The sequence below is a fragment of the Melanotaenia boesemani genome, chromosome 24, assembly GCF_017639745.1.
Source record: "Melanotaenia boesemani isolate fMelBoe1 chromosome 24, fMelBoe1.pri, whole genome shotgun sequence".
NCBI lineage: Eukaryota > Metazoa > Chordata > Actinopteri > Atheriniformes > Melanotaeniidae > Melanotaenia > Melanotaenia boesemani.
The window spans coordinates 8,488,816-8,550,479 of NC_055705.1; the positions used below are offsets into that span (position 1 = coordinate 8,488,816).

Genomic DNA, 61,664 nt, shown 5'->3' on the forward strand with positions numbered 1-61,664 from the left:
CTACACTGTGGTCATAAAGGGATGGACATGGTCAGCAACAATACTCAGGTAGGCTGTGGTGGTTAAACCAGGCCATGTTGGTACTAAGGGGCCCAAAGTGGACCAGAAAATGTCTCCCACACCATTACACCAGCAGCAGCCTGAAGTGTTGATCCAAGGCAGGATGGATCCATGTTTTCATGATGTTTCCACCAAATTCTGAGCCTAGCATCTAAATGTGGAGCTGAAATAGAGACTAATCAGACCAGCAATGTTTCTCCATCTTCTATTGTAATTACACAAAACATTATTGCAAAACATCTTAAGCTTAAATAGTCTGGCTTTAATTGTGCATTAAGTACTTTTTGCATTTAACAACATTTTCCTCTCTATTACCTGCTTCTATAATAAAATTTCATTCTGGCATTAATAAAGCTGAATGAAACATTTGGTGAGTTTGCATCAGTGGAGAAGCCTTCAGTTTCAGACATAAAAGAGCATAAAAGACAAAGCTCCTGGTCAGACCCTGACCATATCTTCACCTCCATGAAATCCCTTTAGGTTCAAGTTGAGGCGTCTCTCTTTGGCAGTGGAATACAAACAAGGCATCTTGCAGAAGTGCTTTCATCTGATTTTGGAATTCCTCTCTGCTCCAACCTTCTTGGTATTTGGGCAGTAGCCTGTCCTTTAGAGATAGGCACACCTGAGATATGTGTTTTCTTGGAGCTGAAAACAGAGAAATCTGTCTAAAACTTTGCCACCTTGTACATAGAATTATTTGTTTTGGCCAAGTTTTTAAATTTAAGGATTTCTGAGAAGTTTTAAGACGCAAACTTTTAGAATTTCTTTCATATAAATCAATTTAAAGAATTAATTGTTGCTCCTGTTGGGGGATGGGAGGAGCTATTAAATTAGGGTTAAATTAAACTAATGAAATCACGGGGCACTACCAAGAATAAACTCTTGTAATTGAAAAATGAAATGAGTCTTAAGGGTTTGCATGTCAGTCTGGGACAGATCCCACACACAGGGCAGAATACGAAGATCCTGATCGGAAGCAGTGAGCTTTACAACCAGCAGTCGTCACAATATATGTACACAACAAAACAATCACAAACAACTTGAGTGTGTATTTGTGTGCTTGTGTGTTAACCTATATAAATAGGTGAAGGCAATGGGGCAGAAAAGAAGTGACAGAGTGGTTGCTGTTACTATGGGAACAGTGTTCACAAGCTGGCTGCCATGTGATCTGTAACCATGTGGGTTTTTGTGTAGACATGTGTTAGCAGGTGCAAGTTAAAAACAAGACAAAAATAACCATGTGGGCTTGCTGATTAATATTTAGGAGCAAAACCTTTCAGTTTAAAAATTAATAAAAGTATTTTATAAATCAACTCAGAAGCACACGGGAAGAGATTTTAAAACTTAAAAATATGAGCTCTCTTTGGTACAAGCTGTGAGGGATTTACAGGCTTTTAGGAAGAGCAGGAAGAAAAGCATTACAGTAATCGATTGTACAGGTGATGAAAGCATGGACCAGTGTCTCTGCATCGGCCTGTCGCACTCTGGAAATAATGTTGATGCCTTGCGTGTGTGTGTCTTTGTTACAACAGTTCTTTGAAATGGTTTGATCTTTGAAGACAAGGAGCTGGAAATGGCCTTGGTCCAGCTAAAATCAGATTACATCCAGTGATGTCTTTGTGCTCTCTAGAAGAAGGAAGCTGGTTGCTTCTTCTTAAGGCCCCAAATCCTGAAATAAACATTTTTTTTTGTTCCATTTTTAAATTTCTAATTGATTAATATCCTTAAGTCAGTCTGGCTGAATGAAGAGGCTGAGAGACTGAACTGTCCGTCACAATAATGAAGGATGTTCTTCAAGAGCCCTCTAACATGGTCTAAAATAGTTTAGTCCACACTTTCACCGGTAATTTAAACAGAATGCAGCCAGACAGACAGGGGAGAAAATGTATTTCCCTAAAAAGGTGAAGTCTGGACACCTGTTTGTGCCCCAGATCAAGTCTGTTTGACAAACAGTTCTTGAGATATAGCTTAATCAACTGATCCCAATAACGCAAACTCACATCCCAAAGATGGAAATTCAAAGTTAATTTGAAGTGAGAATGGTTGATTTTCTTTGTCATTGAGTCAACATTGTATTATAGTTTAAATCTGACCATTGAAATACCATCATTTAATCATTACCCCTAGAACTGCGCAAAACCTAAATATCGCCATAAAAAACTGATCATGGAAACAACTAAATAAAAAAAAACAAAAAAAAAAACTCATAAAGTTTTTACACTGTCATGATATAGAAGTATATTGCAAAAATGTAATGGAAACACTTTTTTTGCATTTACATGTCAACAGACGTGACGTAGGGGGTCACGTGACCAGTTCATTTCAAGTAAAGATGGTGTGGTATGACTAGACGCAGAAGGAGACGGAAATCTTTTTACAAACAATTAAAGAAACTGCCATCCTTGATAGCAAACAGCGAAATGTGAAATCTCCTTCCTCCCCAAAGTGAAGTCTCGTGTGACGATATTTTACGAGAATAATGGCTAATGCGCTAAACAACATGGAAACATCTGCAAATCACAGTTGTACTTTGTCAAAATTTTAGAAGCTTTTATTTTGTGAAAAACTGTCATGGAAGCGACTGTTTCATTGTGTTGTATGTAGATGTGCCTGCACCTGTTTGATCAGAGAACTGGGTGGCCTTATGAAATCTTATGGTGTCAGCGATATACTAATGTGTAAAATGTCCTTCTTTTCAGTGGTATATATGGGATCAAGCCCTGAATTCAGTGGATAATCTACCGTTCTATAGAATGGGGATGGACTGATGCCGAGGAAGGCGTAATCCCAAGGTGGACCAACGGAAACTTCCGAAGTATGTCAAGAGCATTTTCTTGCAGCACTGTGGCTGCAGGCTTGTAGGGGTTTGTGCAAATGTAGCAGGGCAAATTTGAGCTGCACTTCTCTGTTATTGTTGTGATACATGCCACCAGCTAGAAGTTTAGCAGGGGTCCTCTCAACCACTTATTGATGCATGGACTGCATTGAACGTGTAACATTTAGCATGTCACTGGATGGCTTTGTGTTTTAAAACTTCTTATTGTGGTCATTTTGTTCTCTGAATGTGGTTTGTATTAACATATACCATACATGTTCATGTTCAGCCTTCGTATCTCAGTACGTTTCAATATGATTAAGATTTTTGGAATTTCTGACCATTTCAAAATGTTGTATTTCGAGAACCACTTGTCGTATAAACTTGATCTTGGGCTCACAATGTGCAGAATGTGCATGTTTAGATTTAACAACAATTCATTATTATGCCCTAGAAGTTCTAGGGCATGTCTAGACATGTCTTTTGGTGTCCATATTTGGACGCCATCTTGAATAATCCAAATATCCGAGGTGGGGAGAACATACTTGGCTGCATTTGTGCCAAATTTCATGTTTCTATCCAGAAGTAAAGCATTGTTTCATCTAGCTGCTGGACTAGGTAGTCCAAAGCAGAAAGAGACGGGTGAAGGAAGTCCAGTAGTTTTCTCTGTGGAGGTGGGGCTGTGGTCAAATTTATTATTCTCTGTTGTGGTGTCCCCAAACACATCTGTGGATTTCTTGAATATAATAGTTTCTTTTTCCACTTGCTTCAGTTACGTGAGGAATTGTCCTTCAAAATTGGACAGAAATTGTCCCCTCAAATATGTGACATTCAGTCAGATCATTTCCTTAATTCATGTCTGAGTCAGAAAACACCCGTTTCCATTATCACACGAGCTTCCCCATCCTGTGCTTTTCATATTGGACCACAAACGCTGTTCATTCATCTTAAAGAAGAAAAAAGGTTTCATATTAAAATTGAGGTCATCTATACAATGAGTCTGTCCAGCATCCAGTGCTTCCACTTTGCCTGTGAAATAAGCTGTTTGTCTGAGCTCTGATAAGGTCCAAATATAAAACCTGACTTAGAAGATGAATTGATCGCTCGGTTGCTCTCCTCTATCATTCATGAGCACTGACAAGAACATGGACTTAGGAAACATGTCAAGGAGCTATATGTGCCTCTCCTGCCCTCTTCACTCCAAGGAAGGACTTAAGAAAAGGTTTATGGATAAAAGAGAAGGCAGAAAAGCAGAATACTGCAGATTTTTTAACAGGTTAATCAAGAGTAAAAGGGTGTTATTTATGTCTGCGGCGATCAATTGTTTTAAACAATCATTTGAGCCTTCAGCTGGAAACATTTACCAAGAAAATGGATCAGAAAATGAGACAAATGAGAGACAAGATGAGGAAAAAGCGCCTGCAAACAGGTGTTTGTGTCAAGGTTGTTAACAGCTTGGCATCAGTCACTCACAGAGTATACATACACACACACACACACACACACACACACACACATATGAGGGTCATGTGATCAGGATGTTATCTATGTGTTGACCTCATTTGTTCAAGAATAAAGAATATATGCAAGATTAAATGTTCCCACTTCATACCACAAGCTGATGACACATGCATCTTCAATCCTAATACATTTTTTAGGGGTCATGGATCAGGTGGGGGTCAATTCGAAGTTCATAAGGAAAAAAGGAAAATGGAGTATGACAGATACCCTCCTGACCTGTTGATGAAGTACTTTTTCAGCCAATTCTCATTCAAAATGCAAAACAGAGTAAATTTACTCCCATCACGAAATCATTCATATTCATTTTTCTCAGTTTGCCTTCATCTCCAACAACTTCCAAGCTTCAGCCTTTTATATATTTCATGTCAAAATGTGTTAAGTGTTGTTTCCACCTGTAGAAACCCTTGTTGATACCAAGCAATTCGACTGACAGCCCTGGATACAGATCTAATAATTTATTATTTATTAAAAAAACATCTAATTTGGGATTTTTCATAAAGAAATCTCAGTGGAACCAACAATTCTTCTTCTTTTCTGGTTGATGAAGCTCAGACTTGTTGATGTGAGTGTGGAAAAAAATAAAATGCTTTTTTTTCTGTGCACAGGCGGCTGTAAAACAAATCACGTTCATTACAGAGGAATTTATTTTAGCCCTTAACCTGTGTACCATGCAGCCATGATGGAAGTTTCTACTCATTATTCTGCCTCCAGATCAGGCCCAAGGTGAAGAGAATTTTATTTTCAAATACTGACATTTTAAAAACCCTGTTCCTGTGTATTTTTTTTACTCTGAATTTTAAATTACTGCAGCAGATGTGCTGGAGGCGGAGCCCTGTGGACTTTAAACATACGGTCATGAGACTGGCTGAAAGTCATGATCATGAAAAATCGTGACAACTTTAGTAATAGACGCAGACAAAAAACAATCAGTAGGATTTTATTTTCATAAACCATTAGTTTTCCTTCATAGAAAAAAACTGTGGTTTTAGCTTTGGTTAGTCATACGCAGGAAGGCCGAAAAGCTGCGGCTCAAACTCCTCCATGCTCCCGAGTCGCAGCGTGGCCTCCTGGGTCAGGCCGGGGTCCAGGTTCTCATCAGGAATCATCACCACCTGCATTCCTGCAGCCAGGGCTGCCTTTACACCATTGGGAGCGTCTTCGAACACCAAACACTTAGCAAAGACAGAAGAGAGGAAAACAAAGAGATATCATCTGATGGGTTTATCAGGTTAACAGATTTTCATTCCTGCAGACGCTTCAGAGTTCAAGCAAAAACAAAACGCAGGAAAATGGCCGCCAGGTTCATTTCCATTTAAATGTATTCACCGTGACCTTCCTCAGAGGGGTGATGGCGACCTCTGCCTGCTGGAATATGTATTTAATCTGATATTAGAGGAGTGGAGCTCAGCCCCAACTTTGACTTTGTTTATGCTTTAGTCACTGAAGGAGAAATATTCTTTACTTTGAAGCCACAATTCAGAAAAGCTGAGTTTCTGCAAAATGTAAATAAAACAGAAACTTTCTGATATTTTCTACGTCTTCATCAGCAGTCAGCAGGTAAGTTCAACGTTTAATAGATGAGTGATGCAGGTAAGACTGGTGTGTTAGAAGCTAAAAACTTTCATCTGAATATAACACGATGGTCACTAGCTGAGATTCTCCATATGTCTACCTGTGATAACCCTGGTACTACCTGTAGTAAAAAAACTTCTGTTGTAAATATTTCTGTGGTTTGTTGCAGTAGTGTTATACTTCCCATCATCCCAATGAGAAAAGCTATTGAATATTCCAACCTTGGACATTTAATAAGTCTAACCTAGAGTAAATATTAGTTAATATTCTGTGCTGTGTTAAACTGATATTGTAAAACTTAGGCTGCTTGGCTATACTAGTTAACCGTAGACTTGTATTACCAGTGTATACGGGTGTGTGTGAGTTATGTGTTAATATTATTTGTTAGTCTGTAGTATGTTATTGCTCAAGATATTCATATATAATTATTATTATTATTATTATTAATATTATCATTGTGAGTGCTTTATTATTTACAGTTATTTATAGTTTTTTATTGTTTTGTTGACTTTGTGGGTGTATCCGTGTGGGTGTGGAGGTGTATGCGTGAGTAAGAAGACGAAAGTATGTCAATCAAGGAAGTAAATATTCAGATAAGGTTAACTTTAGGGGAGAGGGGTGGGTATCTGTCTATCTTACAACACGGTCACAACAAAAAGGGGGTAATGGGATGTTTGTTTGAACCCATGTGTTATTTACTTTTTTTTTTTTTTTTTTTTTGCTTGAGTTAGCTTGGGTTGCCAAAGGTGGGGTAGGACAGGATATGCTATATTAAACTATGGAAATCAAATAATTTGCTATTTCCTTTCTTCTATCTCAGTTAATAGTATTAGCTACCTATGTTATCTTTTTAGTTTAATTTTTCAATGTACTATCAACAGTTGAGTTGAATATTTTATCTTTGCATGTGTACAGTCCTAATATAACTTATAAAAGGATGAGTATATTAGAGGTACTTCTGAAAAAAAAACCATATGGTGACCAAGGATGTACCTAGATTAAGTAATATATCATGTTATAGGTTTTTCTTCAGCAAACACAAAGTTAAAGCTGTGGCCATTATGGTAAAGCTCCATATTATACATTCTTTCAACAATTTCATACGGGTGTCAGAGGTCCAACAACATTTTTTAAAGTGTATTACCCCAAATTCAGCCTTGGTCATTAATTTCAGCCATTCCAAATGTGGCTCTAGTGATCTCTAATGAGAACGGGCTGTGTCTATATTTGAACCTTTAAATGTTCATGAGTGCCTGTCCACGCCTCTCTGGAAGAGGCTCCGGCTTTCGCTGCCGCCCGCTCAATGATTTTAAAGGGCTCAGCTAGCCGGGGGACGCGTCAACGACAGTATTTACTATCAGGGCGGTGGTTATTTCCCTTTCTGAGGTCACAAAGGGAAATATCTCAGACTCACCCGTTTGAGCACACATTTGCTAAAATGTGGAGCATTTTTGGGCCTCATACACAGGCTATGAGGACACGTATAATGGTTGGAAAACCTTTAGAAAGTGAATTTTGCATATTATGGGACTTTTAATAATGAAATTACAGAACACACCCAAGATACTCTAGGAAGGATTGATGGTCAAAATGCAAATATACAATTAAACTCTACAAAAAGGAAATTGCATTGGTATCAGTGTATGCTCCCAATTCTTTCGATAGGACATTTTATGATACACGCACTAGAATACTTTTAGATCTCACAGACTACTCTTATAATAGAAGCTGACTTTAATGCTGTTAGGAATCGTAAAAAGATAGGACTGGCATAAATCAAAATAGTATGCAAAAATCTGCATTAGCGGCTCTGCGTCAATGGGCATCTGATCTAGGGGTAGCAGACACCTGGCGAGTGGCCAATCCAACTTTATGTGATTTTTTTTCCACCTTTCAACTAGGTATAAATCCTTTTCTAGAATATATATTGTCTTTGCCACTGAGAACATTTTCTCTAATATTATAAATTCCTCCTTATTGCCTATGACTTTCACAGATCACAAGGCGGTCTTCTGCATAGCATCCATTGACAATACTTCAGCTCGTGCAGCCAGATGGCGGCTTAATACAACCTTACTGAAGGATAAGAATTTCAGAACACAGTTTGAGGAAAAATGTTCAGAGTTTATACAGTTCAACAGGAAATTGTTTCCATGGATCCAGACTTAGTTATTTATTAGATATGAAAATTACGAAAATCAATTTGCTGACATTCTAACCATTAAATCTAAAGATCGGATGTTGAAAACTGAACCCAAACAAATAAACTCAGTTTTCCAATCATTTTATGCTGTGCTTCTACCTGCGATGAATAAACTAGAACTACCCTGCTTTGCTGAAGCAGAGGCAAAGAAACTGGCTGAACTTATTAGAAGTAGAACAACAGACAGGATTTTAGCATTCTGGAATATTTTAGGTCCACTGCTTCTAAATACAATACATTATTTTATAAAAAAAAAAAGGACTTTTCTAAGAATATAAATTATAGACCTTTGTCATTACTGGACTGTGATGTCAAGATATATGACAAGGTGCTTGCTTGCAGACTCCAGGCTCACATGATTACACTTGTTCCCTGTGATCAAACTGGTTTTATTAAATATCGTCTGGCTTGTGACAATCTCAGATGGCTATTTCACATTGCGAATGCAGTAGGGAACGGTAACTCAGCAGCAGTGTTGTCTTAGAGTGGTCCTATCTGTGGTCTGCATTAGAAAAAATGTGATTGGGAGAGGGATTTATTTCAATTATTAGGGTGCTGTATACCAATCCATCTGTAAGGGTATTGACAGGCAAATACTGTTCTTCTCTATTTGATGTTTCCAGGTCCTCAAGACAAGGTTACTCCTGTTTTATAAAGGGTGCGTGAGCAGCACGTAACAGCTGCGCCGCGGCTTCTGCTGCTATTCGCGGCCATTTTAGTCAATGGTTTGTTGTGTACCGGGTGCGTCGCAGTGCGTATCAGAAACGTCCCAGAAGCGTGTTGTCGCGGCTCTCCGCTAAATTTATGCGCTGAGTCTATTTTTGACGCTTCACGCACCCAGAATGCATCAATTCCGCAGTTCAGATAGGAGCAGACAGGAATTCAGACACGGGAGCAGTGTAAAAGCTTCTGGTTTTCTTCAAAATAAAAACCCCCGTGCAGATTTGCGCTACTAAACCATGAAAACATGACATGTTTAACCGGCCAGGGGGTCTCAGTGTTTTGTTTTGTCATCATAGACCACGAGACGTTTATCCTGGAAGTGGAGAATCACAAGATTCCCCACTTCTCCTGTGATTTCGTGATCTCGCGGCTCCTGCTAGGTGTACTGCACCCGCAGGCACTCCACACCTGACACGCTGCTGGTATAAAATTCTGCTCCATGCAGGTCGGAACGAAACCGTGGCGCAGCCGTAACGTGACGCACACGCACCTGGTATAAAGAAGGGGTTACCCTTTGAGTCCACTCTCATTTGCTTTATCACTGGAACCACTACCTGAAACAGTGTGCCAATATTTGCCCGATCTCAATTCACAATACTCAGTATTCTATATCCCTATATGCTGATGATATATTATTAGTTTTAGTGGATATAACAAACTTTGTCCCTCCTTTACTTACTATTTTTGATCAGTTTGGTAGAACATTTGGTTTTAGGATTAACTGGCAGAAATCAGCACTGCTACCATTATTACAAAATAATGCTAGTGTAGCGGCTAACTCACCGCTCTTGATACTGGTAGTGCAACACTTTCCATACCTTTGAATAGAAATATTATGCTTCTCTATTGTTAAAAAAATGATTAGAGGTTTTTAAGAAAATAACATATGATTTGGACAGATGGATGGATCTACCATCTCCTTATAGCCATTATAAAGATGAATATGCTACCTAGAATTAATTTTATACCTTACATAATATTGCTTGTTCCCCTAGTGGGCAGTTGGGAAAAATTACACAAAGATGCTTACAAATTCATCTGGAAAAGCAAGAAGTCTTGTTTGAAAATTGCTATTCTCCAGCCAAATAAAAGGACGGAGGGTTGTCATTACCAAATTTTAAAGTCTTTTTCTGGGTTTTTACTCTTCACTCACTCACTACATGGTTTAATTCCACAGCAATTGGTGGTAAATTGGTGTAATAGTGTAAATTAGAAGAAAACAGTGTATACATGGTCTCTTAGACAGGTACTATTATTAAATTAAAATTAAAATGTGCAAGTTGAAATTTGGTGCAACTGTATTGTATCTGATCACAACAAAAAGCTACATAACATTACAACTCAGTGGCACTTGAACATCCCAATTTTTAATAATTTTAATTTACGAATTGGAGGCAGACCCATCCAATTCCCACAATGGAGAGACCAGGGGATTCATCTGCTTAGTGATATCTATGTTGGGAATGGCTTGCACACATTTCAAGATATTAAGGCTAGTTTTAATTTACAGAACACATCTTTTGTTTTCTTTTACTTGGAGATTAGAGCTGCAAATAATGTGCAAAGCCTACAAAATGAAGTCAACTTATTTGAACAAAACTTGTTTGAGCTTTTAGATAAGTTCAAAAGAAGGGGGGTGGTCATTACTATATATCAACACATTTTTAAAAAAATGTTTATAAGCCTTTAGTTCTAGATGCATTACAGAGAAGAGATATACCAAACTTTGACTGGAAATATGCATGGACTAATTTAATTTAATTTTCCAGAAACCCAGATCATCATATTATCAATTTGTGCACAGATGCTATTTAACACCCTGCAACCTTTACTGTATGAAGGTCCTGGATCCTTTATGTACATTATGCCCTCAGAACAAACTGGGGACTTTCATGCATATAGTCAGGAAATGCCAACCTGCTTCCGAACTTTTGAAAGGTTGTGACTGCTTTAGCTTTGATTACAGCGCAAAGTCAGTAAACCTGCAAACACTTATTTTAAATAACTTATCCACAATAAATGCATCCCTTTGTGAAAAATGAATAGTACCTGCTGGTCTTAGAGCAGCAAAAAGTCATAATAATAATACCTGTTGCAGTAAGATGGAAACCACCTCATATATTTAATATCTCCCATTGGTATCTGATTTTCCTTGATATCATCTATCTGGAAATATCTACAGCCCAGACGCATAATGCAAAACAACAAAATATCTTATTTTGGCATATGGCAGCAGATCATATGAAAGCCAGTCTTGAGAGATGAATTTAAGATTGATTCACCTTTTTGCAGCTATCCTTGTCCAGTTCTTGATATCAATACTTTTTTTTCTTTATTAATAGCTATGACTTGTTTTCATTGAAGTGATTAAGGTCCAAGGGGTGGGTAGGGTAGGGTAGGGTAGGGGGAGAAAATAGGTGTATAATATTTGTTTGACATAGATGACACAGCTTTAAAAAATGTACATAACATTACATTTGTTTTTAATCTCAAGCTCTACTTATATTTAGGTAGCTACTAGGTAATTATTTTTCATTAGTTGTCTCAAAAAACACATTAAAAAAAGAGAATATTTAAAGATCTCAAAACATTTTCCCCATCATAATCACCAGTACTGCAGTGGAAAATGACCTGAGCAATAGAAAAGCTGTTATTAATATTTCCTAAAGCACTCACTTTTAATTTAAAACCCTGGCAAATAAAGTTGATCATGTTCTGCTCCTTCTTCCTAAAAAACATGTAAAATCCAAACACTTTACAGAAGACTGAACTGTATTTTTTGCTGAAATTCAGATTATCAATGTTTTCTGGCAGAAAAGTGCTGACCAGGCTATTCGTCCTGCTTCTCCACTATTTCCACTGTTTATTACAAAACCTCTTTACCCTTCTTTTTGTATCGTCTTTTTTCCAAATTCTCTTCTTTTATGAATTTAAAAACTGAGTCACATATTGTTGTAGTATACACTTAAGTAGAGGTAACACATTCCTCATGGAAATAAACACTTACAGAATATAAGACATTACCATGAAGACATCGCTGTGTGTTGAATGTTAATGAGCTTTACTCTTAACATATTTTGCTTCCAACATGAAAACGAGATGTAAAAGAGCACTGGCGCAGTGGCGAGTGAGTAAATGACAGTGACAGATGGCCCATCGCATTTTTTAAATGATCCTGGAGCCTGGGGTAGCATGAGTGAGGAATGTGTAACATGTCTTCAGTTATGTTGTGGGGGAAATAAAACCAAAACTGATGACTAACAGAAACTCAGAGGTTGATTCAGAGGGCTCTGCCTCCTCAAGGCTAGTTTTGATGATGGCTTTGTAACAGATTAACGTGGTGTAATATTAAGAAAATGCTTGAAATGTTTATAATGAACTCAAATTCATTATTGGCACTTAAAACTCCATAAATCCAACAGTCACTGGATTTCACAAGAATTAAAATGTTCTTTCAGCCAAGGAGTTTAACTTTAGGACATCAAAATGTCAAGAAACACAAATTCTTGTTTTTAACCCATTACTGGGCAAAAGACTATATTTGTACACTTTATTGTACATATAAAATGCCTCTGCACACTAGTCCATTAAATCACAGAACCACACTGAGAATTTCCAAGTATTTTAATGACTGCCCGGTAGAGGGTTAAAGAAAACAATAATAAACATGGTTAGTTTTTACCTACTCACTGTATATCATATTGTAATGGACTCAGTCTGTTGTTGGCTAAAAAAGGAAAACCAGATTCTTGTCCAACACATTAAAAGACCTGATTTTCGTCTTCCTTTAAAACTATTTTCCTCACAGTGACTTAATCCTTTAAATACAATCCGCTTTATTTATATAGCACATTTTAAAAACACAGGGTTACCAATGTGCTGTAAATTTTAAAACATAACTGCAATACTTAAAAAGACAAACACACACCCAGGCTAACACACTTCTAAGGCTAAACAAATAAAAAGCTAAAACACAGTAAAAGCAATTAAAAGATAACGATACAATAAAAGAAATTCAAAGGATAGAAGAAGAAACACGCTTTAAACTTTAAGATCCACTAAAATAAAATGAGAACAAATGACAGGACTAAAATCACTTTACAAGACTAAGATATAACTAAAACATTCAAAAGCCTAAAATTACCTTAGAAGACCAGCAGAGACCCTCATTCTGTGTTAAAAGCCAAGGAGTAAAAATGTGATTTAAGATGGGATTTAAAAGTTTCAAATGTGGGGTCAGCTTGATCTGGGCGGGGAGCTTGTTCCACAGTTTGGGTGCCAGCACTGGAAAAGCTCGGTCACCAGGTAGAACTGATCTGCAGACCTCAGTGCCTTTTAAAGGCCCATTTATGCTCCCTTACATACGTAGTACGGACGCTCGTTTCAAGCATTGTCATATGTCTCCACCCTTTATACTTCTATGCTTCTTCCATGTTGCAATCATCAATCTGGAAATATCTACAGCCTGGATCCATGATGCAGAACAACAACAAACCTTGTGTTTTGGCATATTTCAGCAGGTCATATTAAAACCAGCTTTTTGCAGCTATCCTTGTCCTTGTTTTCTTTATTAATAGCTATGATTTGTTTTCATTGAAGTGATTGGGTAGGGTAGGGGGAGAAAATAGGTTTATATTTTTTGTTTGACATAGATGACATTGATTAAACGAAGTGTAAATAATCATCACCATCTTGCATCCTACCTGTTTTGTGAGAGCTCTCCAGCCAGTAAAAGTCAGTTTTATCTTGACTCGTCTTATCTCTTTTAGTTTCTTTCTCTTTTCCTTTCATCCTGCAATAATGCCCTGTTGCTTTTCCTAGAGAAGTCCCACACCTTCTAAATGGCCGGTGTCATTATATCCGCTTGCTAACATGTGATGTGGTGCATAAAGCAAAACTCATCTGCAATGTCCCAGTTTCTCAGCCTCGGGAAGCTGCTGGGCAGCAACAAGTCTGTAAGGACTTTGGAGAGTTATATACTGCATCTAAATGTTTAAACTCTGTTAGCTCTTTCACACTGGGAGCGTTCTATGCCAGTTCTAAATCCCAAACCTAATTCTGAACTGCCCAGTACGTTCAGACTTAAAAGTTGTTTGGAATCTGAAAAGTCGATTCTCAAGTGAAACCAAAGGAACGGAGTTTCTTCTTCACCATATGCAACATCATCAGGAGCCAAAGGAAGAGTTTACCTGCATGGCATGTCTGTAAAACTTTAAAGTTGCTGTGTTATGTTGTCTGGTAACCAGTATGAAGTTTGCAAGGCTAGTTATGTAAGTTTATGTTGACATCCTAACATCTTACCAAAATTTCTTGGTCGTCTGCATATATTGTTTATTTAGGGAAACTGTAGGTTACAATCGAACCCAGTGACTTAACCATAATCTTTCATGACCCAATCTCCAAACTGTTTACGTTTAATTCCACAAAGTCCTCCCACTTTTGTCCCGGTTAAACTGGTGTGAAACCACAAAAGCTATGACAATCCAGAATGGTGTCAGAACCAGAACCAGAGTACAGTGTGTGACCGTAAAAGTGCTTAAGCTACAACCATTTCTGAGACACCTCTTGAACTAACAGAAGGTAATAATTTTCTCCTAAATTTTCTGCAGGCTAATATTGTAATTCATAATAACTTGACTAGGAGATAGATTACCACTAAGCTGAGTTTTACCAGTAAGCAATGGCTCAAAGAAAAGTGCATATCATAATTAAACCAAAAATAAGTCTGTGCAGTTCTCAAATCCTCCCTGTCTTCATTTGCTTTACTGAGGAGGACCTGCAGCAAGATTTAACCAATAATCTGAATTCTACAGTGATAAAAAGTTCAGCAGATTAAAGAGCAAAAACAGGGAAATAGATTTGTATATTCAGTGCACTTTAAACCATTTAATGACCAATTAAAGATGGTCAGAGTTGATTAAAAAAAAAAAAGCTTTTCAGAACACTGCAGGGAAAACAGCAAAGCATTCATTCTGATTTTATTATTTTAGCATTTTATAGAAACTTGATCATTTTTCTTTGTTCTAAAATATCTGTCGTATGAACCTGACCATGTGGCCAAATTAAGCTTAAAATGGAAACAAAAAACTAAACAGGTTATAAACTAGGGAGTAAAGGTGCACAGACAGCTCTTCCTTCACAGTGGATTAGTGCTGATTCGTTTTATTTTGAAAGCTTGTGAAACGCTTTCAGAGGAAAGAAAGCCAAAGAAAGTATGAGTTGGGCAGTTCCTGAGTCATTGTTACCACATTGTTGTGGCATCATTATCTACACATTGAAAGAATTCTCCAGCTCTATCCACCCTGAACATTTTCTAACGTTCTGATTTCTCGGCGCAAGATTTCTTAAATTCCTGGTAAGGGATTGGTTTGTAAGAAAGTAGTGTAACAATACATTAGCATATGCCAGTAAAATAAAATCCCTTTTGATTATTATTATATGATTATGGTTTTCTTATCCTTTGGTTACCCTGTGAAGTTAACTGTTTTGGACACAGAGTGCAATCATTTCTTAAATTATCACAGAGACCAATTTAAAGCTATGCAGTAATAAAAACAGCCAGATTTTGTAACTTTGAAGTTAAAACTTTCAGACAGACACTACAGTGGGTCTGGTTCTGTTCAGGAGCCTCGGGAGCTTGGTGCTTTCTGCCGAACCAGTCCAGGTTCGTACCAGTTTAATCAGAACTGGGAGGACTTTAGTCTGTGGAAGTAAAAATAAACCAGTCTTTTTCTTGTAGTAGTTATAACTACTGTGTTTATTTTGTCGCTAACAAACTTTTGCTCCCCCCTTCAACCCAGTAGTTCACAGTTATGTGCAAATTTGCTGCTCAAACTAACTTCAATACGAGAAAAGGAGACCAACACCAATGAAGAAGATGACAGCCAATGTGCGTGTGAGCGGGGACGAACGACCACTGTGATTGGCTTATGTGTGGAAAGAGGCGGGGCTTGGGGGAATGTATTATTCCTCATTGTTGCCTACTTAGCAACTTTGTCGCAATATTTAGCGAGTTTTCAGACCCGTCTAGCGACTTTTAAATAAAAGCAACTAGCGACAAATCTAGCAACTTTTTCTGGTATTATTGGAGACTTTTGGAGACTGACGTGAATAAATGTCGTTTACTCTTCCCAATGATGAGCGGGTGCTTGGCAGACCCCCCCCCCCCCCCGTCCACAGGGGAGCTCCTAGTAGAAAATGAAACGTACAAAGCTGCTGCTGGATGATCCTGTGCTGGTTTACCGTCAGAATAATGTTTATTAATGAAGAGCGTGGACAAAAATATTTAAAAAGTTAAAAGTGGTGTAACATGTTCCAGACTCCTAACTAATAAAAGAAAATAGGCTACACTTAAAAAAATAAAGAAAATATTGACACAATTATTATTTTATTTATTTCTAAACATTTTTAGGTTGTCTATCAATTTTTGCCTTCCCCACAACGTCCGTCTTTATGGCAGCATCCATTACAACTATATGTACCAGGCTGATTATGCTAATTAGCGACTTTTAGGACAGCCAATAGCTACTTTTCTTACTGAGAAATTGGGAACAGTGGCTGGAGAGGAGCATCAGTCCCTGAAGCTTTTTATTGCCGTTCTGCTTCGACTAAAAAGTGAAAATCAAATTAAATCATCAAATCTGATTTGATTTGACAAGTTCTGTGTCTACTTATCTTGTATTAGTGCGACCAGTAAGATTTTTTTTTGTTGTTGGTTCAACTGCTGCACAAAGAAATGTGAATGGTAAACATTGTAATTTCTGAATTTATTGTTTAAGTATTTATCAATAATACATTGAAAATTAAAGGAAATGTGAATATATGCTGCACCCCTAAATTTTCTGATTGCACTCCTAAAGATTTAAGTTAGTGTGCTGTGCTCCACGTAAAAAAAGTTAGTCCGGAGCCCTGGTCTGGAGACTCGGTCATGAAAGCTGATGGTAAAGTGGTCATGCTTGATTATAACACAGTGGGACATAGTGAGAGGTAAGTAAGTGAGAGTAAGTGAGAGGTGGTCCTTGATCAGTTTTTTCTTCAGAAGTGGCTGCTACATGGGCTGAATTCTGCAGCCGTTACCAGGTTTACTGGCCAATGACCATCATGCTCTCCAGCAGCTCAAAAGATGGACATGTGACACCATGTCCAGCTCCACTTTTGTCCAAGTCTGTTTAACTGTTGAGGTGTTCCTTGTTTTTTTTTTGTTTTTTTTTTTTAATATATATATATATATATATATTTTCATCTGAATACACCAGCTGGTTCAAAATTAGGTTTGGGAACAAGAACTGACACGGTGCCCTGTCATATGAAAGGGTTAAATGTGAAGGCATCCATAGACAAAACACTGAACCAAAATCTTTTTGAGTAAAGCTGAGATAAAAATAAATAAATAAAAAAGCTTGATTATGTTTGTGGAAGCTAGGGATGTGGAAAAGTACTATATGAAATCACTGAAAATACTTAATAACTCAAAGCCCGGCAGCTGTGTAGTGTTAGCTAACACAATGGTGCTAGCATTGTGTTAGCTAACACAATGGCGCTAGCATCGTCATGTTCACATGCTGTTACTTCCATTTAGTTTCCAGTGTTCAGTCATGGTGGAAAACACAGTATCTTTATCTGCCATGGTTTTGGTCTTATGTTGTTCATGTGACTTTGCATGTGTAGACACTAGAAAGGCAGGTAGTGGAAAGAGTCTGTAGAGCCTAAATCAATGATTGATAGGTGAATGTCTCGGGACTAGGGAGATATTATAAGCTTTGTCAAAGTAATAACAAGCCAGTTTAATATTCAAACAAAAAAAAGTTGATATTTTAATTGCACCTGATTTGAATATCTGGATTCTGAAGCTTTCCCCAGGTGTAATGGTTTGTATGATTAATGACAGCAGAAGAACTTGTTCTCTTCCTCCTATCAGCGTGAACTAGTTCACTTTCATGTTTCATTAATCTTATTCAGGCTGCCGAGCTCTTTTTTTTTTTGAAAAATCTTCTGTCTCATCCACAGTGTTACTTCATATTTGTGAAAAATGTCTCAACTCCTCACAGAAAAGAGCGAGCTGCTTTCTCTTTCACTTTTGATCCTCAAAGTTGGCAAGAACATCCCATCACTCATCCCAGATGATGGTGAACTGCCGTGTTTATACTAAAGGGACATGAGATTTTCTTTATGTGCTTTGTACATAAGGTCATATGTGGTAATAAACACTCACTGGCAACTTTCTTAGTTTAGCTGCTACAAGCTGAGCATCAGAATGAGTAAAAAGGGGAATTTAAGTGACTCTGAATGTGGAATGGTTGTTGGTCTGAGTATTTACTGGGATTTTCACACACAACCATCTCTAGGGTTTACAGAGAATGGTCTGAAGAAGAGAAAATATCCAGTGAGCAGCAGTTGTCTGGACCAGAATGTCTTGTTGATGTCAGAGGTCAGAGGAGAATGGGCAGACTGGTTGGAGATGATAGAAAGACAACTGGAAGCACTGGTTCCAATCAAGGTCTGCAGAATAGTATCGTCCAGCCTATACCCGCCTACCTATCTAACAAAATTTTTTGAGCTTAAGTCTTCAGCTTTTTGCATTTTATCGATTTTATTTTAGCTTTTTTCTTTCTGTTTTTATTTAAGTTCTTTTATTTCTTTTAAAGTTTGTTTCTAATGCACCTATTATTGCTTCCTGCACCTGCTGTAATGCTTTTAATGTTTTATGTAAAGCACTTTGCACAGGGTGAACATTTTTACATTTCCTCTAGAACAGGTAACAATCTGATGCTATTTATTTTAAATTTGTTGATGGACAAAGTCGTTTTACTCTTAGGGCTGGGTATCGTCACTAATTTCCTGAATTGATTTGATTCAATTCATAACCTATTTCGATTCGATTTCTATTAAATCCGATTCGATATCAATTCATATCGATTCATTTCCAGCAAATTTTTACAGCTAATTTTTCTTGAATATTAAAGACGTTCTCAGATAACTGTTTTTGTTGTTTTTTTTTTGTTTTTTTTTTAATAAAACACTGAGTGCATTTACACATCTACATTCTTCTGAGTTGGCTGAGCAATTTTATCAACCATCGTTGTCTCTACACCGTACAAATTCAGCAACGCGATCTGGTCTGGGTGCTCCAATGCGCCTCCTAGTGGAATCCTCTGGTAACAAGCATAGTACACAAGCAACTACATGAACAACTGTGCAAACCCAAGGCTAAAAAGCAAATATATTCTCAGCCTTATCGCTCTTACTTTGCTCTGCCATTTGAACCATTTTTTAAATAAAGAAACAAGCATTCAGACTCTGCTTTGGTAGCACAGTCGCAATTTTCTGATCATAATAGAAAGGCTATACCAACTAATTCCAATAAAAAAAACAGTATTTTATTATAGTAAAGATATCACAAAGAAAGGGAAGTCATGTATTTCATAGACTGATCTCTGGGTGGCTAAACATTTACCAGGAAAACAAATATGTGGACTTGAAAACAAGCCTTAACAGCAGGACACACAAACTCTGCTGGGACAGATACACTGATGAACTGTAGCAGAAATTAAATAATCAGATGGCAGAAAAACTGAAATGGGTGTAAAATTAAGAACATCTAATCATGTTGTGAACAAAGAGCTGCATTTAATGACAGTCATGGGACGAGTGTAATTGTTAAACTGAATCTGACTCAAAAACAACCCGTATTCAGCTAATGGAAGTGAAACTTTTGTCCTAACCACCTTACAGAGGTCAACGTCTTCATTTTTAACATCACTAATACATGTTTTGGTGTGAACAGAAAATTTAATCAACATTAACATCCAACAGCTGTTTCAAAATCTGATGAAAGATAAAAAGAAGAACATGAAAGAGTTCTATATAGTTGATTTCAGCTGTCTTTTTTTCTGAACCAGGTCTTTTTTCCACATCTGACACAGTGAACAACATGTAGACACTTCCTTGCTTATTATGTAATCAAGTCATCTGTGTTAGGGTGGATTTACTGCATTCGTCTGCCCATGTTTTTATTTTTATTTTGCAAAGTTGATCTGATCCAGTCATTTTGTTTTTTTTCACTGATTACTCACTTACTACCAAAATAACTACGACACAAACAGGTTAGTCACAGTATAACAGAGAGAGAGAAACTCTGCCGGGAATAGAACACGTAGCATATTTGTAATTATTTCATTTGGACAAAATTTCATCAAATTAGAAAATATGATGAACTCGCTAATCATAGCCTACACAAAAACTATTATAGCTGATAAGGTAATAGAATTAAAGTTTACTTCTTAGATAAGTATCGTTATTATCGTCAGTAGTGAGAATCTTCTATTCCACCACATCCCTTTAGAGGCCAATGGAATACAGTGAACTCATGTTCATGAAACCAGTTTGAGATGATCTGAGCTTTGTGACATGGTGCATTATCCTGCTGGAAGTAGCATCAGAAGATGCTACACTGTGGTCATAAAGGTCATTTAAACCATGCCATACTGGTACTAAAGGGCCCAAAGTGGACCAAGAAAATGTCCCCCACACCATTACACCACCAGCACTAAACTGCTGATCCAAGGCAAGATGGATCCATGATTCATAATTGTTTCCACTAAATTCTGAGACTAGCATCTGAATGTGGAGCTGAAATGGAGACTCATCAGACCAGCAACGTTTCTCCATCTTCTATTGTCCAGTGTTGGTGAGTGTGTGTGAATTGTAGCCTCAGTTTCCTGTTCTTAGCTGACAGGAGGAACCCGGTGTGGTCTTCTGCTGCTGTAGCCCATCTGCTTCAAGGTTGGACGTGTTGTGTGTTCAAAGATGCTGTTCTGCTGTTTGCTGGATATTTTCCTCTTTTTAGACTATTTTCAGTAAACCATAGACCAACAACCATCCCACGTTCAGTTTTCTTTCAGTAATTTGGGGAGATACCAGTTACTGTCCTAAACCAGAACAGAACGGCCTTAAATTTATGCTTTATTAACACTGCTTTTCATAATTTTCATTATTTGGAGGCTAGAAAAGGTTTTGGTTTAAACATAAAATTTCCGGCCTACATTTTTCCCCCTGATGACTTACACACTTTCGTTTTTTAGTATTTTTCTCACGTCTTGGTGACTAAAAACAAGTGGTGTTTAGATTAAGGCAGCAGGAGCTGACTACTAGATGTCTGTTATTACCTTTTAACTGCTTCTGATGTTTTTATCTTCCTATCCACCCTCCTGCCACCAGCCTCACCTCTATCAGCTCTGCTCCCCTTTCCCTCCACCTGTGTCTTCGTCTTTTACTCCTCCTCTTTTTCCTGTGCCACAGAGTGGAAGTCGGAGAGTGACACATCATCATTCTTTATACCACTGAATACTCTAAGCCGCAGTTTCATATCTCATCAAGAAAATGCCAACTTTAACTGTGGCTGGCTCCAGATTAAAAACTCAGGGGCATCGTGCTCCAGGCAACAAAAAGACTTTCAAGTGAGCGGGCAGGATGTATAATAAATACATCTCTTGGATGCCTCCAATTTTCTTGTTCAATTAAGCTATAAATGTCCAAAAGCAGCATTCATCTAAAACCACTGTTAAGGGTTTTACTGTCACATCAATAAAGGTTAAGGATTATGCAATCAGTGATGGTAGAGCTGCTGATTGGTGACAATTTGTAGTAATTACATGATGGGAAATAGAGTGAGTTAAGAGCCATTTCCAAATACTGCTATTTATCTATGTGGGTCATGGGAGGAAAAGCTCTGACTGCAGTCTGTGTGTGGTGTCTTAGAGCTGGTGGCACCTGGGAATTCTGTTGTTTTCCTGGGGGATTTCAATGCCCATGTGGGCACTGATGGGATAACCTGTAGGTACGTGATTCAGAGGAACAGCCTCCCATATCTGAACTCAAGTGATGTTGTGTTGTTGGACTTCTGTGCTAGTCACGGATTGTCCATAACAAACATAACATGTTTCACAAGTATCCTTCATACCAAGCCACCTTAGGCCAACTGATTATGATTTGTTTTTTATTTGCGTCATCAGACCTGTAGCTGCATGTCTCGGAAACTCAGGTGGAAAGGAGCAGCGCTGTCAACTGAGCCCCACCAGGTGGTAAGAGCAAGGTGAAGAGTACGGCCGCTAATCAGACGTGGCAAACCCAAACAGGTGAACTGGGAATGTATGGCAGAGAACCCTGTCTATGAGGTCTTCAACACATACCTTTGGGAGTTTTTCACACTTTCAAGGGTTAAGATTAAGACCTGGATTCTGAAAACCCATGTTCAGAGCCTCTATAGTGGATGCAGCTTCCAGGAGCTGTGGCCAAAATGTTGTCGGTGCCTGTTGTGGAAAGAACCGGAGTACCCGCTGGCGGACACCAGCAGTGAAGGAAGCCATCAAGCAAAGGAGGGGTTTTGAACTTGGCTGCTCCAGGGGTCCACTTGAAGCAGCTGACGGGTGTTGAATAGCAAAAAAGGGTTGCAGCGGTGATGGTTGTGCAGGCTAAAACTCAGTATGGGAGGAATTTCACCATCCATGTCAAGTGACATTTTGCAAGGCATTCTAACTTTGTAAAAGTTTTATTTAGGGCGTATTGTAACTTTTATCATCAGCTTGCCAAACTTAAGCCAACTGAGGCCTGAAGTAAGCCTCAGTCATAACTGAGCTGGAAGGTGGTTCTTCTTTTATCTGCATCGCTGAATTTTCCATTTTGAACAATATTTTTGTTTTTTGTGCTGTTGTTGGCATCTCATTGGTGTTTCAGCTAAACCAGACGTACTACATCTATTCTCAGCAAAAAGTGTGAGACACATTTTCCACCAAAATACTAAGGACTTGCTTTGGTTTTGAATAGGCCTCCTACTTGTGCACTGTGCTCTGAGTTAAGAAATAAACAACCACACAAGAAGGCACGGTGAATATCCAGCTCTGAGAATCACCAAACAGCTGGAACACAGCTTTCTTAGACAGTTGTCAACACCATAAAATAAAACCTTAGTAAATAGTAAGTTGAGAAAGTTCTTTTGAGGGTTAAAATGTTGAGTTTTGCTCAAACTTTTCCAGAAATATATTGGATCACTTTCAGGTCATTTTGAAAATTATGAGGTTTAAACTTTATGCAGTTTTATAATGAATTGTCTGTAATAATCTGTCCCCCAAATCTATATTAATGAGGGTTGTAGCTTTATGAGAATGGGATTCATTGCAAATCAATGTGCATTTAATAGGACGTTTACTGAAGCATGACAATGATCATTTACTGGATACAACTCGAATTATACTAAAATCTGCATGTTAATCTTCCTTACATACAATAATGTGAAAAAACCTTGAGCCACCACTTATTTCTTTAGATTCGTTTTCCCAGCAGTTAGACTGTTGTAATATTTTGAATTCGTTTTGATTAATACTTCCTGAGACTTATTGAAGGTCTTCCAATGGTTTTCTTTCGACATTTATTACAACATTTTTACTCATTTTCAGTCCAGTTCTTTTACCAGAATCTTTTCGGAGGAATGTGTTCTGTTTTTTAAGCAACTTAACACTGATCTATGAAGCATTCAAGCATTAAAAAATTACCAACAGCCTCTCACAAACATAATTTGTTCCCATTTCTTTTATAGCATCTATGAAAAACAGCAAATATAAAACAGTTTGAAAGATAGAAAATAAAGTTTTTGCTGCAATAAGCTATAAACTGTGTGGTAAGTCCTTAAAATACTGGAGCAAACTGGACAAGCTGAGGACAAAAGAAGGAAGGTCAGGCTTAAAAAACTATTTACAGCAGATGAACAGGATCTGAAAGTAACACCCTTAAGATCCGTTCCTCCTATCTACTGTCGGCCAAAGTTTCATCAGAGATGGTCTCCATCAAGTAACGGATGACAAGGAGCCAAGGGAAACAGGGAGTCTGGACTAGTGTTAATTTTATCAGCCATTTTTAAATTTAGTCTCAGTTTTAGCCCAGTTTCAGTCGCGCTTATTAGTTTTTATCATATTTAGTCGACCTCATCCCATTTTTATTTAGTCAAGTTTTAGTCGACTATAAATTGAGCATTTTAGTCTTTATTTTAGTCCAAGAAAACATCATTTTATTTGTCAATTTTACTAATTTTATACCACATTTAGGCTAGTTCATATATGAAAATGTTGGTTAAAGTTATTTTGAATTCAGTGTGGCGTTTTATTTTATTTTATCTAGATGGTTTGTTTTAGTAGATTTTAGTTTTTAGTTAGCATCCATTTGTAGCTGCTCAGGTATTTTGTTTTAACTATAGTTCGCTTGCAGCTCCTAGATTAGCTCATACTTGTGTCTGCTTTAATTAAACTTACAATCCAACTGAAAACATAGTTACCCGACCAGTGTAACGTATCTAAGTTAACATAAATTCAACTTCACACACAATTTTACCAACAAGTGGCTACAGTCGCTACATGCTAAGAAGCTAGTAGGTTAGCTAGCATTAGTTTGCGGTCGTTCTAACGTTATTGTTGGAACATTACAGCCAGTGGTTTAATGTTACGTTATAAACAACCACCACCAAACTTTTTGTTAACTTACAACAATGACTTTGTGGTAAACTGCGACGTGTCTCTTCAGGTTTGTTGTGTTTTTCCTGCTGCCTTGTGCCCACATTCCTTCCCTTTGACTAAAATCAAACATAAGGTTTTTTTCTCCACTTCAGTGTAGCGAAAATGGCTCATATATCACGTCTTCTCTCTCTCGGGCCCCGTGCAAAGCATGGCCATTAATGTTTAATGTTTAACTTTTCGCCATGAATCCACCTCCTGTCTGTCCCTTGTGTTTGTTCACCTGCCCGCTGCAGGTTTGAAAGGTGGTGTGAGTGAGTGATGTAGGAGCCGACGAGGAGGAGGAGACAGGATTTGACAAAATCATATCATATAATAATATAAATTTTGTCTCATCTTTGTTCATGAACTAAAATTTCCAGATTTTAGCCCAGTTTTTATTTAGTGAACTACATTTTCGTCTCGTGTTTGTTAGTCCACGAAAATGCATCTGATTTAGTCCCAGTTCTTGTTTATTAATGGAGGTTTTAGATTCATCTAGTCTAGCTTTCATCCGGTGAAAAATGCTCATTGACGAAAATATTTTCATTTAGTTTCCGTTAATAAAATTAACACTAGTTGATGAAAATATTTTCGTTTAGTTTTCCTTAATGAAATTAACACTGGTCTGAACCTCAACATTATTGAAGCTGTGTGGGATCATCTTGAAAGCGCACCGAACAAAAGCCAGCCAATGTTCAAAGATGAGCTTTGGAAATTCCTTCAGAAAGCCTGGAGAAGTACCCTTGAAGACTAATTAAGGAAACAATGAGAAAGCTTATCATTTCTCCCATCCAGCTATCGACACGTAGCGTTGACTTCCATCATCATGAAGTGCTTTGAGCAGCTGATCATGCAGATCATCAAGTACATCCTCTCTCCCGTCTTTGTCCCATTTCAGTTCGCAAACAAATAAAACAGCTCCATAGAGTATGTTATATCTGCACTCTATCTAGCCCTCATCATCACCTCACTTAGGACTAAAAACTCTTTCTAGCTGGGTACTGGACTTTTTTTTACTGGGAAGCCAACAAAGGTACTGGTTGGCAATAACACCTCCGACTCATGCTGGGCACAGGAGCCCCACAACGGTATGTAATCAGCCTGCTGACCCATGACCCACGTGTACCTACCTAAAACACCAGCTACATCTAAAAGTTTGTGGATGACATAACTATGTCGGGCTTCATCACTAACAACGAAGAAACCAACTACAGGAATGAGAAGCAACTGGTCCAGTCCTGTAAAGATAACAGTCTCCTCCTGAATGTGGGGAAGACTTCAGAAGACGTCCCTACTGACCATTAACGGTGGTGCTGTGGAGAGGGTAAACAGTACCACGTTCCTGGAGGTGCATACATTCCCGATCTAGCGGCAACACCATATTACTCATAAATATTTTCCTCTACTTCCACGGCAAGAGTGAGGTCTGCATCACTGTGTGGTGCGTAGGCTGCACTGCCTCCTGCTGGAAGGCTTAGCAATGCTTAATTAATCATTTCAGCTAGATTTTCATTGGCCCTCTGCTCTCCAACAAGGACATTTCCACACTCTCCTCACCCAGAGAGCCTCCTCCACCCTTCAGCCTCCTGCTTTCAGGTAAAGGTACTGGGCCCACTGGGTCCACTCCAGAAAACTATCAGTTTCATCACCCAGATGGTTAGGATGCTAAACTTTGCCCACTACCTTCCACCTCTGTCCCCTACCAGTCAGTCATAACCCGATTCAACAAATGTCAAGGTGTTTCCGAACACCATGATATCTAGAAAAAGAGACAAATAAAGAAGAATCCATCCTCCAGCGCAACTATTAGATTTATGAGGATAAAGGGATAAATAAAAACAAACTTTTTCTTTTTTCTTCAGTTCTTACACCATTTTAGGATTATCTGCTGTTCCAGTAGTCCCTTTAAATCGGTGCTGCCTTCCTGTATGTATTCTCAGTTATTTTTCCAAACAAAGACTTTTCCCTTAGGTTTACTGTTCATGGTCAGCGGTGAATTAAGACTTGATGCAGCACTGATCATTTCAACATAAACTCTCCACGATTTCAGTTTAAAACAAAGAGAATTTTATATATTCACGTACAAAACAACTGTTCCATGTAAGTTTACTGGCTCAGCAGTGCAGGCCCGTCATGGTAGCTGTTCCCATTTTATCCACAATATTCATGCAAAATCTCCTAAAAAGTCAATCTTTGATTTCCTCTTCATGCCCTAAATTCATATATTAAATAATGCTCTTTTAAAAGGATGTATATCATTCCCTAAAACACTGGAACTGGACTCAATTAACATTTTCAAACAGTATGAAAATGAATAAGCACATCCAAGTAAGCCATTTCATTACAAATCCAATTAATAATCTATGTATTTAATAATAATCAACAGCAGATTTGTTCAAATTTTTATTGTGTGGTCCACAGTGAGCGTCTTCATGAAAGTAGGTCAGCCCTCACAGTTGTTTGGTTCTTTCAGCGAGATATTTGGCAGCTATTTTAGACTGACTCAAGACTGCGAAAGGCTCCAGGAATGTGTGAAAATATATCTTAAACAGCCCACGAACCCTGAAAGCTCACTACTTTTGATCAAAGGGCTGCATGGAAAGTGTGTGTCTATCAGGGAAGAAAGTGGCTGACATGAGGTCCTGCCTGCATCTCTGCAAACGGAGCAAATTAGATGTAAATAAAAAACTGCTGACTGACACACAGAAAAATAAATACAAATAATACGGGGGCATATTTTTGACGCCGTGTTGACATGTTGTTTTATGTCTCCTTTACCAAAGTACTTGTTGATTTCATTAAAGTTAAATCTTAGATCTCTGGAGTTATACACTCAGTGGCCAATGTATTAACTATTCAAATGCTTGTTAATACAAATAACTAATCAGCCAATCACATGGTTGCAACTCAATGAATGTAGTCATGTAGACATGGTGGAGACAACTTGCTGAAGTTCAAACTGAGCATCAGAATGATGAAAAAAGGAGATTTAAGTGACTTTGAACGTGGCATGGTTGGTCTGAGTATTTACAGGGATTTTCCCATACAACCATCTCAGACTCTCCAGGCCTCAGCTAGCAAGTTAATATTTAAGTTCATGGAAGTACAACTAGAAAAAGACTTATCATGCATGTCTTGTTTGGAAGGGCTGCAGGAAAAATCTTCTCTCTAGAAAGAAACATGGCACAGCTTAGGTTTGCAAAGCTGCATCTTAACAATTCGCCAATATCTTCTTACAAATCTTCTTAAATTCATTTTTAAGTTGAACTTTTTTATGAAAACCTGTCAGATTCACAAACATGTTCGCAGATTGTAAAACTGTTTTTATCTTTTATCTTAGATTGGTATTTACCAGTCTCCTGTAAGCTGAAATGATAGACCAGCTGGTCAGGCGTTGCAGATAAACGCCCAAAATATGGTAAATGGTCTGTACTTATATAGCGCTTTACATGTACATCACATTCACCCATGCAAGGTGCTCAACCAGGAGCAATTTGGGGTTTGGTGTCTTGCTCAGGGATACCTTGACATGAGATGTCTGGGCCGGGATTGAACTGGCAACCCTACAGGACGACCACTCTACCCACTGAGCCACGCTGTCTCTATAAATTTATTTTACAACCGTTGTAAATATGTACAACAGCTGTGAACATGTAATTCAGAGGCTCGTCCGGGATTTGAACCCGGGACCTCTCACACCCGAAGCGAGAATCATACCCCTAGACCAACGAGCCAGGCCATCAGCACACAATGACCATAAAAGTCCAAGACTTACAGGCTGTGTGCAATCACACAGAAAGGTAAAACATGAGGAAAAATAACAAGATGCCAAAAGAATGAATGAAAACAGAAAATAGTATAAATAGTATAAATAATCACACAGTGAAATCCAAACATAAAATCAGTGTTAGGTACATTCGGGTCATTAATTCCTCCTGAACTTGGACAGCAGCCTGCAGTCTGGTCTCGTGGGCGGGTCAGGATTCTTGTGGTGTTGTGGCTAGAGAAGGAAGTGGTACGCTGTAGGATACATTTTCATTTCTCTTTACATCCTGTACCTTCTACAGTTTCACCTGCTGTGGCATCATTTTAAGATGTGGTGTGCCGATGGCACGAGTGGTGCATATGATGAAATACACCCTCCTGGTGAGATAGTTGGTCAGTGGTGTTATTAACCAGTTAACCAGAGCATAACCGTCATCCCCAAATAAAACTAATCATAATAAAAATACACGGTTTTAGTAAATGTATTTCAGCAGGTGGATCTAGGAGTCACAGGTGACTTGGACATTAAGTTGGTTGAGGGATTGGATCAGGCGTGTTCAGTCTATAACATCAATGGTTTTAGGAAGACCAGAAATTGAATTAAATCCTTCTTTACTGACTTGAAATGGATTAAAAATAGTTTAATTTTCTCCTAAAGGAAATTATGTGAGGGCACGATCTGCAATATCTTGCTGTGGCTGTTAATTTTGATACAACAAATTGTTAAGAAAATTACTAAAAGTTATTTTAAATATAACAATAACAGTACTGTAGTTTTACTATTGTACTTTAATGAAACATCAGAAAACAAACGCTGATTGTGTTCAAACATATCGACACTCAAATGTTCTTAACAGTCCTCCTGAGTATACATAGGATACGATACGTAGGATGTGAAAATGATAAAAAGTCTGTAAGTAGGACTAAAGAGTAAATTTGTGATGGGAAAATTTTGTATTGATGATATTGTGATCCTGTAAGGGAGACAGATGGTCAAAAGTTTCTGTCCTACTTTAGAGAAGTAGGAACAACTAATAATAATAATAATGGATTAGATTTATATAGCGCTTTTCAAGGCACCCAAAGCGCTTTACATTGTGAATCCATTATTCATCCACTCCTCGCTCATACCTGGTGATGGTAAGCTACATGTGTAGCCACCGCTGCCCTGGGGCAGGCTGACGGAAACATGGCTGCCAATCTGCGCCTACGGCCTCTCCGACCATCACCAAACATTCATCCACCAGTGATGCCATCACTGGAGGCAAGGAGTATTAAGTGTCTTGCAAGGACACAACGACAGATGACTGCGGGAGTGGGAATCGAACCACCAACCTTATGGTCATTGGACAACCTGCTCTACCGCCTGAGCCACTGCCGTCCCTAAAGAGGTAAAAGCACATTTAAGGACCTTATTACCCTCCTGGATGTGTCATGTAAAACCTCGGGGTCTATGGGTCCTACACCAGGGTCTGAGATAAGTGTTCCTAGATGGGGATTTTCCGCTCCAGGCTGTACATAAAGAGTTGTTCTAAGCTGAATGTCAGTTCAACATTGTCAGCTGACCTGTGTTCAACTTGTCTTCTGACTGTGTTTGAAACTTCTTGCAAGTAAACAGCTGTGCCTTCTTACACATCTGAAGTATCTGCCATTCACTGAGAGTTTTTCCTAACAATTTGTTTGTAAGAACTTTTGGTGAATGAGACCCAGTGTCCTTTGGACAGATGAAACCAAAGTAGAGATGCAAAAACACCTCATACCAGCGGTGAAGCACAGTGGTGGAAGGATGATGATCTGGGCTTGTTTTGCAGTTACAGGAACTAGACACCGTGCAGCCTTTGAAGGGACAATGAGCTCCTCTGTATACCAAAGTATTGTAGAGTAAAATGACCTTCTGTCTTTCTGACAGGTAAAGCTTGGCTCAAAATCTACAACATAATGTCTGGAAAAAACAGTCCACTCAAGGTCCAGACCACAACCTCGTTGAAATCCTATGGTGGGACCTTCAGAAATTGGACAGAATTATCTCCGCAACCATATGAGGTTAGAAAACTATTCCAGATTTGTATGGGTGGTTATAAGACTTTGAAGCAGGAAAACATCTAAGACCTGCACCACACTGGCCTTCAAGGGCCACCGTTGGACATTGGATTTTTTCTTTAACAATATATAAAGCTGCAAAGTAGTTTAAAGCCATTTAAGGTAATACTTAAACAAATTATTTTGAGTTACATGTTCTGGAGACTTACAAAAAGAAAGTGGCTGTATGGATGATGGGTGAAAACAGAGTCGGCAAGTTGTAAGCAGCACCTGAGCTGAGCAGGTAGTGATGACTGACAGCTTGTAGTTCAGCTCTCGCTGTGCGTTCTCAGCGTTCTGTGCATTCAAAACACTGCTGCCAGTTCTTTAAAAAGCTATGACATTTGAGAAACAGCAACATAATTAAATAAAAAGCCCATCTACTAAGATTGTCAAGCTAAACATGAAAATGTGCTCATAATGAGGAGATGTGTGGTGACTGCTGATAAAACTATCAGTCAGCATTTTCTGCTGGTGGCTGATGGACTCCCACACGTTTTGTTCTACATGCTGTCACACAGCAGGTGATGCTCCTTACACCACGTCCATAATCACAATCATGCTCATGTGTTGAAGACTTTTTACTTCGGTTTTTAACTTTTCAGGCACCAGGAATTTAAAATTAAATAGATTTCACATTTATCGTCATCACTACTGAAGGAATGACTTGGCACTCTTCTGCTGAGGACGAGCACATTTGGAGCGTTTTAGCATCTGATATGTCGAGTTAGACCTGGGATATACTTGCTGTATATGCAAACATGAAGGTCAATGTTCTGCATCGTCTTTATATATACTTTTTTTGGAAAGTCTCCACATTAACCCCCAAAACATTTCCAATCTGTTGCCGACTGTTAAGACACAAGTTTGTCACTGTGCAACAGGGAGGAAAATTCATCAAGATGGTGGTAATTGCAGACAAGGTCCAAGAGGCGTCTTCAGAACTATCTGCCATTGTGTTTACTTATGATTTTCATGCTCTTGTTTGCATGAGTGCCTCTAGCATTCAAGTCAATATTGCAGCTTGCATGCACGACACATTACCTTGCATCAAGAATAGCAGCCTACGTGCCAAACAAACACTATGCGTAGCAGCCATGATATGTATGCGGACGCATTGCTAACAGCAAGTATATTCCAGCCTTAACCAGGATGATGGGAATGCAACCAAAACAAAAAGCTAGTCAGTGCCCTGTTTCACCATTTCACCATGGGGATGGGAATGAATGAGCAAAGAGTGGAAAGTGGGATTTAACTGGCTAAATATGAACCTTTCTTCATTCCAATAGAACTGCACATTAAACTTTGCACTTTCCAGTTTGCTCCTGGTTTGGCAGGGAATTACCTTACTGGACGGACAGCTGGCTTTTTATTTTTTCATATTTCTGCTTGTGTTTGGTTTTAGGTGGTAGCTCTTTCCCTTACAGCATATCTACTGCGATCAAATGGTCGCATTTTGCGACTAAAATGTGAGACAGTGAGAGTGAATGTTTCATCTACTCGCGCAATGGAGACCAAAACATTTGCCTTTTTTTTGTAGTAGTTATAATTAAATTTATTTTGTCGCTAACAAACTTCTGCTCCCCTCTTCAGCCCAGTAGTTCACAAATTAGCTGCAAAATTAACTGCTGGTTTGTCGACTCAAACTAACTTCACTACGAGAAAAGGAGACAAACACCAACGAAGAAGACGACAGCCAATGTGCGTGTGAGCAGGGACGAACGACCACTGTGATTGGCTTATGTGTGGAAAGAGACGAGTTGCCAACTATTTAGTGAGTTTTCAGACCCCTCAAGAGTCTTTTTTTTGTTTTTTAAGCAACTAACGACAAACCTAGCGACTTTTTCTGGTATCATTGAAGACTTTTGGAGACTGACGTTAATGAACATAGTTCACTCTTCCCGATGCAGAGCGGGAGCTGTGCAGACCCCTCACCCTTCCAAAAGCACTCATACAAGTATTGTTCAACACAATTAACTCTGTTATAAACCCTCCCACTGTTCTGTCTAATGTTTCAGCTTCAACCTGTGAAAATTTTCTTCACTTTTTCACCAATCAGGTGGCATCTGTGAGACAGCACATTAAGAATAATATAAATGCTTGTGCTGAACTGTACACTCCTCCTGCACCGTCTGCTGTTTTGGAAAGTTTTGAGCAAGTGTCTCTATCACAGGGGTAGCCAACGTGGGTCCTCGAGGGCACCAATCCGGCAGGTTCTCCAGATTTCTGTGCTCCAACACACCTCACTTAAACTATCGAGTCATTGTGGAGATCTTTATAGGCTGTTGGATCCATTTAATTTGAGTCAGGTGTGCTGGAGCAGGGAAATCTGGAAAACCTGCCAGATTGGTGCCCTCGAGGACCGACGTTGGCTACCCCTGCTCTATCACTTCTCACTAAGGTGGTACAGAGTATTAAACCCAGTTACTGTCCCTTGGACATTGTACCTGCAAAGGTGATCAAAGAGGCTTTTATTACTGTTGGGCCATGCCTTCTCTCTTTTATTAACAGTTGCCTCAGGTGTGGAATGGTTCCAGCTGCCTTTAAACACGCTGTTGTCAAGCCACTACTTAAAAGACACAATCTTGACCCATCTGTTTTATCAAATTTTAGACCTGTCTCAAATTTACCATTTTTATCTAAGGTTTTAGAAAAAGTTGTTTTTATTCAGTTGCAATCATTTTTAGAGAACAACACTGTTTTAGACAAATTTCAGTCTGGATTCAGATCACGACATAGCACAGAGTCTGCGCTGTTAAAAGTGCAAAACGACATTCTTTTATCTCTTAATTCCAAGAAGCCTGTGTTGCTGGTGATGCTGGACCTCACAGCAGCTTTTGATACTGTGGGCCATTCAGTCCTTATCACTCGCCTTTCCCAACAGGTCGGTCTCCGTGGGACTGTCCTGCAGTGGTTGGAATCTTATTTGACTGATTTAGGGTGATAATTAATGACCTCTCGTCCTCTACGGTCCCTCTAACCACTGGTGTGCCACAGGGCTCCATCCTTGGGCCTTTGTTGTTTTCACTTGATATGTTGCCTCTCAGCTCAGTCATCTACAAACATGACCTTTTCTTTCATTTTTATGCAGATGACCTTCAAGTATACCTACACATTGGTTCTAACAATCCCAGTGCACTTGTGTCCATACAAAACTCTTTGGCAGATATTAAGATGTGGCTTTCTCAGAACTTTCTGCATCTAAATGAAAGCAAAACTGAGTGTATTTTGTTTGGTCCTAACTTGTTTGAGGATGTACCTGATCTTGGTTCTCTTGGTCCGCTCTGTAAACCAGATGTAAAAAACCTGGGAGTGAAGTTCGATAACTGTCTGAAACATGACAGACAGATTGACAGTGTTGTTAAAGCCAGCTTCCTCCAGCTCCATCTTCTGGCCAAGGTCAAACCCTTCCTTTGTCAGAACGGCCTGGAGAAGGCTATTCATGCTTTTATCAGCTCACGTATTGCCTACTGCAATGCTCTTTATATCGGTCTGAACCAGTGCACACTCAATCGGCTGCAACTAGCGCAGAATGCTTCTGCTCGGCTTCTGACAAACACTCGATGACACAGTCACATTACTCCTGTTCTGTACTCCCTCCACTGGCTCCCGGTACATTTCAGAGTTAATTTTAAACTTTTAATGTTTGTATTTAAAGCCATTCATGGACTTGCACCTTTTTATTTATGTGAACTGTTATTTGCACACAAACCCAGCAGAGCCCTGCGTTCTGCAGGCCAACACCTGCTGGAGGTCCCCAGGACCAATTGCAAGCAGTGGGGCGATCGTTCATTTGCTGTAGCCGGTCCCAGACTTTGGAACACTTTGCCACTTGAGTTGCGGACCATCACAGATCTCCCTTTGTTCAAAACTAAGCTAAAGACGTATTTGTTTAGACTTGCATTTGGTACTTAACTACATGGTGACTCTTGTTTTACACTAATTTACTCTGAAAATGTTTTATTTTTGTCTAAACTGTTATTGTTAACCTGTTTTTAGTTGTTTTTATTCTCTTATTATTGCACGTTGAAAAGCACTTTGGTTCAGCTGTTGCTGTTGTAAAGAGCTATACAAATAAAGTTTGATTGATTGATACGAGGCTTGGTCTTCTTGCAGCAGCAGCAGCTGTATTCAGAGCAGACGACGTTCACCTTTGTTTCATGACCAGGCTGAAAATGAAACGTCCAAAACTGCTGCTGGAGGATCCGGAGCTGGTTTACCGTCAGAGTAATGTCTTTTAATGAAGAGTGTGGACAAAAATGTTTAAAAAGTTAAGTGTTGTGACATGTTCCAGACTACCAATTAAAGAAAAAATACATTTAAAAAAAACTGAACTAAAAATAAAGAAAACATTGATAGAATTATTTAATTTTATTAATTTCATTTATTTATTTTTTATTGTTGCTGTTCTAAATATTTTTAGGTTGTCTTTTTATAAATCTTTACCTTTCACACGACATCCCTCTTTATGGCAACATAGGCTGATTATGCTAATTAGTAATATATATATATATATATATATATATATTAGGGATGCACCGAAATGAAAATTCTTGGCCAAAACCGAAAACCGAAACACCGAAAGAAATAATTATGCCAATTATTAGTACCATTGCATTCAGGGCTATGAATGTGTACTAACCACATTAAAATTTTGGCATTGCAATTGTATAAATTAATATAACTGTTTCAAAGAATAAACAATTACAAAATTATGAAAATATTTATTTAGCATATTTAAAAAATGTACAATAATAAAATAATACAAAATAAAATTAAGAATAAAATACTATTTTCTCTGTAGGACTACTAGAACAAAATGCATTCAGAACAAGTGCAGCTGCTGAAATATATAACAATATTTTGTGTTGGCCGGCAACATAATAGTGTATCAAAACAAAAACTTAAAGGTTAATTGTAGGCCTTTAACAATAAATGCTCCAAGAACTACAGATGTGCAAAGTGGAAAACAAAAATTTAAACAAGACCCTTCTACTTCTTGATGGAAAGTGGTAGTTTTTGCTTGATGAAGAGCAGCTTCCTCTTCTCATCAAGAACATGAGCTGCTGCACTGAACAGCCTCTCGCTGTCAGTGCTTGTGCACGGAGCAGACAAGTACTTTCGTGGCAACTTTGCCAGGTCAGGAAAGCGGCCCTGGTTATTTCTCCAGTAGGCAAGAGGGTTATCACGTCTGGGGATGGGGGCTTCAGAAAGATAACCATCTAACTGTTCTTATATATATATATATATATATATATATATATATATATATATATATATTTTTTTTTTTTTTTTTTTTTTTTTTTAATTTATTGTTTACGTTTATCACTAATACAGTGAAAATGAAAGAAAAAGTGAATATTTGTTATGCAAGGTGATTTCAGTGTGCGCCCCTACATTTTCTGCTTACGCTCCTAAAAATTTAAGTTAGGGGCCGCCGAGCTCCTGGTAAAAAAAGTTAGTCTGGAGCCCTATAATGTATTATGTTTCATGATCTTGCTCCCTCCGTGTATATATGCCCTTAGTTTTCAGCTACTCCTTATCAGATGTATATGTTGTATGGTTTATCCCTGTCGTGTGTGGTTCCCTGTCTTGAGTTGTGGGAAAATAAACCTTGTCATCTGCACCGATTCTGCCTCCTGCCTTGACTGCCTGCAATTGGGTCCTCACCTCCACCGCAATTCATGACAGTGGAAATATTTAGAATAGGCTTTATTGTCATTGTACAGTGTCGGTTACAGTAAAATTGTGGTTGCACCACCCAGCTACTGGGCACATTAGGCAAAGTTTAAAATAAAAGATTAAACATTGGTTAAAAACACAAATCTTAAATAAAATTAGGGGTTAAATATAGAGGACAATAAAAGACAATGAAGAGCAAATTGTGCAGGTTATATTGTATGAAAGTGCACATGCAAGACTAAAGGGTTTAGTCTTTTTTTTTAATCCATAAAGGAAATATAACTGGTTAAATGTGTTTCTGTAAACTGGTAATAGCGACTCAGGAGGTGCTGGTTTGGGCTACATCACACAGAGGCAACTAGAAGCCAGTGTAATTTTTCTTTTATACATTAATGAATATTATTCATGTTGTTGTACAACATGACGTCACTGGACAACAGCCCAGCCTGTTGTGCCAATTAGCTAATCGTAGGTCGTTCCACGGCACTGACCGGATGATCTGTTTCTTTTTCTGAGGCGAGAAACTGTTCTTTCACGCCAAAATGCCACAATCATCAGTCTGACACTGACAAAATCTATAAAACCTGGAGATTCTCCAGCAGTTTCAGAAGCCCCATTAGCTTAATGTGCCTTATCTCCCCATTCTGATGAAGCAATTTCAGTCAGGATCAGGATCGGGGGTGTGCATGAGGATCTCATTATTGCTGCTGTTAACTGTTAAGAGGTAATTTGGCATACTTAAATCTGAGAAATGTAATTAGGTCAAACTCACAGCCTGTGTTTCATTTACAGCAACAGGAAGTGCAAAGCTTCATGGAGCTGTCACATAGATATATACACGTAAGGTGTGTCCCAATTCAGGGTCTGCACACTTCAAAGTGCGCAGACTACGTAGGCTGTAATGTCCTCTGTAGTCTACACACTTCAAAGTCTGCTTATCGTTTGTGAAATGGGACAGCCTACCTAATCTACAAGAATTTCCCATAGCAACAACATAGGACGTTGAATCACTTAATATAATGACCAAAAACAACAGGTGTACATGGAGTCGCTAGAAATACAGCTCCCTATATTCTAACAATGCATGGAAGTGTTAGCAAATAGCTTATGTATATCAGACATTTTCCACCTCTGTTGGCATTGTGGTACAATGTACACCACATGCACGAGGTAAAGCATCAAGGCTGCACGCACTCCAACTCCTTCAGCATCTGCAGCAGGTGGTTGTGTCCATCCTCTCCAGTGCAGCTTCAGGAGGCCACAGATGGCCTGAAGTGTCTCTCTGGACATACGGAAATTCTCTATCCACTGCTCATTGGTAAATCTGGGAACAACCTTTTCCCACCAGCTTTGCTCCGGACCAGCCGGACAGTGAGGAGTGTTGTTCAATGAGCCGTCTGAAACAGAACACGAGTTACAATAAACCTGCCGTCTGAAATATTCATTCGTAATCTGCTCAACGCAGACAGTAGAAAAGAGTCTGAAATGTTTACTCATACGATACGCATACTCATACGTTTTCTTTTCCGCGGGTTTTTTTTGTTGTTGTGTGGCGCTAAAGTGACACGTTACTGTCGCAGACGGTTGCGTCACATCGGTCCCGCTACCCCCCCCTAATTCATGCAACATGAAACAGTTCCCCTGGGAAAGGACAGTTCTTAGAACCTCTCTGTCCGACTGCGCCTTATAACAAAAACAGTGCCTGCTCCCAACAACTACTCCCAGCAGTTGACCAATCAGAGGCAGCCCGCATCAAAGGGAGGCGGGGCTTAGGGGAGAAGAGTCTCTTTCTGCTTGTTTCTGGCAGTGGCTGATACGAAGAGGATCAATATAAATAAATAAAGGGGTTTGTGAAAAAGTCCAGATTGATTCCTGCCCTTGTGGACTCACATAATAAAATAAATTAGCCTGAAATGAGTGTAATAGACCCACTTTAAAGTCTGATATTAATGCCTTTAATGTAGACTGTACACAAAAAAGTAAATCTTTTCAAATGTTTTTAATTAATTATTTTACTTTTCAAGAGTACATAATCTTAACTAGTTAGTTTGTTCTATTGTTTCCTTGATCTCGTCTAAAGTATTGTGAAGGAAAGGACATTTATGTATATAAATACATTAACTAGTGGTTCAAGTTTATTTTAGTTTTGTACTTTTTGCACCACAGACTGTATCTCTAAACAGACTAATAAAGCTTTAAAATAATGCCTTATTTTACATTTTTATTTTCTTTCTAATATTTATTAATATATTTTTCTTGTATTGTTTGTATTGTCTTATTATTTTTGTGCTGTTCTGACTTTGATTAAAAGCCCCCAAATTAAACCTGAAAGTCTACATTCAATTTTAAATTCAATTTAATCTCACTTGTTTAATTTCTATTCTATCATAGAGGCATACAGAGCTAAAATCATTAATATTGTGTTACTGTCCGAATACAACCCACAGCTCCTACCTTCTCTGGAGACACAGGGGGGTTGAATCTGCTGGCACACACCAGGAAGGAATCCGGCTGAGGTTTACTATTCTTCACAGCAGGATCATCGCCCAGAACGATGTGCTCAAACAGACTGAAGAAGTCTTTGTGCTGGCTGGTTTTCAGGTCGAACGTCACTCCAGCCGAGCTGGTTGCCACCGCACTGGGGATGCGGTGCTTCTGGAGATGCTTTACAAGTTTCTCCACACCTGAATCACATACAGACTTACAATTCAAGTGAAGATATTTATTTGTCTCTGCGGAGCGCAAATTTTAAAACAGTCTGGCTGCTGAATATGTTTTTACTCTCATACTTGGCACCAGTGTTGAGCAGACATTTATCTAAAATATGTCCTGTAAGGATAATCCTGTGAAGCTCACCTGGCATGAGTTTGGCAGAAGGAAATATCTTCTCCTGTATCTGCATGCTTTCAGCGAGCAGCTCCTCAGCCGTCATAGGAAGCTCTAGAACATCCCGGATTATCTGGGCAGCATCCAGAGCCTTTTTACCCATCACAGATGACTTCACATCCCATGTGTACAGCTTTCCAAAGCGGTCACAGATTTCAAATTCAAATTCAAATTCAAATTCAAATTTTATTCGTCACGCACAAATTATACACAGTACAAAATGCAGTGAAATGCTTAGTACGACTGTCCAAATAAAATAAATATGCATATAGCAAAAATATAGGATTCCAAAAAAATAAAAAAATAAATAAAATAAAATAAAATATATAAAAATATATAATGTATATGAAATGTAAAGAAAAATGTAACCCATATATAAACATATCTGCAACGTAGAGAATGTAAAACATGTCAAATATAGAGTATAAATGTGCAAGGCTTGAGAGTCCGAAAGTGTCTGTGTGCAGAGGAAAAGTGACAATGTCTGTAAAAAATGCCAACGTGTCGTGTGCAACAGTCAGCCGAGGTAGATGTTGTGTGTATGGAGTCTACAGTGTCCAGGTACTGGCGTTCTGGTTCAGGGCCCGAACGGCCTGAGGGAAGAAGCTCCTCCTCATTCGCTCAGTGCTTACTTTCAAGGAACGGAAACGTTTCCCTGACCGCAACAGAGAGAAGAGTCCATTGTTGGGATGGCTGAGGTCTTTCACTATCTTCCTGGCTCTGGTCCAGCACCGCTTGCTGTATACAGTGTCTAGGTCAGGAAGCTCCATACGGATGGTACGCTCTGCTGATCGTACCACCCTCTGGAGAGCTCGCCTGTCCTGTTTGGTGCTGTTCCCGAACCAGGCTGTGATATTTCCCGCCAGGGTGCTCTCAATGGTGCAGGTGTAGAAAGTCCTTAGCACCCTTGAGGGCAGTTTAAAGTCCTTCAGGCGTCTGAGATGAAAGAGACGCTGTCGGGCCTTCTTCACCACGGTGTTAACATGACAGGACCATGTCAGATCCTGCGTGATGTGAACACCTAAGTACCGGAAACTGTCCACTCTCTCCACTGGGGTCCCGTTGATGTTCAGGGGCTGGTAATTCCTCTCCTGCTTAGTACTGAAGTCCACTATCAGCTCCTTAGTCTTGCTGACGTTGAGGAGGAGGTTGTTGACCTGGCACCATAATTCCAGGTTTCTAACCTCCTCTAGGTATGCCGTCTCGTCGTTGTTAGAGATCAGGCCCAACACCACAGTGTCGTCTGCAAACTTAATGATGTTGGTTGAGCTGGAAGTGGCTACACAGTCGTAAGTGTATAAGGAGTACAGCAGGGGGCTCAGAACACAGCCCTGGGGGGCTCCAGTGCTGACGGTGATAGAGGTTGAGACATGGCTGCCCAACCGTACTACCTGTGATCTGTCTGTTAGGAAGTTGGAGATCCAGCGACACAGGAATGGGCTGAGGCCTAGGATCTCCATCTTAGTCGTGAGTGTGGAGGGGATTATGGTGTTGAACGCTGAACTGTAGTCAACAAACAGCATTTTCACATAATTCCCCTTTCCGTTGTCCAGATGGTTGAGTGCTGTGTGATGGAGGTGTACGATGGCGTCCGCTGTAGATCGGTTTCGACGGTACGCAAACTGTAGAGGGTCCAGGGTGGCCGGCAGGGAAGAAGTGATGAAGTCTCTGACGAGCCTTTCGAAGCACTTCATCACTACCGAGGTGAGCGCAACTGGGCGGTAGTCGTTGTGGCAGGCAGGCTGAGGTTTCTTCGGGACTGGAACAATGACGGACTGTTTGAAGCACGTCGGGATGACAGACTGATCCAGGGAGAGGTTGAAGATCTCAGTAAACACAGGAGCAAGCTGGTCGGCGCAGGTCTTCAGGACTCGACCTGTGATGCCATCTGGTCCTGCTGCTTTTCTCGTGTTCACTCTCCTGAATGCCTTTCTCACATCGTGCTCTGAGATGGTGAGTGAGTTAGCTTCTCCGGGGAGCTCCCGAGGTGTGCTGCCCTTGGCGACGTTAGCGCTGCTAACGCTGTTAGCGCTGCGAGCTGCAGCCTCGAAGCGAGCATAAAAGGTGTTCAGCTCGTCTGCCAGAGAAGCGTCTCCACCCACCGATCTGGAAGATGGTGCTTTATAGTCCGTCATGTTTCTCAGTCCCTGCCACAGACTCCTAGAGCCACTCTGTTGGAGCTGTGACTCTAGTTTCTGTGCGTAGCGCTGTTTCGCCTCCTTCACCACTCTGCGCACGCTGTAGGACGCGGTTTTGTACTCGTCCATGTTTCCCCTGGCGAGCCCCGTGTTATACGCCGCGGACCGGGATCTCAAAGCATCGCGGACGGATTTATCCACCCACGGCTTCTGATTCGGAAAAGTTCTGATGGTGGTCTTCTTAACCGTGTCGTCCACCAGTTTTCCTACAAATCCCACAACCGCTTCCGTAAACATGTTGACGTCATCGGAGCTGCGCCGGAACATGTCCCAGTCTGCGTCATCTAGAGCGTCCTGCAGAGCGGCCTCCGATTGGTCCGTCCAGCGTGACACCTCCCTCCGAGCCGGAACTTCCTGCTTGAGCCTTTGTTTATATTTTGGCATGAGGAAGATGGCGGCGTGGTCGGATTTCCCAAACGGAGGGCGAGATTGAGCCTTATAACTGTCCCGTACTGTAGTGTAACAGTGGTCCAGTGTCCTTTCACCCCTGGTGGGGCAGCTGATGTGCTGATAAAAGTTTGGCGCTGCGCGTTTGAGGTTGGCACTGTTAAAATCCCCCGCCACAATAAGCGCAGCGTCTCGGTGTTGTGTCTGGTGCTGTGTGAGTGCTTCATGCAGCTCGCATAAAGCAGTGTCCGTGTTCGCCTGAGGTGGAGTATAAACGGCGCTGACTATGACCGATGTAAACTCCCGAGGTAGATAAAAAGGACGACATTTGATGGTTAGTAGTTCCAGGTTGGGTGTGCAGGAGCGAGTGAGAGGAACAATGCTCGCGCTGTTGCACCAGCTACTGTTCACCATTAAACACACGCCGCCTCCCCTTGACTTTCCCGAGTCCTGTGTTCTGTCCATGCGGTGAACCGAGAAGAACTCGGCCGGCTGGATGGCGTGGTCCGGCACCGCTGGGTTCAGCCATGTCTCGGTGAAGCAGAGGAGATTGCAGTCCCGAATGTCTCTCTGGAACTTTACCCTGGCCCTGAGGTCATCGAGCTTATTTTCCAGAGACTGGACGTTGGCGAGCAGAATACTGGGCAGCGGTGTGCGGTGTGCACGAGCTCTCAGCCTGTTCCTGACGCCGGCTCGTTTCCCCCGGGGTCTCCATTTCAGGTCCCGTCCTTTGTTCTCCCTCAGGATCTCCTTCGGCCAACTCGGATCCGGGGTTAAAAACGACGAATTGTGAGTACATTGTACACCAATGGAAATAAGAGTATCTCTATTGTACCAAATGCACTCCATGATATCAGTTAGTCGGTTCCATGAAGTAGAAATTACTTTAGAAACAAAAACAAAGAAAAGTGGTAGGAGCAGTCGCGACGGCGGCCGACTTCGACAGCGCCAATATATGCCTGGAAGGACACTGTGTAAAGTCGCTCTGTGTCTAAAATGAAGATGACAATTTTAATCAATCAATCTTCATTTAGACATCTCCACTTGTGAATATAAAAGCTGAACTAACTAGGAAACATATCACCGAGATTAATCCAGCCAACACCAACCTGGCAGTACTTACAGCAGCTACGTCTACCTAACCAAACATAATAAAAAAAAATGCATATTTTACAGCCACCAGGTTAAGCTGTAATAATATGATCATTAGATATAATTATACTATTACAGAATTGTGAATAGATGTTATTCTTAAATTCGGCTAACGTATATTGTTAAAAGTAGTTTAAAGATCCGTGAATTATTGCCTTTTAAAGATTGGGACAATGTTAAAACAAACTCTACTGGAGTTACCTTTCAGTTATGTTAGGCAACATTAAACATTAATATTTCCTATTTTTAGGGCTGGTTGATAATTTACATATAAGCCGAATATACCAGTATATCACAATACATAAGAAAATGAACAAACATGTTTAATAAGCTGCGCTATATGGGTATTTTAAGTCCTAGACAGCTATTTTTCTAACGAAGTTTGTTGTGTTAACTCTGCACGCTTGAGAGCGGAATGAATGAGTTTCCTTCCATAGGAAGCTCCAGTTCAAACTAATATGAAACAAACACCGCCATATGAACCACAGCTTTAAACATACCCAGCAATAATCCGTCCATGTCAAAAATGACATGGCTCACAGGTTTGTAGCTGCTGCTTGAAGCGGGCATGGTGCACTCCGGACTTGTTTAATTTCCGCCTTGAAAATTCGATAGGAGGACAAATAAAAACTAACACAGAAACGTCAATGAAGCCATAAACACATTATAATCACGCGCAACTTTAAACATTACGTAAGGTGACTCAATAACCTGGGGAGCCAAGTTGATAAACCAATAAAAGTGTTGGTGTAAGTTTGCTTCAATTACTTCCGGGATCATTTTCAGTCGACCGGGTGCAATGGCTTGTGGGAAATGAAGTCCATGATTATAAATCTCAGTCTAGATTATCTTTTATAAAATGTTATGAAACGTTTCACCTTGTGTATCAACAAGCTTATTTTTCACATTAATATTTCACGTACATATATCCATAAATTATTATTGCATTATTAGACATTAAACAAAATAAACACTAAAACAGAAAAGTGTTTTCAGCTAAATAAATAAATAAATAAATAAATTTTTGCTCCTTGACTTGTTTGCTTTGTTTTTCTGTGTTGATTGAGAGTAATGTCAACTTTGGTTTAATCCTATCACGCCTGTTGTTGCAAACTTACAACAACCCCTTTCCAGCCTTTGTTTGTTTTAGTTAATTTCATCAAGCTAAATTTATTATATTTATTATATATTTTCATACTCTTATTTATTAATGTGTTTTATATTTGTATTTATTTGATATGTATCATTATTTATTGGCTGTTATTTATTTATGTAATAATTAATTGCATTTTATTTTCATTTATTTTCATTTTTTCTGATTGTTTACTGCATGTTTTGTTGTTATAAAACTGTAAATAAATACAGGTATTGTGATCTGCACAAATGTTAACTCAGTGTTCCTTTCTGTCTAGTGTATTTTATGTGTTACTGCATTGTGTATACACATAAAAGATGGAAAATTGATTTCAGATGTAAAGCCAAATTGTAATTTCATAAGCAAGATTTTCTTGCATTGTCACTGTGGAATGTGGTGGTCAGATTTTAAATAAGTCAAAAATTAAGAGTACTTTTCATGTACCTTCACCTGCCACTTTGTTAGGACCACCTTGCTAGTACCAGATTGAACCCTTTAAACCTTCAGAACTTCCTTAATTCTTGGTGTCAGAGATTCAACAAGGTGTTAGAAACCATCCTCAGAGGTTTTGCTCCAAACTGACATGACAGCATCACACAGTTGCTGCAGGTTTGTCGGCTGCATCCATGATGAGAATCTCCCGTTCCACCGCATGACAAAGCTGCTCTGTTGGATGGAGATCTGGTGACTGTGGAGGCCGTTGGAGTCCAGTGAACTCAATGTCATGTTCTAGAAAGCAGGTGGAGATGATCTGAGCTTTGTGACATGGTGCATTATCCTGCTGGAAGTAGCATCAGAAGATGCTACACGGTGGTCATAAAGGGATGGACATGGTCAGCAACAATACTCAGGTAGGCTGTGCTGGTTAAACCAGGCCACGTTGGTGCAAAGGGGTCCAAAATGGACCAAGAAAATATCCCCCACACCATTACACTACCAGCAGCCTGACAAGGCTTAGGCACGTTAGGATGAATCCAAGGCACATAAGGCAGCTGAAATGGAGACTCATCAGACCAGCAACATTTTCTCTATCTTCTATTGACCAGAGTTGGTGAGTGTGTGTGTGAATTGTAGCCTCGGTTTCCTGTGTTAAGCTGACAGGAGGCACCTGGTGTGGTCTTCTGCTGCTGTAGCCCATTTGCTTGATGGCTGGACGTGCAGAGGTTGCACTAGATTTTCATTGTCTGTCATTTTGACTGACAGGGTCATAAAAATCCTGTTATTATCTATATTTACCCGTCACTTTCAAGTGGGATGGCTGCAGAGCCTGCTCTCATGAGGTTCTGGCATTTTGCCTCGGACAGATGACTTTTCACGGCTGTTTTGATGATGTTCTGGAGGTTGAATCCGTGTTCTGCTGCCACACTGGAGACAGGAATTACAAGCGCCACTTCAGCCGGAGATTTGAAATCAGAAACAATTTCTCCAAGTGCAAGACTTTCAGAATGAGGGGTTTACTGATCCCGGAAGCATTCACTTCAGCAGGAGGAAATCCTGCAGTATGTGCTCCTTCTGCACCAGCTGAACCACTGGTGCAGAAGGAGTGGTCATTTTTCCAACTAGTGAAATAAACGAGGTCATGCAGCAAGAGAGATAAAAGCTAATTAATATGCTTACTTGCTACCAGGGGTCAGTGGTCAGGGGTGTGAATTGCAATGTGTCAAAATCACAGATGGTCTTCAGATTTTTCCGTCACTATTTTAAAAGACCAGTCAATGATCAGAGACACTATTCTGCATACCTTGTTTGGAACCAGTGCTTATTTACCACCATGCCATGTTCAAAGTCACTTAAATCCCCTTTCTTCCCCATCCTGATGCTCAGTTTGACCATGACTACATGACTAAATGTGTTGAGCTGCTGCCATGTGATTGGCTGAGTAGCTGTAAGTGTTACCAAAAGTTTAACAGGTGGACCTAATATCATGATAAAAGGCTGGACCATGCAGATGTGATGGAGGTGAGAGAGTAATGCATACATGTATGTATGTACACATGTACCGCACTCTCTTTGTGTGAGTGAATGGTAAGCAAGTGTGTTTTATCTTGTATTTTTAAAGCTGCACTCCAGCCTCATGCAATTTAACTACTACATGTTGCACTTTAAATTATGCACTTTATACAATATTTGCTACGACCAGTTTGCACTTTACTTTTTGTCTGTACTTTGTTATATATGTATTGTTGTAGTCATCTGAGACCTGCCAAGAAACAAGTGATGTTGCCATGCTAACTCTGTGCACCTTAACATTTTGTGTTTTTTACTTACATTCATTAATGTACAATATGTCCCTTTCAAATAAATAAAGATAAATAATTAAAGACCGAAGAAAACAGGCTACTGCCCACCTATCCCAGGACAGATCGATGCATGTGTCCCTGTGTTATTCAAAACAAAGTGCTACATTTGTAGGACTTTAAAAAGTACAAAAGAAGAGCACAGAGAAAGGAAACATGGGAGAACAATGACAAGATGAGATAGTTATGTAAAAGCTAAATTGCTTCCATTTAAACTAATTTTTGTCTTTTTTTTCTTTTTTTTTAAAACTTGTCCTGTTCAGCATCTAAGCAACAGAATGATGGTCTGGTTGCTGTGTTGTGCCAAACAAATTTACTTTGCCAAGAGGAGCTTTATGGGTATAAGGCTCCTCTTGATAATCTATTTTTTTATTTCTTTATGTGTTTGAAATTATATTGTTTAATCTTATTAATTTGGTATTATGGAATTTATGTAATCTTGCTGGACCTGACCGGAGGGGATAGAAAAAAAGGACAGTAATGGAGAGAAATAAAAAGGAAAGTGGGAAAAAAAAGAGGAGAAAAAAATACAGTAGATTGAAGCAACGACCTTCAATCCAACCGATAACCAACAGATGACCAACTGCTACACCTGTACAGAAACACAACAGAGAATTTCCTACAGCTTTTACAGGTAAACCAAGTTGACAGTCATTATGAGCTCCCAACCAAGACAACAACTACAAGATGTATCACAACAACAACTAAAGTACCAAAGAAACACACATAAAAAAAAAAAAACCACCCTAAACAAAAATAGCTTGTAAATAAACCCAATGGACAACTCGGTGACTGTGTCAGCATGCAGAGGATGAGGAATGAGGAATGAGCAGAGATGAACGTGATCGTGCAAATATGACCACGTCTCTACGGAGGCTAGAGGCAGACTAGGGCGGCCCAGGTACCCGGGCGATCAGCGACAATCCTGGTGCACGAACCCAAGCCACCCCACCACGAAGACTACCCTGAACCCACCCAGACGGTGGCAGAGGAAGGCCCCAGCCAGAGTCCCCTACGATCACGGGGCACAGGCCCCGTGGGCCCCCCAAGGCAGAGGGCCTGCAAGGACCAGGCCCCCTCAGACTTTCCACACAGCTTGGACAAGCATCCACTCCAGTGTTCCAGCCGCATACCTCAGGAACCAGGGCACCATCTTCCACTCCTCCCACCCCACCCTCCCCCACCCCATAACCCCTCACTCACAGCCTCCCCCACTCTATACCCACAAATGCTCCCTTTTCACACACCCACATCAAACTTAACCCACCCACCAACGCCCTATGGGAAACATCCCTAGCAGACCAGAGGATGGCAAGCCCCAAATCCAGCCCTCACCACCACCACCCGCCACCCTCCCACCACACCCCACCCAGATTCCATAAATTGGGCACCCCCCAGGGCCAGCAGCCGCCCTATCAGCAGATCCAGCCTGGATCCAAGCCCCTGGGGCAACCACTCCCCCTGCCCGCCCCCCGTGGCGCCCAGGAAACAGGGATGTGAGAGGACCCCATTTCCCTCACCTTCCCCACTTATGACTGTTTGTGTGTTGTTTGCGATTAAAACTGAAGGGCAGTAACCATGCCATGCTGGGAGCAAGACCACCCGAACAGCCCCTCCCACCATGCACAACATGGCACGCCCCCCAAAAGCTGTTTGTGTTGTGTTCTTGTGTCATGATGTCTAAGTGTAACTAAAACTTAGAGGTGAGTCACCACAGGGTGCAGCCAAGGAGGCCACTCAGATGTCACCCTCTACTCTACCCCTGCATGATGTGCATGCCACCTAAATCCCTGCGTGTGTGTGTGTGAGAGAAAGAGTGGGGAAGGAAAGGGGTCCGGAAATGTAAGTCCAGAGAGAAGCAAACTTCCCTCTAGAAAGTGAGCTGCTTAATCTCTAGACACCCCCGTACCCTGGGAGGCCCCCCAGGGTAAGACAGGCCAGAAGCAGTTGTCCCCCATAACCGGGCCACACAGCGACGGCAGCCAGTAAGACGCCACCAACCCCAGAAGGCACCCACCCACCACATGCCTAGGGAGGAAGGAGAGGAGGGGTGAGGAGGATAGTGGGAGAGCCCAGAGCCCACATACATCACTGTTCATTAATTTTCTTCTTTTTCTGCTCTGACCCCTACAACCTTGAATTGGACTGAGTGGGTATAAAAATGGAAGGATTTATGGAAACTTTTTGGGCTGTTTGTAGGCAAAAACTGAAAGCCTTTTTATTTCCTGACTATTTAACTTTACAGTTAAGCCAAATCACACCATTGCTGGAGTAATGTGTGAGAGGAAAAAGGTGAAGAGCAACAGTTCAATGTGCCAGCCAGAGGCTCAGATCCCCAAGCTCTTAAAGCGATGCACTAAAAGACAGCAATGTTGATGTACGTTGTAAGAGTAGGAAATAGCTGGAAAATAACAGCAAGGCCAACACACATAATGCAGGAAACACACACCTCTCCAAACAAGGGCTTGGAGATTTACAGCTAGTGATGATATGAGGTAGGTGAATGTTTCCCTCATTTTTTAAACACTTGGCTGAAAGATACTCCAGGGTAGCAATGCACATCATTATCAGTGGATGCAGAAAAACAGAGAAACATTCTAAGTTAAAATCTCTTCAATGAGGTGAGATTGGAGGAAGACTGCAGGGCTTCTCATGTTCCTGAAACTTGATGTACTTGAAATTGCTTTTTCTATCACTACAACATTCTTCTGTGTTTTTCAGCCACTACGATGACGGTTGGTTAACCATAATCAGTTGTTTAGACTGGATCTTTTATCTCTGCTGTACTTGGGGTCAAACCCTGAATGCGTAATGAGGAACTTGTCTTGAAGTTGGTGGCTTTTAGCTACTTGATTCTGGTTGTCTTACCTGAATCCTTCCTTCTGTTAAATCCTCCTCCTTTTGATACGCAGTTTGTCTCATCTTTTTAACTGAGATGTGCAGGAGATAATGAGTGGCTGACGTTAGCATTTCTATAAACCTGATCCCAAATAAACCTGCAGTCTGAGAATAAAGTTCTCTTTCTGGGAAAAGCTGGAACTACAAGCTATTTAACCTTTCATTGCTGTATGTATAATATTTAATAGATTTAGTTTCTAAGACCTTTTGCATCACTTTATGGTGAAAACATTACTCAAAATCCAGTTGAACACAATCTGATGCTTGTCTTCTGCCCCTGGTGGATACTTTTAACACTACAATAACGTTGATGTGGTAAAAAAACGGAAATATACTCTTTTTGTTAAAGGTCCACATAAGGACTTAAGATTAAAAACAAAAATTAATTTTCTCTCTATTTTTTCTTTAGAGGGGCATGGAGCTTGGTTACTAATAGTTTTAGGACCATGAGTTTATTTAAAACAGCTTTTTTTTTTTAGGAAAATTTATTTTTTTAGATTTTCATCTCATCTGTTCTTTTTCTTTTTATTGTTTTTCTTGTACTTTTTATGAGACAGTTGCTTGGTTTGATCATAGTTATGTTTACAAATGTGAAGCTAATCTTTGTTTTATTATGCTCCTCTCACAGGTGTGTATCATAACTGATTGTTTCTCTGCAAATAGGGACACTGTAAAATGCAGAAAGTCTTTGGACTTGTTCAGTTTATTCCCCCCAAAAGATTTTAAGCTTTTTATCCCTAAATACAAAAACTGTTTCTGTTATTTATTTCTTCATAATATGCACCTTTAATCTGGTTTCATCAACCATAAACAGAGATTTTGAATCATCTGCTTGATGACATTAACCGTTTCAGTCTGATTTTTCCGTCTGAAAATTCATTCGTGACAAAGTTTAAGGTGTTGACCAGACCCTCCATCAGCTCAGAAACCATGTGTCTGTATAGAGAAAACAAAGCTGATGAAAAATTTGTGTTTGTTTGTGTCTCTCCAGCTATGATAAGACTAAAAAAAGAAAAAAAATTCTCTCTCACACAATAAGATTAGGAGTGCAGAAGAAACCACAGAGGAAAAGAGGATAAGCCTGATGATGCCTGCAATCCCACAAATCAACACAACAACACAGAGATGACAGTCTGGAAGAAGTAGCAGGAGACTGCTATGAAGCTAGCCTGGAGCGACACTTTGCTGTCTGACTGAAGGTGTGTGTCTGTAGATATAAATAGTGGAGTGGTAAAAAATCACAGCCAGAAACACGAGAAGTTTTCACAGGTCTCTGCAGAAGGACTGCTGCACACATTCATTCATTCAGTTCTCATAAAGGTTGCAACAAAAGCTGAGGTGGTTTTTATTTATTTTTTCTTTATTTCTATAGCAAAAGCACCTGAAATTTATCAATATATAAATATTAATATTAGTCATGGTATTCTACCTTTATTATCTCCACCAAGATGGAGGTCATGTATTCAGCGGTGTTGGTCTGTCTGCTTGTCTGTTAGCAACATAACTCATGATGTCATGAATGGATTTTGATAAAATTTTCAGGAAATCTCAGAAATTAAATTTTGAAACAAAAAATTTCTAAAAGAAAAAGTTGATAGTTGCCAGTACAGCTATAGCCCGAGGAAGAGTAAATGCCAGGCACGTTACAAAGATGGACGGAGTTTCAGTCGTTGCCTAGCAGTGCTTTCCAGTGTTTCGTTTTGCACTTTTGCACATGGTACAAAACACTTTACTTTCACTTTCATGCAAAACTCAAAGAAATTTTAGCCTTTCAGGTTACAGCTTCTGTAGGTGTCATGCTAGGTGCTTCACACCGTTTGTATTTCTATTTTAATTTAAGGATTTTCTTTTGGCTCTAGTGGCCTTTATTTGACAATATTTTGATAGGAAAGGGCAGTGACATGGGGTCAGGAGAGGCAGTGAGGCAGTGCCTCACCTGTCATGATAACATAAAAAAAAACATTAAAAAAATATTAATATTTTCCACTGATCTGTATTAAAAATGCATTTTCAGTACGACTCTAACACGTGTTTGACAGTTTGTTAAGTAAAATTCAATTAATTTGAGTATTTCCTTATCAAATACAGGGCAGAAACCCCGATGGAAGCACGATGGAGCTGTGCCTCAACTCTAACTGCGCAATCCAATAAAAACTGGGTTGCATGACACGCACCCGTTTCTGTTCCTCAGCATATCGCCAATATAAACTTTATAGAAATATTTGTCACACCATGATTCTCTACAGTATATGTAATGTCTTTAAAGTATTTATGAGAGAAATATTCCTGTTTATCGTACAATAAAGTGCAGAGAAAAGCCAGCAGGTGAGGCAGGCAGTACTCTGCCTCACCTCAAGGGGGCACACTCACACCAACACGGTGTGTGCAGTTTTCTGGTAGTATTGGAGACTTTTGGAGACTGACATATATGAATGTAACAAATAACACTTTTTACTATTTTTTTTCTTCCATGTTGTCTCCTTACGCTGACACATCCACCTCCAAATCACTACCAACCTCCTTCTCTTGGAAGACCAGACAAAAGGACTGTTGCACTTTATGTCTTGCTGCCATGATGTATGTACCTTTATAATATTTAAAGTCCCCTACCACCATCCTCCCAACTCAGATTAATTCATTTGTAGTTTATTTCATTACATTGCAGGTGTTTGCAGGTGCAGATATTGTGTCTGTGTCACGGCATCGTTTGACCTCTTTCATGACTTTTCATAAAGTGACACAAAATACTTTTGTCTTTTGTGTCACTTTAGGAAAAGTCATGAAATTCCAGACAAAAAGAAAGATATTTGGTGTATTTTTAGTGGTGTCAAAACAGGTCAAATTTGACCAGAACAGTCTGTGATAAGAAGCAGGAAATACTGCTGCTCTATATTTGGCCAAAGAACATCCAGCATTGTGTTTCTGTATGTGTCTCCAAAGGCAGCATGTGGAGGAGTCAATGATGTTCAGAAGCAGCGTAGTCTCTCTGGCATGGTTTGGGTTTTAGGGTCTCCTCACCTCAGGAGCTAGCTTGTCCCACCCTTGTCTGCCTCCCAGCTCGCACTGTTCCAGCCTTGAATTTCCACCCTGCAGGCGGTGAACCTGCATGGAAGTGGCTTCCTGGCTCCTTTGACTCGAGCTTGACCGAGGCTCAGGGGCCAGAGCACCACATCATTTCTCTTTCTCAGGTGTTGCTCAGTGGCTCTGTTGACGGTGATCCCACTTCTGATGCCACAAGTGTGGAGGAAATTACATCACCAAATAAAGCCTTGATGAATGAGTCTCAAGCCAAATAAATTGTCTTTCTGCTTTTTATTAAGCTGATCGATAAAGTTAGAGTGCTTTCTCATGCCATCTAAAGAATCGTATCTCTCTCACATCATTGACAGCACACAGGGATATTATTTCTCACACAACAAACACAGTTAATAGTTTTTACATCTGCATTTTGTTCCTGTACACGCTGACCTGGTTCTTATTATCCTGATGTAAGACTGTGACATCTCTGCAGTGATGACAGTAACCATAGCTGTGCAGCCTATCACATGAACAGAAAGTACCATTAAAGTATTTTTTATAAAACAAAACCGAGCAAGTCAAAGCACTGTTGATTTTTTGTTTTCATATTTGCACCTTTTATATCTGCATAGTTTACAATTTGATGAATAAACTATCAGAATCTTCATAAACAAAGTGTTTTGTGGATTCTTCAAAGCTATAAAAGGTTTCAAAATTTTGCTTTCGCAACAGGGTTAATGCAAAATTTCAGATTTTTAATAACTAGATTTATGTATTAATGCAGTGTGTCTCTATCCAGGTCCTCTGGACCCACTGACCTGCATGTCTTAGAAAATACCCTGGGACCCCCAGTTTGAGAACCACTGATCTAAAGGACATAATATAAAAACTCAAATTCAAAATGCCTGTGCTTAAACATATTTCTGGGGTAGATTTTTTTTTATTGTTTCCATTTTTTATTTAATTAGTACATCATACCAAGGATTTTGCTGCCAGTAAAAAGAAAAAAAGACAGGATTCATCCTGTGCATGACTTTGCTCGTTCTTTACATCAGATCCTCTGTCGGCTCTGCAGCAAAGCATTTAGCTTGACTAATTAAACTGCAATAGGACATCAAAAGATGTTAATAGTCAATTAAATTAGTGCTACAGTGTATTGTATGCAGATTGTGCAGTTCTCTCAATACCTAATGTCTTAGCTGTATAATTAAAGCAGCACTAGATAAGAGTGTGGAACTTAAAACTGTGTACTTCTGACTAATTTTGGTGACGTTTATTCTCATCACAACCATATATAGCTTAATAGTATCATCACACATGTCATCAGTTAGACAATTTCTTAACCTGTTTCCTTTCTGCAGAACGAACAGGAAAAATTCTGCATGATGATCAACGTTCATAGCAAGTTATGTAATTTATCACAGATTTACTTCACAATATCGTTGCAGGACTCTTCTATAAACAATGCAGACTATATTGCTCATGTACTGATTTCAGATAGCATGACTTCTTTTCTTTGAGTTAAAGTAGCAGAAGTATTTTATTTATTTATTCCATTTTGCTCTTGAGCTCTCTCTATAGTGGTTGGATTTAACAGCAGTCATCAAACCCTCAGGGTCAGGGCTCAGACAGGCTCAGACATCCCCTTTACTTTTAACAACTGTCTGAAAACGTCTGGGAAGTGGGGAGACCAGTTGCTGAGTTTTAGGAGAGGAATGTTGTCAGATTCTGGCCTGATACAGGATTCTAGCTGCTCTACAGTCCTGGACCTTGGTTGCTGGATTTCTGCTTCCATGATGCTCCAGATGTAGAAGCTGCCCACGCCATAGGCACTAATGCAACCCAATGTATTAAATAGAATAAAATAGAATGGAATAAATCATTCTACAGGCATCTATACAACAAAATTAATTTGGCAACCTCTATAAGAGCATCTCTAAAAAGTACAAGGGGTTAAAACTAGAACAGTAATAATAAAACCAGACATACAATATACACGTTTACAATTAATATTGCACTGAAGGTAATAATTTATGTCACTGAGGTACTATTGTCATGTGTTAAGATGAGAGCTCTTAGTCTATTTCTTCTGCTTCGTATGCTTCTGTACCTTCTGTTGGTGGGCAGCAGGCTGAATAGGTGGTGAGCTGGTCGGAGGTGGTTATTAATGATCTTGCCATTTCTAGAGAGGCATCTGGAGCTTGCAATGATGAGCAAACAGGGCAGAGGGCAACCAATAGATTTTTCCTCTACTTTGATAACCTTCTCTCGCTGCGCAGCCAGCAAACCACACAGTGATGGAGTGTGAGAGTACGCTCTAGATAGAAAGACATAAGCAACTTCTCCTCATGTTTGCTTTTCCCAAGGATCCCCAGGAAATGGATCCACTGCACCAGTGTTGCAATGTTCTCTGTCCAGAAGGCTCTTAGATATATATGGTTATAGGAACTTAAGGGAAGGGATCTCTCCATGCAGTCTCTGCTGATGCAGAGCTTTGTTCCATCTGAAATCAATGACCACCCCCTTGGTCTTCTTGGTGTTGAGGGACAAGTTGTTAGTGACAGACCAGAGGTCTTTCCAACTGTAGGACCATCTGATCTTACTGTCATCAATAGCAGTCTGGCTTCTGGTACAGCCCCAGGAAATTGAAACATGTGGTAGTTCAACCACTGGTAAAAAAAACTTGATTGATCTAGATCCATCAGTGTGTACAAATTACAGGCCCATTCCAAACTGCCCTTTCTCTAAAAGTGCTAGAAAAGACCAGGTACTGGACTTTCTAAAGGAGCACAATATTCTAGAGATTTTTCAGTCAGGTTTTAAATCTCTACATAGTACAGAATCAGCTCTTCTGAGAGTTTTTAATGATGTTTTATTAGCTTCTGACCCTGGGGACTGTGTTATTTTTCTTTATTTATCTGCAGCTTTTGACACTGTGGGTCATGAAATGTTATAGATTGTCATGAGTATTGGGTGGGCATTAGAGGCACAGCTCTACAATGGTTTTGGTCTTACATTGCTGATAGGACATTTTGTCAGCCTTGGCGATGCTGTGTCCCCCTCTGCTGTTTTCTTGTATGGGGTCCCGCAAAGTTCAGTTTTAAGCCCTCTACTCTTTTCTGTATAGCTGCTTCTACTAGGTTCCATACTCAGGAAACACAGTATTTAATTTCACTGTTATGCAGATGATAGTCAGATTTATATGCCCCTAAAAAAGAACAACCGTTGCTTTGTCAGACCACTGCTTCAATGTCTCCATGACATAAAGGCGTGGATGGCCTATAACTTTTTAAATTTCAATGAAGACAAGACTGAGGTTATGATTTTTGGTGGTAGAACTTGATCATCCCCTGTAGATCTGGTTTATTTGGCCCAGCACAACAAGCCAGTCATCAAAAACCTGGATCTTAAAATTGATTCTGATTTTAAGCTTGACAGTCAGTTAAGGCAGTCGTAAAAGCAAGCTTTTTTCACTTAAGGCAGCTAGCCACAGTGAAACCAATTATTCCAAAGCAGCATTTTGAGACCATTATCCATGCCTTTATAACCACATGGCTGGACTACTGTAATGGATTGTATTTGGGAGTTATTTGGTCTTCTATTGCTTGCCTTTAAATGGTGCAAAAAGCTGCTGGGTGTCTTAACTGGCACATTTAAACATGAACACATTTCTCGAGTTTTAGAGTCGCTCCATTGGCTGCCTGTTTATTTTAGAATCCAGTTTAAAATAATTTTATTTTTAAATCTTTCCATGGTCTTCCACCACCCTACGTCACTGAGCTCCTTCACCCTTATGCACCATCACCCTGTTTAAGATCAACTGATCAGCTGCTCTTGATGGTGCTGAGAACAAAGCGTAAGACCCGAGGAGATCGGGTCTTTGCTGTTGCTGGTTCCAGATTGTGGAACAATCTGCCTCTACATATCAGACAGGCCTCCTCCTTTCCTGATTGTAAGTTTCTTAAAATAACTCACGTTTTCCTTGGCTTTTTCACACTCGAGACTTTGACATTTTGCTTCTGTTTTTATATTTTAACTTGTCTTATTTATTTGATTTTAATCTTTGTGCTTTTAATCTTCTGTACAGCACTTTAGTCCTTTGTGGCTGTTATCTATCTATCTGTCTATCTATCTATCTATCTATCTATCTATCTATCTATCTATCTATCTATCTGTCTATCTATCTATCTATCTATCTATCTATCTATCTATCTATCTATCTATCTCCGAAGATTTCAGAAAAGTTTTTCATGGCCACAACCCACATGCTTCGCTGTGGCTCATACCACAAATTCCACTACCTTACTAATGTTGCACCATCTAAAAGGAAAAGGGAAATAAACAAGCTTTCTAACAGTATGAGATTTTTTGCCAAGAAGCATTGTTACAACAAAGAAATAATCCATCAATCACATATTTTCTCACTCCGTGTACTAAGTTTAGATAGATTTGTGAGAAATAAATCCAAAAAGTTCCAGTTGTCATTTATGTCACAACAAGAATCTGCAGAAACTGTTTACAAGGCTTCCTCTTCAAGTGCCTATCTATCCGAGTAATCTATCCAAAACTTTCCCAAGCACACACCTTTCAGCTAATCCCTGTGAGCACAGGGTGGTGGGTGGATAGGTAGGTAAATAGATCTATTTTGTCATCACATGGTATACTGTACATTTTACAAATTATTGTTATTATTATTATTTTCATCATCATCATAATTTTTTTAAATTATTTATATTTTCTTAAAGGGACAAATACAAACTTCAGATTCAAAGAATTAGACATTTTTTGTCCACTATTTCTTGAGTTAGGCTTTAAAGGGCTGATGTGCCAGGAACTTTCCCAATGCCCACATAATGTCTTTGTTTCAAACCCTAAACACCCAAATTAAGGACACTGTGATTCATTACAAGACATGGCAGGATATTATTGTAATAGACTATTTTGTTCTTTGTTTTTGGAGTTTTCAAGACTATCCCCATCTTTGTGGTTTTTGGGGAGCAATAAAGCAGCAGAGTTGAATGTTGAATGGTGTACCTGGTGTCCCGACTCCAGATTAGATTAACCCATTAATCTCAGTGACATCATAGTAATTCATCCCAAGGTTAAAATAAAATTTAAATAAATCAAAATTATCTACCCTATAATTGTGAGATAGCCATAAAGGACCAAACTCGTTATCTTTTGGCCACAGTTTCATAATCTTATGCATATAGCCAATGTATGACTATGAATTAATATTTTAAAAGTACAAAATGTAAAGGAATTCGTGCTTGGTCAATCATTTCTACCCTTTAATATGACCATTTTATGTTGCATTACATATTATTGGGAAGCCTGATTAGTCACCTTTACAACAAGTTATATCTCGTAAGAAACATGCTTCTGAGGAATGAGCACAACAGCTAAATGTGTGGGTGGTGCCACATTAAAAATGGGCCAAAATAACCTGCAATATTTTCCTATTCTCCTCTAGTCTTAATTTCAAACAGAAATTAAAGCCTACAAAACACGACATGACCCTTTGCTATATAACAAAAACTAGTACAGACACAAAAATATAAGTTTTTTTGACTAACTTTTACTTCCTGTCTGCATTTTCCCCTCCTGTGTTCAGATAACATACTGCCAAAATGTCTTTGCACCTATTTTCTTGATATTAGCTGTTCTGTTCTCGTCTCCTTGCACTCTGCAAATAACTGTCTCTTTGTGTGTTTTTTCTTCCTCTGAAACTGTTCCTGAATCATGTGGTAATAGTTTTTCTCCTGGTTATTTCCACTTCTTAGAAATGGCGGGTCTCTGCCTGCCTCCTAAACCTCACTGACTGACTGTAGCCTATTTTGTACAATAAATTGTGAAATCAGAACTCTAAGTTGACTTTGAACGTTGAAACTTGAACACCCGAGAGAGCAGAGAGAGCTGAACAGGACAGATGAAATGTAATATATCAGTACTGATTTAATCAGAGTTTTCTCTCATATTATATGATGCTGAACTTTAGTCGTACCATTTTTATTTTTTTTTTCCACATGATGGCAACTCAATGTTCAAAGCGAGTATCTGAATGAGGAAGAAATGAGACTGAAATTACTTTGAACATGCTGAGCTGTACAAGGCAACAGTGAAATGGAAAAACTCCCTTTTCACAGGAAGGAAAACCTCCAGCAGAACCAGAACCAGGGCCCAGTTCGGAGTGAAGAAGAAAGAGAGGTCAACAAGCATCATAACTAAGCCAGGATTACCTGCTGAGAAAGAAAGAGAGTAAAGTGATTAGAGAAGAGCCCAGTGCATCATGGGACAACAGCCTCAGCCTATGGACCATTCTCATTGACGTCACACTGTTCGTTTGTGTTGGGTGGCAAAAAGCTAGCTGGGACCCCCTCCGCTAAAGCGACTATTAACTGTTTCCTATCAGAGATGGTGCTAGCGGAGTGAACACTTTCCAAACCAGTTCAGCTCTTATGTGGCCAGACAAAGATATTTTGAAAAAAACATGAACTTGTTGCTGCTTAAAATCTGTATGATTTTCCAAATTCCTGGTTAAAAAAAAAAAAAAAAAAACTCCAAAACATCCAACTGACGGAGATATTGCTACACGATTTACCTTACCTTAGCATTTACTACCTGATCAATGGACAGTCGCACTTCACAGGGGAAGAATTAAAAGCATACAAGTCAGATTAGAGGCTTATAAACATGTCATGGAAGGATGCGAATCAGACCTTCAGCTGGGGAAAGTGCCCCAAACAAAGTTTTTCATGTTAAAACCGAGTAGAAACCAGCAGATGCAGATAAAGTTAACACGAAGTAAAAATTAGGAATGTTCTGGTGATATTTATAGGAGTTAACGTTACTAACGATTACTGTGAGAAAACATTGCTATTTAAAGACTGTTTGGTTTATTGAGACCGCAAAGGAAAATCCGTGTCCAACTCTTCATTAACACTGAAAACTGCCGTCACCGTGGTGATCTGCGGTGGAGGTTGGATTAGTGGAATATCCAACCAGTTTCACCACAGTCGCATTTCCACTGGCAGAAACTGGAGAATGTTTTGTTCATTTGCTGAGTCACATAAAACATGACTTACATATAAACTTATTATCTGACTGTCCTCCTCGTTACACATGAACAACGTTTCTGTGTTTCTTGTTGAATAAACAGAATATCTGTTCAAGAGTTAAACGGATGAACAAGATCATTTTAAAAACTTCAATGTAATTTGTTCTCTTCTCTTTTTTGCTTGCTGTCGTCTTTAAAACTTTTCCAGATCATCTTTTTGCTTCCTTTTCTCAGGAGTGCAGACAAACAAAAAAGATGGATGTGACATAGGCTGAGGACAACGGGATGTCTTTTACCCAGGGGAGGACTAAGTTAGCCTCAATTACATGTCCATTAATAAGACTAACCTGAAGTGTCTGGTCCAGGGGCGCAATAACATTAAACCCCTGCAGTTTGCTGCATTTTAGTAACGCACTGTCTTAATTTTTCATAAATAAACATATCAAAATTAGAGCAGCCCACCATAAGTAGACTTGGAAAGTGTACGAAACAAAATTTTTGATAAACTTACCACCAACAAAGTGAGCTGAGAGCTCTGTGACAGTTTCCGGTTATCTGGATTGACGGCAGCAACACATTTACCGTCGTTCAGGGCGAGCAGGCAGTCTGGAAAAATAAAATCCCAGTCTTGGGATTTTATTTGGAACATCCAAAAGCACAACACGAAAGTACCATTATTTATTTAACACGAAAAGCTGGCTGTTGGCCTGAGCCCCGTAGCAGTACGCCTGCTTTATTTATCATTTTGTCACCCAAGAACATCGCCGTCATGTGATCAGTGACGAAGCGTGAGAATGGTCCATAGCAGCAGAACTAAAGGAATTGGTCAGGATCATCAAGCCGGACCTACTAGATTTATCAGAAAGGAAAGTTTGAAGCCTGATTTTAAAGGTAGTGAGGGTGTCTGCTCCTGAAGCCAAACTGGGAGCTGGTTCTTCAAAGAGGGTCTGATAGCTGATAGCTGTGTCTCCCGTTTTACTTTCAGGTCCTCTAGGAACCACCAGTTAACCTGCAGTCTGAGAAGTTTTCTGTGCTGCAACTGTTACAACAAAAATCCTTCAAACCTTTTTAATGAAAACATTTTGAACAAGTTACCATGATCACATTTTGTTGTTTGTTTCTTGGAACCACCAGCAAACTAAGCAGAGGAAATTCTCAGAGACATTGACTCAGACAATCAAACAAGTTGTGAAAGGAATGATTTTCATTTGTTATTTATTTCATTTTATTTATTAGTTTATTTGAAGGGGACAGTACATATCAATGAGGGTGCAGTGTTACAGCTAACAAGCTAATTTGCACCTGTATTTCCTACAAATGTGTTGCAGTTGTTGGCAGAAGATGAAGCGCTTGGTTCAGTCACAGCTTCTGACAGTTTGTGTTTTGCAGAGAAACATCATGTCTTTCACTAAGTGCTCAAGGACAGCAGTGTGTAGTGGGTACTGCTTTACTCTATTCCCCCAGGTGAAAAGTATTGATCGAAGTTGCTGAATTTGCATTTCATATCACCTTTCCTCATTTAAAATGGTGATTGCTGATATCTCAGCCAGGACAAATGGTTGGCTGGGGAATTGCAGCTGAGGGCGATACCGATCAGCCACAGAGCTAACGAGCTTATCATCCCGATGTAAATAGCAGTCTGTGTGTCTGAGCCAGCGTGTGTGTTTGTGTGTTGATTGCTTTAGGGCACTCCCTCATGTCGAAGTGTCATGGTTAGTAATCAAAGCATGAACTGGAGGAGAATTACAAATGACTGTATCATCTGTGCCGGTGACAGTCTGCTTTAAAAGGATGATGATCCTGAGCTGTCCGTCACAATATAAGAAGAGCAGATTTATCAGCTCCAGCTTTAATAACACAGAATGCACTTATTGATTCCCGTCCACCACATCAAAGTGAATTAATTCACTGAGCAGATCGGCCACTTGATGTCGATGTTATGGGGTTTCAAGAGTAAGAATCCAAAAGTTCATCGACTGTAAGGAGCCGAGCTGACGGAGTCCGATTATCATTAATCATGGACAGCCAGAGCATAAATACTGAAGACATTGTAAATGGATCAATAAGGAGAATGTGTATTCATGAATTGTATAGTTAGAATGAGCAGAGAAGAGTTTTCTTTGCATGAATCAAATTCGTTGACAAGCATTCAATTGATTTCCAAAAATACCCGTTCTTAGATGCATCTACTTTGCAATCATTTATAAAACTCTTGTTTCGTCTTTATTTACAATGTCCTTCCTATGACAGGTGTACAGATCAATTTCACACACACTAGGGGTGTCTAAAGCTGGTGTTCAGGGGTGTTGCCAGGAATTTGGGGCTCCATGAATGACAATGACATTGCTTAAAAACATTACACAGAAATACGGTTTTGGTGCAGCTGCTTCAAGCTGCTTAAATAAATTGTCTATCATTGGAATAATAAAGATCTATAGATGTCCTTTAATGTCGGTAATTCAATCTCAATATACATATCTAACACTCTGAAAGAGACAGTTGCTCACCTTCTTCACTGGGATAGGAGAGGAAAGGTTCTGAAGAGACGAGGCCGCTGCTCTTATCTCTTTTTATATGATAAAGGGGGAAGGACAAGGACAATTAATTCAACATAAATATCTTGCTAAACATGTAGTAGTACTCACTGAATGTTGGTTAACTCTCTGGGGTATGGTTG

At 39.6% G+C, this 61,664-nt stretch overlaps 1 protein-coding gene and 1 non-coding gene across 2 annotated transcripts; both read right to left on the reverse strand.

Moving 5' to 3' along the window:
* Positions 1-5,317: 5,317 nt before the first annotated feature.
* LOC121635438 (pseudouridine 5'-phosphatase) lies at positions 5,318-43,361 on the reverse strand. The gene is made up of 5 exons (XM_041978576.1): positions 43,083-43,361; positions 42,390-42,421; positions 38,816-39,002; positions 38,414-38,643; positions 5,318-5,568 (listed from the first exon to the last, which is right to left on the reverse strand). Exons 1-5 carry the CDS (start codon positions 43,150-43,152, stop codon positions 5,392-5,394), a joined length of 696 nt encoding a protein of 231 aa, XP_041834510.1. The 5' UTR covers positions 43,153-43,361; the 3' UTR covers positions 5,318-5,391.
* trnap-cgg lies at positions 28,096-28,167 on the reverse strand. Its single transcript has one exon. It is a non-coding gene; the product is annotated as a tRNA-Pro (tRNA).
* Positions 43,362-61,664: the final 18,303 nt, after the last annotated feature.

Coding starts and splice junctions, on each gene's coding strand:
- LOC121635438 (XM_041978576.1), bottom strand. CDS start 43,152: ATGCCCGCTTCAAGCAGCAGCTACAAACCTGTGAGCCATGTCATTTTT. Junction 42,422..43,082: donor CATGGACGGATTATTGCTGG/GTATGTTTAAAG, acceptor TCTTCATTTTAG/ACACAGAGCGACTTTACACA. Junction 39,003..42,389: donor TTTACACAGTGTCCTTCCAG/GCATATATTGGC, acceptor GAATTTGAATTT/GAAATCTGTGACCGCTTTGG.